Source organism: Dioscorea cayenensis, unplaced genomic scaffold (genome assembly GCF_009730915.1).
Source record: "Dioscorea cayenensis subsp. rotundata cultivar TDr96_F1 unplaced genomic scaffold, TDr96_F1_v2_PseudoChromosome.rev07_lg8_w22 25.fasta BLBR01001245.1, whole genome shotgun sequence".
Taxonomy (NCBI): domain Eukaryota; kingdom Viridiplantae; phylum Streptophyta; class Magnoliopsida; order Dioscoreales; family Dioscoreaceae; genus Dioscorea; species Dioscorea cayenensis.
In genome coordinates, this window is record NW_024087636.1 from 2,040 (window position 1) to 74,128 (window position 72,089).

The 72,089-nt window shown below is 35.9% G+C and overlaps 4 protein-coding genes across 6 annotated transcripts in view; 1 reads left to right on the plus strand and 3 right to left on the minus strand.

The window, feature by feature from the left end:
• Positions 1–13,274: 13,274 nt before the first annotated feature.
• On the minus strand, positions 13,275–14,607 carry LOC120255943 (photosystem II reaction center W protein, chloroplastic-like). Its single transcript, XM_039263708.1, has 2 exons — positions 14,453–14,607; positions 13,275–13,797 (listed from the first exon to the last, which is right to left on the minus strand). Exons 1-2 carry the CDS (start codon positions 14,538–14,540, stop codon positions 13,496–13,498), a joined length of 390 nt encoding a protein of 129 aa, XP_039119642.1. The 5' UTR covers positions 14,541–14,607; the 3' UTR covers positions 13,275–13,495.
• A 438-nt stretch (positions 14,608–15,045) lies between these two features.
• On the minus strand, positions 15,046–23,178 carry LOC120255942 (probable galacturonosyltransferase 6). 2 transcript variants are annotated; one of them, XM_039263707.1, is made up of 10 exons: positions 22,871–23,178; positions 22,731–22,786; positions 22,587–22,628; positions 22,331–22,457; positions 22,172–22,242; positions 19,522–19,754; positions 19,111–19,352; positions 18,995–19,026; positions 16,817–17,332; positions 15,046–15,712 (listed from the first exon to the last, which is right to left on the minus strand). In XM_039263707.1, exons 1-10 carry the CDS (start codon positions 22,983–22,985, stop codon positions 15,437–15,439), a joined length of 1,710 nt encoding a protein of 569 aa, XP_039119641.1. In that variant the 5' UTR covers positions 22,986–23,178; the 3' UTR covers positions 15,046–15,436. The 2 variants fall into 2 exon arrangements, with proteins under 2 accessions (XP_039119641.1, XP_039119640.1); XM_039263706.1 differs by having other exon boundaries at positions 15,047–15,712; positions 18,995–19,352.
• A 4,093-nt stretch (positions 23,179–27,271) lies between these two features.
• Positions 27,272–28,887, minus strand: LOC120255940. The gene is made up of 3 exons (XM_039263703.1): positions 28,451–28,887; positions 28,156–28,343; positions 27,272–28,062 (listed from the first exon to the last, which is right to left on the minus strand). The coding sequence occupies exons 1-3, from the start codon at positions 28,885–28,887 to the stop codon at positions 27,272–27,274; spliced, it is 1,416 nt and encodes a 471-aa protein (XP_039119637.1).
• A 37,792-nt stretch (positions 28,888–66,679) lies between these two features.
• Positions 66,680–72,089, plus strand: part of LOC120255941 (E3 ubiquitin protein ligase DRIP2-like) — a 12,912-nt gene continuing 7,502 nt past the window's right edge. The window contains exons 1-4 of one of the 2 annotated variants that reach the window (XR_005535149.1): positions 66,680–67,023; positions 69,002–69,101; positions 71,336–71,666; positions 71,815–72,089. The exon at positions 71,815–72,089 is cut by the window's right edge and continues 159 nt beyond it. Coding sequence is in view for 1 of the 2 variants with exons in the window: in XM_039263704.1 (XP_039119638.1) it covers positions 66,849–67,023; positions 69,002–69,101; positions 71,336–71,666; positions 71,815–72,089 (881 nt within the window). In the remaining variant the exon portion in view is untranslated. The remainder of the gene's footprint in view (positions 67,024–69,001; positions 69,102–71,335; positions 71,667–71,814) is intronic. The other variant, XM_039263704.1, reaches the window with a different exon arrangement.

Below are 72,089 nucleotides of genomic sequence, written 5' to 3' on the forward strand. Positions count from 1 at the left end.
AAAATGATATTTGATCAAAGTTTAGTCATTTACCAAAAAATATTAACGTGCAAACTTACACCAAATTTGAAAAATAAAAAATAAATGTATTAATTACTCATTATTTTTAACTAAAGCATTATTAGAGAGCATAAATAAATAATAATATTATTATTATTAAATAATAATAATAATAATAATAATAAAAAGTGAAAATTGCCAAAAACCCTTTAAGTTTGTAAAATTGCCAAAAACACCCCGTTAGTTTTTCCAATCCCCAAAACCCCTCCTTTTAAAGTCTATGTTTTTCAAACCCCCAAACCCCAGAACGGATGTGAACTGAGTGAGTTTCAAATTTTTTTGACGAAAATGCCCTTGCATGGGGAGTCGTGGTCGCAGCCCATCTCAGCGATTTGAGAGGAAGTGCGGTTTTCCGTAGAGTAACCCCGAGAGACGAATTTATCGGAGCTGCTTAATTGCTTTTTTCTCAACTCACGCTCTTCGCCTTTTCCATTTCCGGCTCGCCTCCGGGTTGTCTCTACGGCGAAGCCTCCTAGAATCGCATTTCATCGCCTTTTTCCCTTTCCACCCGAGTATCTCGAAGGAGAAGTCCCCCTCAGCAACTAGTCAGCATTTCATCGATTGCAATCTAAGGTATTGAGTATGGTTTTGTCGTTAACCTGCTCACATAAAAGAAAGATTTTTTCGGGTTTTGCTTTTATGGCTCCCTGCTTTTGTCGAAGATATCAAGTCTCGAGGGGATTTCTGACCGGGGTTTTGTTAGTCTCGTAGGAGATTTCTCACTAGGGTTTTGTTTTTGTTTTTGCATTTTCATGATGTATACACTATCGAAATAGTTTTTTCGATTGTTATGATTTGTGTAATATTTATAATGTACATTTCCGCTTCGCTTTGATATGGTCTGCGCTTTTACAAATCGAGGTTGACGCTTTAAGAAATGAGATGTTACAGCTTAACATTTGTTGTCTCTCGCTTAAGCATTCTCGCCTCGCTTAACAAGATGGGTCTCGCTTAACATTTTATATCTCTCGCTTAATAACTCGAGAGTTTACCGCTTAAAAACCTTATATTTCCGCTAAACTTTTGTCAATACTCGCATGTCGAATGTGTTGTTATTGTCGCAGTCGGATCATGCGCGGTCAACCTAGTTAATGGGCGCTGCTATTTGACACCTGGCTAGGAGACCTTAGCTGAATTGAAAGTTAACACGACCCCGACACTCGGGAGATTATTCAAGGACACCGTCTAGCTGCTCATCGAGACGGAAGCCATATACCAAGAGTAGGGCCCTTCTTTGATTCTCTTTCGCAAATGCACGATGGTCGCACCAATAAATTCAGGATCTGGGAAAGCCTCGCCGAGTTTTCGCACCTCAAGATGTGGGCCCTCGCTCTTGGTCTCATACTAGCGATGGCGACGCAGTGGTCTTTCTAAGAAGAAAACCAGTCGGGCGTCAAGGGCTGTGATCTATCAAAGACCCACGAGAGACACAGTAGACTCCATCAAGAGCACTCGTGCAACTTGTTCGACTGAGGGTGAGAAGAAGATAATTTTGTCAAACTCCCGATGGGCTGTACCTCATGGGGACAGCCCTCTTCCCAAATACATCATGCTCGGTTCGAATCGGATCGCTGATTACGCCGATGATCTATCGCCCATGGGCGATACGCATGGGCGCAGGGCGACGCACAAGTGGCTTATGGAGGATATTCCACAAGCGCCGCCCGAGTGCAAGATAGATGCGCCGGAAGAAGACCAACACTGTGGTACATTAAGGGTTGCTTTGGTCGCAGCTTAACGTCCCTGGTTTTACGAAACTGATCGGAACGGGAAGAAAGTCCGCTTCGGCAAAGATCCCAAGGATGCCGTGCTACGGTGAAAGTACTTACCGAAACAAGCGACGGTAGAAACGAGCTTGTCATCGTCGATGGAAAAGAGGTAATAAATCATGGACAATGTTTAATATAAGTCTTTAATGTTTAAACATTTTATTTAGCGCTTAACTTTAGTATTTACCGCTTAACTATTATTCATACCGGTTTAAATATTTTTGTTCTCCGCTTAATTATATTCTATAACGCTTTAAATATATAAACACTCGCTTAAATATAGTTTTTATAGTTTAAAATGAATGATCTCACCGAAATTGTTTGGTTTACATATGTTAGTTTCCCGAAATGGGTTCCGCGAATGTCAAGAAGAAATATTTGTTGGGGCCAACCGACGGATGGATGCCATCGCTTCGAACCACTTGCCGAAGGCGAGATGAGAGGCAGCCTTTCATCGTGCGCTACCGGACGCCTGCTTCTCCTACTTCCAGCCCCACCACGCCGACGCATTCCTCGACGCCGGAGAAGCCCTCCCCTACCCCTGCAGAGCAGCAACAACCCCTACCACGACAACGACAGCCCCCGACCATGGCAGCCCTCTCCGACTGCAGCTACCCACCGCGTGACATTGAGCGAAGATGTCACCGCAACTCTTATGCAGCATGCCGGATATTGATGACCGAAGTTTCTCGCCTTGTCGCCGTGGTGGAGGCGCTCGAAGGACGCTTTCACAAATCGACCGCGCCATCCTCGAAAGAATCAAGCACCCGGACGAACGAGGCATCTGGAATTTTGACGACGACGTACATCATCGGGAAGGTCATTCCAAGGCGGCCACATTCAAGAGACTTGCGAAAAAGAGGAGAACAATATCGCCTCCGTCTCCACCGCCGTCGACGATGAAAACAATAGCAACTACCATCGCATGCCGATGTCATATCGAGTCGTCGCCGCTGATGATATGGACATGACGGGGAGGACATCGTAGATGATGTGGCTTGCCGCTGGCCGAGAAGGTCGCTGACTCTTCTCGATGAAATCGTCGACCCGGTGGAACCGGTTGCCGAGATTGCGGCATCAAAGATGGACACAATCCCTGAAGATCAAGAACAAGTTAAGGGTGCGTCTCCCAACGATGCCGCTGTCACGGCCACGGCTGAGAAGATCGTCGAATCCGCTGCCGCTGCTAGCGGTCGCGTGCCGTGGCACGGGCAGGCCGACACGATCACCGCACCAAGCCGTATACAATCCCACAACAAGAACAACCATGTAAGGATGTGTTCAGAGTTGATGCTGCCGCCATCGCCCCCCGCGATCGAAGGAAGATGTCGACGAAGACCCCGACCGAGCAACGAGAGAGATGATCAAGGCCAACTCAAAAATTTCGACCAGACTGCTCGGAAAGCTTTTTATTCAAGAAGAAGAAATGGGTTGGCCTCGAGTCGTTTTAACAAATACGAGCAGGAGTCGATGAGGATCTTCCTCAACCGCCTATGGATCGGAAAGTGTAACGCTTTTTATGTTATTGTTTAAAGGGTTTCTTATAGTGTTTAACTATTTCCTAATAGTGTTTAATACCTTTATGTTATCATTTAAGTTTTCTACTTATCGCTTTAATTATATATAATATCATGTAACAATTGATAATATCATTTAAATATTTACAATATGGTCTTATTATATCCATATCGCTTTAACCCTCAAAGACTCGGCTGCTGGAAGAACGACGCCGCAAGACCACACGCCGATGACATTATACATCGCCGCTTGAGGGGAAGGAGATGGTCACCGATGATGTGATGGACGCTTGATGCATCATACAAAAGTCGCCGAGCAAAGAGCCATATCCTCTACAAGAGGCGCGCCCATCACCAGACTCGCTATACCGCTTTATGCCAAAGCGAGACGACGTACTACGACACAATTATGGCTATGATCGGGATGCCGTGCGCAACCTCGCATGAAGTTCAAATTGTCATCCTCCCGATAATCATGAATGGCCACTCTCCATGTCGTCGTCTCCCGGACAATGATAAACAAGAATACAGCATTATTCTTCATGTCCGGGTACGATAAGGACGCGCTGGACATGGTAAGTTCTTTAATTACGTCCGATTAATATCCGCTTTGGTATTTAAATCGGTATTCTAATCTCGACTTGCATATCTCGACAATGGAATCTATTCGACCTTTGTGTCGATCATGGAGTTAGCGAGTCTGGCGACTGGGCAAAAGTACCCGCCGCGCACGGCTACGTAAAACCCCACGCTAAAAACAAGGAAGCGCCGATCGCGCCCGCTCTACGTCATGCGGTTTATCGAGCAATTACTGGGGTGAGAAGTTACGGCCACCGCAGACAGATCGCTCCTTACCCTCGGGATCACGGTATGTTACCCGTGATACTTAAGGAGGGGAGGGCACAAATGTCACACGACAAAGGGGGTCGCCACAAGCGGGTTAAATTTTGTTTTTGAATAACATGTCCCAGATATCCGACCGTCAATTTTGTTTTCAAATGTAATATGGACAAATTCAATTCATTGTTTTCGTGTTCAAGAACATGACTTGTATATCTTAATGTAAATTTTGTTTGTTTTTGAATTGTAAAGGATGTTAAATTCCATTCTGTTTTATTTCATTGTTTAATTTACGCTGTAATTGTGTACATTTCACTTTCATTGTTTAAATATACTATATATCGCTTTAAAACATCGCTTTTAAATATTTCAAAATACGGTAGTACCCGCTTAAAAATAACACTCGCTCTGCTTTAAATAAATGCACTCATTGTTTAAACATCGCTGAAATTTTTCAAATTACAGTCATCCGCTTTAAAATAACAACGTCTCCTGTAAATACATTCAATTCGCTGAAAGAGTAAGAGTTTAAATGTGGAAAGGTTCCCATCAATACACACATGTTTCCTCACATCGCCGGTTTATTAACAATGCCTAGTCGGCATGCTTCATCAGTAAGATCGCCGATCGTGACCGGATCCTCGGCAGGGCCGGTAATGTAACTCTCATGGACATCAAACGCTAGCGACTCGATCCTCTTTTCGCCCTAGGCCGCCCAGTCGCCTTTCTAGTCACGAGGCTGGCAAACGAAGCTCACGATTTCGGGCCCTCAAGGCCTCGCTCATCGTCGGGTATGGGGAATATAGCTCCTTGTACGCCAGCTTTGTAATTATCGACGGTGAAGTACCCGCTTAATAAATCGACTGTACGCTGGTGTCCTGCTCGCATTATTGTCGCGACAAGCATGTTTGCAAGGGATACCATAAACTTGCCACCTTCGACATGAACAAGTTCTCGATGGCGAGATCCACGGAGTTGTCGCATCGGTCGATCACTTCGTAAACGATCATCGACACAACGACCAACACGAAGACTTCTCACCGTCCTCAACAATGATCTCTAACTTCGAATGTATGTCCGGGCATAAGTAGCTCTCCCATTTGGTCGCTTGCTCACGCCGGCTACATAACATGCGCATCAACTCGAACCCCGCAAATAAGGTTAAACAAAGACGGTGATGGTTAAATAATTCAGTCAACATGTTTAAACATTATTGTAATTATTTAAACGAAATGATTAATATTTAAAGTCGACAAGTGTAATTAAACAAAGATTGAGAATGTTTAAAGGGTAATACTAAATGTTAAGTGTAAACCAACATCTCGCAGACCTTATGGAGTCCACCATTTTCGCCACCGGTAAATGACGAGCTTCCTTGATCCAAGCATCGAACGACTCCCGACGCCTCGAATACATCTCACCCCAACGATCACCATCGAGAAAATCAAAGCAGCCGGCCCCGCGAAGCCCTCTTGAATCCCACAATACACGCTACCGAAAAGAAAAGAATGCACGCTTAAAAACGATCACCGCCTCTCTCCACGATCGCAACGTCGCCGGATTTGTCTCGACCCACCTTATCCACATACCAAAGCAACAAATCATAGTCGGAGATGTCACCGCCACGAGGACCACCCGGCATGCTCTTTTCCCAACCAAGCCTCGCTTGTATGGTATGTGGACACCATGTTCCCCGCAACATGTCCTTCCGAATGTCGATGGCCTTGCATACAGGGACGGTCCCTTGAGCTTCCGAATCACTCGCAGCGCTAACCCATTTTTCGATGCTTTCGATGTGACGTCGAACCTACGCCACCACCGCAAGTGTGTGACGGGTTGATTGTCTTGATTCCGAAAGTATTTTTGTTATACTCTTTGATGCATGATAGGCGCCTAACGACAACCATCGCAGTCAGCATTCCACAGCTCACCCGATGTTTTTCGCTCTTTATGAATTTGAAGTCAAAATTCCTTTTGATTGCATGATTTCAAGTACATCCCTCGAAATGTTCGACACCGCCAAAACGCTGTCCAATATCCAACGACAACACTTCGTAATGATCCGACGAGGGAAGGAAGACATCCCACACCGCCAGTGGTCACCATGGGGACGAACGGGAGCACTCGCAGAATCCGAATTCCCGCCAACACTTCACCAAATGAAAAGATCAATATGTTAAGCGGAGAGTATAATGTTTAAGCTGATAATGACAATAGTTAAACGTTAAATTAAATACTTAAGCAATTAACTAATAACGTAAAGGACTAGTATAATATGTTAACCAAAATGATCTGACATTATTTAAACAATAATGACCCCTGCATAACCTGAATAATTAAAAGAAAAGGAACTTACAACGCAGTAAACCCTCGCTTTTCATTAGGATTCAGCAACGGCACATTGCTCGCCTCGACGACAAGATCAACTACAAAGACATTTGAAGATGGAACGGACGTGACACATCTCACTGGAAGTCAACATCGCTTTCGATCAGCAAACCGCTTTTATATCCATCCGTGTGATGAACTTAACCCTCGACAAGAGAAACTTCGAGACCCCATCGCCACATATCTCGCCTAACACCAACTCCCAAGAAGTCTCGAGCTGCGAACATTAGCACTCTTCCCTCCCTCAATGAATCTAGCAATACCACAAAAACTCTCCATAATATATCGGTCGAAAACCAAATCATACAAACCAAATGAAATGAAGAACAAAAAGAAGACGAAGAAGAAGAAGTAGAAGATGTAAAGAACAAACAAAGCAAATCGAAAGGCAAACAAAAAGCGCATCAGCTTGTATGACAGAGGTTAGACTAGACGTGATGTGATTGGGCGGTATTTTTTTCCTCCATCCCAAGGGCAAAAAGGGAAATATATGTCATCGTCGCTGAGGAAGACATATTGTCATCGCTCGAATGAAAGTTCTCAACTCAACATGAGTCTCTGTAAACGCTGCTTTTTTATGTTTAAAATGTATACATATAGTGTTTAAAAAACGGTTAATTGTTTAACTAAAGTCTATATCATTTAAATAATATGTTATTGTTTAAATTGAATGCTTTCAACGACATCGCAGCTGAAGATGGGTACCTCCCGGGTCACCGCTTAAACATCTTTACGTATTTTCTTAAACACCGCTGTCATTGTTTAAAGAGTAACTCGAGTAGTGTTTAACTTTTTCTATTGTTTACACCGTTGTCATTGTTTAAAGAGTAACTTTTTCTTAAACACTCGTTGTCATTTGCTTTAAACATATTTACGTATTTTCTATTATTTACAATGACGCTCTTTTTGTTTCCCACATTGTTTGTTTTTTACTAGGTCTATGTTTAAATTTCGTAAGTTCACAAACAAATAAGCTTGTTTCGCTTTTTATTTATAAAAAGATTTACAACATTTACAACATTTACAACGCCCTCCCGCTCGGACTTTGACACTCACGACTGACCCTCGTGATAATCTAAAACAAGTGTCTCAGACATTCGAATGCTCACAGCAGTTGCATAACATGCGCATCAACTCGAACCTCGCACAACGTATCAACATTAAAAAGGTTAAACAACACACATTCATAAAAACGACTATTAATCAATGTGTCATGGTCGGACTTAAACGAAGATCCTGATAGTTAAACACAGAACGTAATAGTTGTACACATCGACGTAATGTTCTTAAATGGTACAGTAAAAGTCTCAAGTGATAAATATCAACCCCGCCTTAAAGGATGTTTCCGATCTCCTCCTCTAGAGATCCTCCGCAATCACGAAATACGTGAAAAATTTCTTTTCTTACCCAAGTCGAAATGCTCGCTTAATTGCTTGCTCGCTCATCCACATCAAGAATCCTCTCGCATTCGTGCAATTATGAGAGCATTTCGACTTAAGGTGAAAAGATAGTTTAACTTGTTGCGTGATCACGGCTAAATGATTCTCAAGATAAGAAAGAAGGTTCACGAAACATCCTTTTCAGACAGAGTGGTCGTCCATGGGAAGAGGGAGGACGGAGGAGGGAGGAGGAGGATGATGAGGACGACTGAGGAGTGGTTGTCCATGGGGAGGGTTCTTTTCCTGGTTATTTATGGTGTGAATTCCACAAGCATGCTGACTCTTCATATCCGAGAAAAAAGTTAAACGCACAGCGCGCCGATATCGATCGATGAGAACGAACGGTGTTCGAGAAATTATGTTACCGTGCATAAATTTTAATGCCGCCATTAATTTCTTACGCACGGATACCATAACCTCGCCACCGCCATGTGCCACCCTACCAAAGAATTCAGATCAAACGATCGCCGCTTTTACGTAGAGACTTTGAGAATTTACACGTTAATATGAACAGTTATACATGTAAAGATAACGTTAAACTGAGATGGGAAGTATTACACTGGATATGACAATTATTAAACATATTAGTAAAATATTTAAACGTTAAACCAAGCAGAAAGTCCCTTCAAAAGGTCGAACATGATGTGATTTCGCGCTTTTCTTTCCCACCATTTTTCGTGGCTAAAAATGGGATTTCACAACATGGACCCATTTTGAAGTGAACGGTAGGGGGTAAAAGGGAAGTTAAACACTAATGGAAGCGGTCACGGTGTGCAAAAAGTAGAGGGGTTTTTGGGAAGTTTTGAAAATTACGAGGGGTGAACAGTAATTTTTCCTAATAAAAATAAAAGTAGTATGATAATAAAATGGAGATAAATTAGATTTGTTAAACCAAAACAAATCATATCCCATTAAACAATTAAAACTCACGCCGTTTAATCTGTGATCTTTGAAGGATTGTAGGCTTTTGAGTTGTTAGTCTCAGCGCAATACATATATTGAGCTTGAACTTATTTCATTATTAAATCAAATCTATAGTACATTGTCGACATGCGTTTTCACCCAGCATAGCCATTGTGGCATATATGGAGGAGATCACTAATCAAGTACACCATTGCGTTTATGTTGTTAAATAGCTTGAGACGAGTAATGTGAGCAATATGGCTTAGGTATCTTTAAAGGCCTTACCAATAGAGATAAATTGTATCTATGAAAATAATGATTTTGAGTATTATTTGGTTTCTCTCATATCTTAGCTATGTTATTGCCTATGATTTTAAGTACTATGGTTCTATTGTTGTGCTCATAATTTCTCTTATAGTTTGGTTCATATTTTATTAATGACAAATCTATGCTCTGATACAATCAAAGAATCACAAGAAGATGATTGCAACTAATGTTTTTGAATAAGAAGCATTAAGGTGTGATTTTGTTAACATCATTATAGCATTAAAATTATACAATTGAAGTAGAACAAAAACAAATCATGATAAAATAAATCAAATGACAAAAATATAATTATTTATTTATTTTTATATCTAAAATATAAAAACTTATTTATCCTAAATCCAAATAAAAATTAAAAAAGAATAATATATTCTTTTTTAGCAAGTAGGATCATTTGTGAAAAGAGTGATATAAAATGTTAATGAGGACATAGAAAAGGTTATACACCATCTAAGATTTCAAAAGACTCGTGCCAAAAAATAAATAATAAAAAATAAATTAAAATTAAAGCTAAACCTTTTTTCATAAGCAATTGAGAGATGATTAGACTTATGTTACACAATTCTATACCTCTTTTTTCTTAGGAATGCTATTGAAACAAAGCCAGTACACTTGTTACTTTTCACTTGTCTCAAATAGTTGTCCAACAATTTAATGTACCTTTAAAGTCCCTCATTTTCTATTGATTTAGTTTGAAGTTTTTTCATTAACTTGCCCTTTAGTTTTTAGTTTTTGAAATTCCATAAATAAGCTCAAGATATGGAAGGACAACTCTCATCCAGTCATATTTTTTTTATTTTTTCTAGTATTAAACAAGGGAAATGAGAGACTATTTCCTCAAAGAACATAGTGACTAAAGGAAATTAGAATTTAAGTTAAGTTAGTTCAGGACTCAAGCTAATTCTCACATTGTGTCATTCATAGCTACATAGCAGGTATCGACCTAAATGACAATATCATACTTGTAGGAAGTATACAACAAGAAGAGTAGCCTCCCTTGTCAGAAGCTTGAAAATAACAAGAACATTGAGAAGGGAATAGATAATGGGTGGAACTTAAGGATAGTATGGCAAATGCAATGTGGCATCAATCTAGTAGTTTTGTATGATCATTCCAAATAAGACATATTACTTGTTGTTAGCTATGAACTTCTGGTTAGAGTTTTTTTTTTTCTTCATTACTTTGTACTTTTAGACTTTCCCCTCAATTTGATATCCACATCTTGCATCTTTTCCTTATTTATTAGAATTTCAAGCACCATGGAAGGTCATGATTAGAAGAGTGATGATGGCTACTCAAAGGTTACCATGATAATTTCTTGATTCCACTGTTTGTTGAACAAGTGAGAAAAAGCCTCAAATGTGATAAATTGTTCAAATAAGCAACATTTTGCCTATGTTATGGTCACCATTAATGATAGATTTAAGACTAATTTCACTATTGAGAATATGGAGAACAACTGCAAAACCCTAAAGGCACAATATGTTAAGATCAAAAAAGAAAAGGAGTTGAGTGATTTAGGTTGGGCTAATTCAAGCAAGAAGATTACTTTCTATCTAGTGGTTGCCTTTATGGTTAAGATGCTATAAGTTTTTAACACTTTACTCACTTGCCAATTTTTACATATGTGCATCTATCCCATCTCACTTGAATGTTGTCCCACTCAACTCCAAAACCTTTTATCAAGTTAATAGAGAACTATGTAAGGCTTAAGATAATCTGCAATGAGAATAATGCAACTGGCTCCAATGTAGCATCTTTATTTTGGGATTTTAGGAATAGATTAAAAAATAAATATAGCAATATTAAAAATGTTTAATCAACCCCAATAAAACATTTACTAATAAAGATGGTGATGCCAACTCTGCCCCACCAGTCTCTAGTAGCATTACTACATCATCTACCTTTAGGTCACAAAGTATTAGCAAGGGACCCCGAAGCCATTCAATGATGCCTGATCTGATTATTGTTGTGAGTGAAATAGATTCCACAATTCAAAACCTAAGCTATTGGACAAAGATCTTATATGCAAAGGTATAGGAAGTAAAGGAATTCAATGAGCAAGTGTTGGTGGAGGAATTCAACTATCTTCAAGCATGGGAAAATGAAACCATGCATTCATGGTGAGAAAGATGGCCCTGAGAAAGCTTAGATTAAGAACTCCTTCATGAAGTGAACCAGCCCCTTGTGTTTTTTATGTCACTGGCATGGTGGGGATGCTAGAACGATTATTGCATTACTTTTGGAATAAACAACTTAAATGGTTCCCTACCTTTTTGTGTGTTTCTATTTTAGTCACCCAACTTTAAAAAATTATAATTTGGTCTTCAACCTTTAGTTTTATTATAATTTGGTCATCCAAACATGCGTCGTTAATGACAATCACATGTGGCATACTACGTGACACATTTCTCTCAAAACTAGCATCTGAGTTAGCATATACCACATGTGATCGCCATTAATGGCATATGTTTGGCTGATCAAATTGTAACAAAAATTAAAAGTAGAGAACTAAATCATAACTTTCTAAAACTGAGTGACCAAAATAGAAATACATGAAAAGATAGGGGACCATTTAAATTGTTTACCCTTATTTTTTTAATATTTTTTCTCTACTCCATGCATTATCTACATTCCATGCATATGTTTCATAGCATCATGTTCACTTTTGTATGGGCCTAACTATTCTTAGCATAGCACTCTATCTAGACTATTATTAATGTGGAATTTTATATGCATATTTATATGGAGGTTCATCTTGCTAAATTATTGAACCTATAAATGAAGAGAAAATTAGTATGAAAATAATTGCATGGTTTCAATTATAATATTAAAATATAACTAATGAATTTAAGAAATAAAAATAAAATTTTAGACATAATAGCTTCATAAAATAAAAATTAATAGCCTTTGTGTTAAGGTCTCGAATATCTTATTTAATTTTATTTTTCTATTTACATGATCATGTCAAACTTAAGATCTAAGTTATTCTATTTTTGAAAGCTAATACTAACGACAATCATTATGATTTAATTAAAATTATTAAAAAAAAATATTATTAGTTATTATAAACAAACTTCTTAGTTTATTTTATAAAATAAATCTTTATAAGAAAATGGAAAAGTATAAAGAATATTTTAGAAAAATATATTTCTCTTTTATTAAAATTTAATATATATATATATATATACTTATTTAATTATGTGTTAATTAAGAAAATTTAATTGGGTTTTTATTATTAATAAAATCTAATAGGCTGGAGGTAACCCCATCTTTTGTGATTATATCATTTAAATACATCCAACCAAAAATATGTTGTTCAAATCTCGATTTACATATATCCCTTCAACAAAATACAAAGTTCTATAATTTAACAAAAACTAATCCAGTAGACTTAGTTCCTGGTAACTACCACGGAACCACGTGGCTCATTCTAAGCCAAAGATTTATAAATTTTGTTTTTTTATTTATTGTATAATATAGAAATAGGTTGGTAATTACATTAAAAGATGGTTACTTTTTAAAAAAAAACACTAAATTGAGGCAACCTAAAATGTGAGAATGAGCCACATCTCAATTCTGTTGTAACTACCATGGAATCGTATCGGTGAGATCATTTTTTACTCTAAATACATCTAATCAAAGACTAGATTCAACTCCTCATGTATATTCAAATACACAAATTTTCAACTACACTGGAACTAAAAATCCATTGCATTTCTAATTACATCTAACCAAACACCTTTTAAGTTAAAGCCAAATATTATAGGATTTTTAATATAAATTTTACCCATAAAATATATAAACACCTACAAATGTGGTATAAAATATATGCACACATGCATAAAAGCAAATATGAGGTTTCTAGCTATTCTAGTGCATATAAAAATTTTCTCATAAAATAATCATAAGTTTTAATTTTTAAAAAACAAATTAATTTTTTTAAATTTTTTTTAATCTAAAAAAAAAATTTTAAATGCAACAAGCATAGTTAACCCGGGTGTGCCCTAAAATAATCAGATATTTTAAATTAATTGAACCAAAAAATCAACATTGTAATCATTATCATCTAATCGACACCATGAAAATAGCTACAATGCCATAAACAGTTTCTATAATGGACATCAACTGTCACAAACTAATCCCAAACACAAAGACATAAAACTCTTCATGTACCTCCTCTCCACACGCACACGCACACGCACACACAGACATACATGATGATGATGATGATGATGATGATGTAGCTCTTAAATTAAAGAGAAAGACCAGATTCCTCATCCTCTTCAAGGGTGGATGTGTAGAGAAAATAGAGTGACCAAATGAGCCCAAACACACCAAGAAGGATCCATCCAAGAAAATTGTTGCTAAGGCCAAGGCTCAGCCCTGTACCCTCTGTGCTTAGCCTCTCATCGACAAGTGCGAGAACCGGGTTCGACACGCTCATCACTCCGGCAGCTGCCAGCAACGCCGCACCCATCCCCATCGTCGGTCCCGTTGTCTTCGTCTCCGATGAGCATCTCACTCTACCACCCCTCATTTTCATCTGCCCAAGTCCTGCATGTAGAAATTATACATACACAGGTTCTTTGAGATTTAGTACATTATCACTAGAAATCATAAAAATGAAGGAGAAAACAAATTTTTTTTTTTTTTTAAAAAAAAGGCGACGAGCACTAGAACTCAGAAACATACACATGTGAGAAGTAAAACTCAACGCCGACCCACGTGCCCTCACCTTGTGTAGGACATGAGGTTCGATCTTTGGTAGAAAACAAAATTATCAATATAATAATAAATTTTCAAATTTTGATCTCGCTCGATAAATATTTCGTATTTAAAACTTATATTTATATAAGAGACATAAAATGAATATTACTAATAATTCATGTAAACAAATCTTATTCTCAAACTAATAATAATTATGTAATAAATGGCATTGTCTCTAATACTTGTGTTTATGAACAATATTTTATACATCTTGTTGATGATAGAAGAAACAAAATTTTTTAAACCTATAATATTAATATCTTGGTCTCGCAATCTAATAATTTGCATTAAAAAAGAATGTCTTATGCCGAAGACTCAAAATAACAAAATATTTTATAGATAATTAATTAGCACACTGATATTATACACTATTTGAAGCAATAATAATTTTAAAATATTTTGATTATCTCTAATAAATAAAGAATAAATGAGTGAATTATACCGAGAACTGGTGCAGCCTTTGGTGTGGCCACAGCCCAGGCAGCTGTCCGGGTTACAATGGAGGTTGGGGTGGTGAGAGTGGTGGCCATGGATGTGTTGAAGATGAAAAGAGGTCTTGGACTAGTTCATTTGATTTTAAATGGAGCATAGAAAGAGGAGGAAGTATGAGAAGGGAGCTTGTGGCCATGGGTCCATGCATGCATTTGATTGGTGGATGTATTGAGCTTGTGGCAAACTCAATCCTCGTGTAAACCAATCAGCGTTTTACGCGTGTGCAATATCTCATCTTTAAAGTTTGATACATGCTTGAAAGCTTGCTAAAAATGTTTAGTATATTTTTTATTACTGTTTTTGGGGATTGTTAGGACTCCATTATACATAGGTTTTAACATATTTGAGATCCAGTTATTTTTATTTTAAAACAATAAAATATCTGAAATTTTAAAACTATTTTTAACTTTTTTTTAATAGAAAAATCTTTTGGCAAAGGTCATTAACGCTCTTAGAACCCTCCTAACTCGAACATTGGGAGTTCAAATGTTGATATTTATGAATAAAATGATTAATAAATAAATAAACACTCTAGGTGGGTTTAATCAACACCCGTCTGAAACATTCATCTTGAAATACACTGGATCTGGACAAGAAATTTCAGGAAAAAAAACATAGAAATTTGACCTCAAGACAGACACAAGAATGTTCCTAATTGTTTTTAGTTTGATCCATTAATGAACATCAAACTAATTGAACAATATTGTCCCACAACAAATTTGGCTAACAATCACCCACAGACAACTCTTATTAGTAGTGGGTTAGTTGAAAAATACTGAACTATATGAAGACTATGAGGCAATGAAAAAATGGGTGAATTTTCAAGGTGAATTTACATGAGAGATCATGAGGAAACCAGCGAAGCTGACGGTATCAAACACTTAAAAATCAATCGATGCAAGAGTACGTTATCGTCAACCGCTGCCAATTATTACTATCCATGAATGTTGCATTGTTGAAAGTATGTGTTGTCGTAATCCAGGAATTTTGTCCAGTAACTTTTGTACTTTCCAATAGCAATGTCAAGCCACGGCTTCAAGTTTCCGTCATAGTGTATGACTGAAGCTCTCTCAATTTCACTTTTTCCGATGATTGAATCAAGGCCAAGACCAAGTACGTGCCACTGCCTGCCGAGAGCCACTGTTTGGTTGTAGAAGATAAGTTGGCCTAATGGTAAACTTCCCGCCTTCCATAACTGCCTTCGTTTCCCCTGCAAACCCATGGATGCAATTAATAATGATGATCCAACTATTTTCCTTCCGCTTGGAAAGACAAAATGTTATTCCAGAGATCGATTGAAATGTTTAAGATCTAAATGCATTGCGCCGACACAAGCTAACATTTATTTGCATTAAACCAGAAGGAAAAGAAGTGTAATTCCCAATAAAGATAGTACATTGAACTGATAATTTAAAATACTAAAATTAAGAATAGAATTGTCTCATTACTCACTAAATAAATACCACTGCAATTATTATCAAATGACAAGCTTTATATGATAATCTGTGATTAACGGTTTTTAAAATCCTTAAAAACTTTTTCACTATACATATATACACACACGCACAGACATTAGGGATATGCAAAGAGATTTGTATCTTAAAGCAAGATGTAAGGCAGTAAAAATATTATGCTCACAAGCCTTTAGGCATGGAACTTGCATCTAGGTGCAAGAAAACACATTGTCTAGCAGCAGCTATAATTCCCTTTCAGTGATGTACATCTCAGCATAAATCATAATTTTAAAAATCAATAATCATTACAGCATCATGGGGTAAATTTTTTAGTAGGTCACTAAACTTTGGTTTATTTTCACTTTGATCACCGAACTTCAATTTGTATCAATTTGATCACTTAACTTTAATTTGATTTCAACCGATAATAAATCAAGAATTTCAACCCCTAATTGATTACATGGCTGTCTAAAAATCTAAATCAGTCTTCCCCATGACACATTATTAAGTCTATTAGAGGTGTCCATGTCATCGAAAAACAGCTACATCATTCATTTGGAGGTCGAAATCCCTTGATTTACAACCCAGTGAAATCAAATTAAAATTGAGTGATCAAATTGATACAAATTGAAGTTCAGTGATCAAAGTGAAAATGAACCAAAGTTTAGTGACCTACTAAAAAATTTACCCCAGCATCATGAGCTGTTATCTACAATATGTTAACTAGTTGTAAAAATTAGTACTTCGCAATCTACGAGCACAGTAATGTGTTTGTATAAGCTACTTTTGTAATATAATTAAATCCAGTTTTGCTAATGGAAAATAATGACCAGCCAAACATACATAAGGTGTTTACTTACCAGCTGAAGCCATTTGTTATATACTCTTGATAACCCATGTCGACGCCATGCCTGTAGATCAAACATATTCATTCCAAATGCCCATATACATTTCTTGGGGTGAAAGTTCTTTGCAATAATTGGATCTGAGAAATTAACTAGTGTTTCCAAACGATGAGATGACTCCCCTCTACAAATGTCGACTGCTCCATTTACTTTTCCTTTCAAATCTAAATTCCACAACCCTCTCAGATCTCTTTGAACTACCACATCATGGTCGAGAAACAAAATCTTATTCAGATAAGGGAAGATCTCTGGCAAGTAGAAACGAAGATGGTTAAGAGGTGAAGAGAATCTTGGGTCTCGCAAGCCTTGTTGCTTTAACATTGAACTGTAATCAGATGGCAAAAATTTTAAATCTTCAAAATTCTGTATATGAATTGTGGCTTGACCAGGGGGGTTCAGCAAGAACCACATCATCATTGCAGGAAAATTTACAGAATCAGTCACCACATGGAAGACATTCTTTTCTGGTTCCTGAAATTGAGATGATAACAGAGAAGATTTCAATACAAAACTTGAAAACCAATAAATGAGAAAGTTCGTATTATGAAAAATAAGGATTGATTGTTATCAAAAAATGCTGATCACAACTAAAGCTAGGTGAAAAAACTATAAACTGGAAATATTCATGGTATCCCGAAAAATGCCTTGATATAAAACCAGACAAACATCAGTCAAACAATAGTCAACAAAGCAGTGAAGATTTGTGCCATAGGGAGAAGATAAGCCCAAGAAATGAGCACTTAAAATGTAATTCTTTGCTTATCAGACAACAATTGGTCAATCAAGAACAAGAAAAAACAAAAAAACATGAGCATACAAACATATGTACAGAGAAAAAGTTGGAAATACATTTTGAAAACATTTCAAAGAATCCAAAAATATTAATACATACAGGTGTATGTAATAATATTATGTATAAATATTGTGGCTGACCCTAATTTAAGGAAAACTTCAAAATATTCCCTATTTCATCATTCCTGCATGTGCCAAAAGGCAGGCAGAGATCCTCCTTTTTTGTCCAACCAGCTCACCGAAGAATGCCCAAGACTGACATTCCAAAAGCAAATCAGCTCAAACCATGTCAAAGCTTAGAAAAAGAGTGACACAATCAGCATTTGAAACACCATTCAATGAGTGCCATATGACCAGAGTAGGGCCATGCTATTTAGTGTCACAAATATGAATGGTAGTAGTCAAACACAAATCGACTCAGACCATGTCAAAACTTAGAAAACAAGGGACAAAATCGGCAGTTGAAACACCATTCAATGAGTACCATATCCCCAGAGTAGGGCAATACTATTTAGTGTCACAAATATGAATGGTAGCTGTCAAACGCAAATCAGCTCAAACCACATCAAAACTTAGAAAACAAGGGACAAAATCAGCATTTGAAACACCATTCAATGAGTACCATACACCAAGTGTAGGGCGATGCTGCTTAGTGTCGCAAATATGAATGACAGTAGTGCCTCATCACCCCACTTTCATTTCAAATTAAAAGTGCAAAATGGAATTTATCACATGTCCACTAGAACCACTTTTGCAAACCAATTGTTTAAGCGATTCTTTTCTGTAAAATGTTTTGCCTATGACCCTTTTAAGTTGGATATCGTATCTGTAACTAAACTTTACACGGCTATTAAAAAAGCTTTAGCAAACTAGAAGTAACATGTATGTTCAGTTTTAGTTTTACTTCATACAACTAGGAAAATATTTGCTCAACATATTTGGTGGGTGACCCATGAAGAATCTTCTAGTTTTTCAAACAATACTAAAATATAATAGCTTAAGTGGTGATAATGCTCAGGCAAATACACACACACCAAATTGAAACCTTTAAATAAACTCAGGAGCCATGTGTAAACACACAAATCTTGATGAAGGCACATATTCGATCCATGGTTGGGAATGCACATGAATTATAGAACAAAGAACCTACATGCCATAAAATAAATTACTACAAAAGAAAGCACCAAGCGGAAATGTTGTAAAGGCAGATTGCATATTAGATGTAATTTTTAATAGTCACAAATTGCAAATATGAAAGGAATCAAACAGAAGACACTTTGCACTGGGAAAAATATTTGTAATCCATATAGCACAGAAGGAAGGATGGTGAGAATTTCTTACCTTAGATGTAGAGACAGTAGAATTCACAACAACTGCACAAGCAAGTATGTTGTCAGAGAAAATTGCATAATGATTAAGATTCAGATTTTGCACATTTTGTCTCCTAGGGAACTCACGCTCCTCAAACTGCAGACTGAAGTACTCGCTAGTGAGTTTCATGGAAAGACAGTGAAGGCCTTTAGGAAAGGTTCTTGCAGCAAGCTGTGTAAGATATGATACTTGACCCTTCTGGGCCCAGAGCTGTTCCTCAGTATTGTACGTCATAGCACGCAATTTTGATGCCATAGCAGAGCAATCAGGGTAAGCCTTGCTGGCTTTAGACAAAGAAACTTCCATGGCGTTCATTTTCTGCAGAGCACTAAAAAAATTTTCTAACCCATTAGGGAGAATAGCACAATTGGCAAATCACATAAATTTCATCCCCCTACATTTGTTTATCAGTTCTCATATTTTATTTCCTATGGGCATAGATGTTCAGATTTTCAAATTAATGTTTGACAAATACAGATACTAAGTAAGAACTTCACCTCCTAGATAAATCGGAATCTTTGTTTGCTTGACTAACCACCCTTTCTATCTCCTTTATCCGTAACTTCAGTTCTCTCACCAATCGGGAATTGCTGCTTGCTGGGGCAAAATGCAGGTACGCTTTGGCCATAATTAGCATATCCTCCATCGTTTTAACCTTCTCATCTATAACTGGGTGAGGTTGACGTTTGTTTTTTTGCTCAACAGTTGACTCATTAGCTAGACCTTCAACCTACATCCATGGCATCATCAAATTAAGCATTAAATAAAAAGTAGACACACTTCACTAAGCATCCTTAAAAATTGCAAATGGAGGTAGTAACATATTATCTGAACATTTCCACCACCCTTCCTGGAATTCATCAATTCATCCCCAACCCAAACGTAGCCAAGAACTTATTCACCAAGAACAAAAAACTATTGGACAAACCAAGTGTTTTTTCTAAAAAAAAATAGTTGAGTTTGAGGCCAACTAGAAACCAAAAGGTTCATTTTTTGTTGGCATTTTGATTTCTACTCTTCTAAGGTTTTTCTTTTTTTGTTCCACCAGTTGACTTAGATTTATTTTGCTCATCAACCTAAAGAACCTGAATATTTTAGATAGAAATCAGGCCAAAGCATCTACATTAACACAATAAGAACCATTATTTTCTTATCTGTCATAAATTAGAAAGGGCAATCAATCTTTTTACATCATGTTTTTATAATTAAGCATGGTATAAACTTTAGGTATTGTATATAACAACTGATATTGTATTGGCCCATGGTCAACCAAAAAAAAGAACTGGTTTGGTTATGACTGAGATCCAACCGATTCTTTAATGGGTCAAGCAAAGGGCCTTAGAAGGGAAATATGACTTAAAAATGTAAATTGAACTGGGTTGGAAACTTCCCTCAGTTTATTCCTTTAGCATATACAAGTCTCATGCAGAGCTGAAACAGACACTATCAGATCTCACTGGAAGAGCTCAGGTCGGAAAAGGTAGCTAAAAGTAGAAGATCGAGGTAAGGTTTTCTGTTTTTCAAACATGACAGTTTCCTAAATTTGAAAATTTTCAGATAGGAAATGAAGTAGGCAAAGGTGTGTACAGAGTCTACATACTAAAATTTAACATCCCAAGCAGCTTAGATTTCACTAACCTCGACAAAGTACCATTATAGTTAAAAATTTAACTAGTGCACAACATATGATAGTTTACTTCATAGGCACTAATGATGACGTTGAGCTTTAAGGTTGATTTGGTATATGAGTTATTGAACCTTTGAGAGACTAACACAATAAGCACAATTTTTCCATAATTAGTGCAAGTTAAGTGGCTTAACTTGCAATTTCCATATCAGAGGGTGGCAGGCCATCTTTAACTGAACTTACACTATAATTAAGACTTCAATAATACAATTAAAACAAGTGCATAAATTATGAAGGATTCCAATAAAATTCGACAAATAACAATCTAATTTGTAAAGAAAGTCACTAGATAGCAAGGTGGACAATACCAACAGTAAAATTATGAGCTAAATATTTCTATTTCCTATATGCAGTTAGGAAAGAAGTTCAACACGGGTGGGAAAAGATGGATGAAGACAAGTGTGATACAACTTCCATTCATAAAGCTTTGATGATGATCGTCAAATCATTCAGGTGGTGTTTGGTTGGAGGATAATAGTTTGGGTTTGGGGATTTTTTTTAAAATTGTTTTCAAGGGAAAAGTTTTATATAGAGTTCACCAAACGGACTTAATCAATCCTAATCAAAATATTTTAAGAAATTTATTTTTCTAGTTAATATAGATGATTATTAATATTAAAAAAATTTATAAATTAATTACTAAATATATCTATTTAAATAATTAAACTTTGTTAAGAAAAAATGTTGGCCAAATAATCTTGAGGTGTTTTGTTGGAGGTTGTAGGAAATCACCCAGTAAACACTCTCTCAGAGAAGCTAACATATAGATCCATCTTTCAATTGGTGAAGGCTTATCATTGCATTTCAGATACAGAATGACAATGGCTACTCCAGAGACAAGTAACACTAGGTTTCCCAAGGTTAAAGGGATTAACAATGGTTGGGTCGATTCATGGATGATAAAATAATTATACCAAAAAATGAAAACAAAAACTGTCCATAAAGGTATTAGATTGGAAAATGAAAATAACCGTATATGCAAAGTAATTGCTTAAGCTGCAAAGTACAGGAAGGAGAAGATCCACCTCCAATACATGACGTAAATGATCTTTATCCATATTTAGAAAAACAGAATTATGAATGCTAATTTTTGCTAGGGTCTAAATCATGGAAAGCTTAATTGGATCTTCACAATAATGACACTAGATTCATAACCAAATGCCAAATAACATACACTCCAGTGTTCATTCAAATATTCCTTGGTCCATTTGACACAGAAAAGACATTAGATTCTTCTATATGTAAAGTAGGGCAGATAAAAAAAAATCTGGTTTCTACCATTTTTAACAACTAAGACTCTTTAATTCATGTTTTCAGTTACTTTCATTGGGTTGAGCATGTCACAATTTTAGCAACTGATAAATAATTCTAATAAATTAATAATAACCAGCACAGACAACTTGAATTATAAGATATGCAATAATGAAACTTTAATTTGAAAACATTCAAAAGCATCATACTCTGTCTCGAACAGATGCTGATCCATTTTGCTTCTGCAGCTCTCTGCCAATGCCATTTCTATTCTGGACACCTTCAATACAGAAAGAATGATTACAAACCAGACCAGTAACCAACAAGAAATTACAAAAAGAAAAAGGGGACAGATGAAGAGCAATCACCTGCATTCAATTTGCCATCCAAAGTGGGTGGATTCACAGTAGAAGCATTCCCGCTACTGCCAATATTATGAAAATCCTTATCCTTGAAAACAAATCCTTCAGGTTCTTTTAATCCATGGCCTAAATCCTTAGTTAAATCAACACAAAGAACCAAATAACCCATCCATTAAAAAAAAAAACAAACAAACAAACAAAACAAAATGAAACAAAACTAAATCTTCAGAGCTTCTTCAATCTATAAATCCGAAATACAAACCTCTTTTATTGAATTAACTTTCAGAGAATCAGCAGATAGCTTCTGCATTGACAAAAACCCCAAAAAAACAAACAAACAAAAAAAAATCAACTCTTTAATCCATAAATCCATAAAATTAAAGAAAAAACAATAAGAAAAACATACTGGCGGAGAGAAACTCCTCACGATCCCAGATGAGTCATCAAAGAACTCCTCTTTCTCTGCGTAAAAAAGACACACACAAAGCATTAAAAAAAAAATGGAAACAATGAATCAGACGGATAATGTAAACGGGTCAAGCGCACCGAGGGAGGGCGTGAAATCCAAGATCTTGGTGGAGATGAAGACGACGGGGGCGAAGACGGAGACGCAGAGAAGGGCAAGGATCAGCGCCCGTGAGCGTTTCTGTCGATGAAACATGGATCGCCGGCCGTTGTTCGTCCTCACACTGCTCCTTCGCCACAGCAGGAACGGGCATTTGCAGGATTAGAGCTAGGATTAGGGTTTCATGGGATGGAGATCAAGAAGGAAGGAGAAGGGAAGGAAGGTGGAGAGTGAATGTTTTCGATGACTTGGTTTCCGGTGAGAGAGGGAAAAAAAGCTCAGCAATGTGAACGGGGGTGTGAACAACCAAACAAGGAAAGAATATTTATATATTTATATATTATTTATTATTATATAAATGGTTTATTTATTTAAATATTTTGATTATCGTTTCTTTTTTGTTGTTGGCTTTTTTTTTTAAATATTAAAAAAAATATATTTACTAAATTTCACATGTTTGGGATTATTTACCAAAATAAGCACGTGGTGGAAAACGGTAAAATTTTCTCCATTTTCAAACTTTTTTTTATTTTAAAATATAAAAAACGGGAGAACTGTTTTTATAAATTTTTAATTAAAAAAATGAAAACGGAGAAACTCTCATGTTTTCCTTTAATTTATTTTTATTAAAAGCTTGAAACAGATACTCTCTTGTCCTTGATTGTTGTGTTTTTTTTTTGAAAGAGAATCAAAAAAATAAAAAGATAAGTTCATCAAGTCTTCACTCCTTGGCTTTTTCACCCATGCTTTTATTAAAAAAAGTAAAAACAAGAACACTGAGTAATAGCCTTTAGTAACGGATATAAATTTATCCGTTGAATTATTTTATTATTATTTTTTTATATAATTCCCACTTCCCACTTCATACTATCTCCTCTATTCTCATTTTCTCCTATTTTAATCTTACTTCGAGTCTAATTGTGCGGGTGTTTTTCTACTTACACGTGTCACGGGATTTCATTGATAATTTTCGATGGCGTTCTTAAGATTACAGAGTGATCACATTTCATCTATTTTGTCGGAAAAGGTAATATTTTTGTATACTTAGATAACTTTGAAATTAATTATTTATTAATAATTATATTAAGACATTAGTTTCACATAATAATTTTTTATGTCATAATTATTAATCGTATTAATAATTATCTTATTAGCACCCCAATCATGTTTAATTAGATAACCCACTATATTTTTAGGGTAATTTTTTTATTATTAATAATCGTATTATGTCATTAGGTTTTATGAATAACTTTATTATGTCATAATTAATTATTGTATTAATAATTGTTATATTAACCGCTAAGAATGTTTATTTAGATAACCTAGTATATTATTTGGTTATTTTTTATTAATAATTGTATTAAGTCATTATTTTATATTAATAATTATATTATATCATAATTCTTAATCGTATTAATAATTATCTTATTAGCACCCCAATCATGTTTAATTAGATAACCCACTATATTTTTAGGGTAATTTTTTTTATAATTAATAATCGTATTATGTCATTAGGTTTTATGAATAATTTTATTATGTCATAATTAATTATTGTATTAATAATTGTTATATTAACCTCGAAGAATGTTTATTTAGATAACTTAGTATATTATTCGGTTATTTTTTATCAATAAATGTATTAAGTCATTATTTTATATTAATAATTATATTATGTCATAATTATTAATCGTATTAATAATTATCTTATTAGCACCCCAATCATGTTTAATTAGATAACCCACTACATGTTTAGGTAATTTTGTTTATTATTAATAATTGTATTATGTCATTAGGTTTTATGAATAATTTTATTATGTCATAATTAATTATTGTATTAATAATTGTTATATTAACCTTGAAGCATATTTATTTAGATAACCTAATATATTATTAGGCTTTTTTTTATTAATAATTGTATTAAGTCATTATTTTAGATAACCTAGTATATTATTAGGTTAATTTTTTATTGTATTAATAATTGTTACATTATGGCTGAAGCATGTTTATTTAGATAACCTAGTATATTATAGGGCACCAATGTTTATGGTTTACTCTTCAATCATATTTAATTTTTCGATAGCATATATTCGGATTTATGATTTTTTCGTGTCTTATATTTTTTCAAGTCAACCTATTTTATTTTTCCATTTAATATGAAATTGATTAATTTATAACTTTCTACAGCCTGATCGGGTTCTTAGGTGCAGACATGTGTTTATTGCAGAGCCTCCTCCACAAATCTTAGGTCTTTTAAGAGAAGCCGGGTTCTATCATGCGGCTCAAATTCTTAATTTCCGAATTGATGCCGCTCTTGTGAGCGCATTAGTGGAGAGATGGCGGACCGAAACACACACATTCCACCTTACATGCGGTGAGACAACAATCACGTTGGAAAATGTGGCACTATTGCTTGGCTTACCGATTAACGGCCACAAAGTCATCGGGCAGACTTCCCGCTTAGGAAGTGCTGTCTGTGCAGAGTTGCTCGGAGTGGTCCCATCGGCGGAGCAAAGGAAAGGTCAGAGTATAACTCTAACGTGGCTTGAGGAAACATTTGGCATGCTGTCATACGATGTAGGTCAACGACAGATAGAATGTTATGCACGTGCCATATCCTAAGGCTTATCGGTTGTGTCCTCATGCCAAATATGTCTCAGAACAGGGTTCATCTAAAGTGGTTACCACTTTTGAGGGATTTTACAGAAGCAGGAAGATACAGTTGGGGTTCAGCATGTCTAGCAACCCTGTACAGGTCTTTATGTCGTGCATCCAACAAGGATATGAAAAATATCAGTGGATCTATGATATTACTTCAATCATGGGCATGGTACAGGATTTCAAGTATATCCCCTCGAACCCTTGCTATCGTATCCTTTCCTCTGGCTTATAGGTGAGAGCAAATTAAATTGATGATTCATTTTACACTTAATTATAATACATTGAAATTATAATTCATTCTCATTTTTCAGGTGGGCGCACATTGAAGTGGATGATGATAGCCATAGCAACAAGCACAATGTGAAGATATATAGGCAGCTACTAGATCGGTTGGAGATGCAACAGGTAATGTTGTTAAAAAAACTGATAATTCATACACATATTTTAGGTATTAATAATCATTGATTATTTGGTAAATAATTTTGAACAGTTTATATGGCGGCCTTATGATTCGAACGAGATAATCGCACAAGTGCCACATGACATTTTCACAGACAGACCTTTATGGACTGCATTTACATCATTGATTTGCTTCGAAGTTGTTGAGTGGCATCAAACAGATCGAGTGACAAGACAATTTGGCTTCGCCCAAGGTGTTCCTCTCGATCTAGTTTGCATTGGACCGACCCATGATCATGATCTTCATGGCAGAATTGACACAAATTGGGCATTGATGCACGGAAGATGGATTGGATACTGGAGAGATAGAGCGTCACGTTGCCTCAGCCTCCATGTTCCTGCCGGGAATAAATCAATGTCGGTGGAATATTATGACTGGTATACGACTAATACCATACTATTTTTATCGACAGATCAGGACCTGTTGGATCCTCGTACGAGAAGGAACACTCTTCCAGCGCCCCTTAGAGCATTTCCAACAGTGGTTGTAGATGTGCCACGACCGAGTCCTCCTGTACGAAGACGTCATCGGCATAGTTCTCGAGCCGAACACGACGAGGCACATATTCCTCGACACCCACATCACGAAGGGTACCAATCATTTCACTCATCAGATGATATCAACGTTACTAGATCATCTCATCTCCATGGATTTCCTCCAGTTGAGCCTAGTAGATACTCGGTTGATTTCGGGATGGACTTTGTGCGGAATTTATTTGAATGTCAACCTCATCATCCACCTATGGAACGCAGACAATCTAGTCATTCAACTTCATTTCGGCAACAAGACTGGGAATCACCCCCAAACCCTTCGTAATTTGCTGCGAACCTGAACACTCCAGCCTCAGCAATACACGATTCGGATGAATCATCTGATGATGACCCGCTAGCCGAGCAAGTACGAAGACCTAGGCCACGGGGACTGCCCGACAGAGATATCCACCCACCTCAATGTTTTACTAAGAGGTAGCAGCATAGACGGTACAGTAGACTCTTGTATTAGTTGTTGTTTTTCTTTATTGTCTGCGCAAAACTGTCTGTAATATTATTTTGCTTGATGTTCTATGTTGTGTATTTTTTTAAATTTACTTTTTCTTTGCATATGTTTTATCTTCATATGCTTTAACAAAAGGCTTTAATGATAACTCATTGCATGTTATAATTATATGGAAGGCTTACATCATTAAAACATTACAACGAAAAAGACATTTAGAGTATATTACGACCGACTACTTGAACCGGCAATGTTGGGACAATTTCGGTGACTATGTCCTTTCGTTTCGACATGAACCACGACGTTTTCGCTGAACATCTTCCCTAATATCCATCTCGTTATGAATCCTTGTAGATTTTGGTCTTCCTTTCGTCGGTCTTCTCATCATAATATTAGGACGTAGACGTGGACCATTATAAGGGTTCCAATATCCCTCATTTGATACTGGCTCAAACTCTTTACGATATACCTTAAAAACTGTTTGAAGCCTATACACATTGTCAACATACTCCTCCCAGTGTAGACGAATATGCGAGCATGCTGCAAGGACATGTCGACATGGAAAATGTAGCGTCTGAAAAGCACCACAATCGCACCAATGTGATCTTAGGTTGATGCGAAAAGTGCTAGATTGTCTCCCATATTGCGGGGGTGACATCTCATCTACCATGAATGACTTCTCTTCACGGTCGAATTGACGTACATAAATGCTGGACGCTACTTGTTGATTTTCTTGGATTGCCTTCATTAGTGATTCTGAGAAGATAAGGCCTGATGCGATCTGAGCTTGTGCCTGTACACCTTTTCTCAGAAACAACTCCGCAAGTCGGAAGTATGTTGATTTAACCATAGCTGTTATAGGAAGGTTTCTTGTTCCCTTAAGCACTAAATTAACACATTCTGCGAAGTTGGTTGTCATGTGATCATACCTTCTCCCTCCTTTATCGAACGCTTGAGCCCACTTCTCCCGCGGTATGTTATCCAACCATCTCGTCGCCTCTTCATCGTTGTCCCGTAGTAAACCATACCAATAGTTAAAATCTTGAATGGTTTGCAAATAACCTGCAACAGTGAACTTAAAAAGTTAAGATAAATTCAATAATTAACAACAACGTAAGAGTTAGATTAAAAAAAAAAGTTAATCTTATAACTTGCCAATATTGACAACTATCCGTTGCATTTCTTTGTTTCTGAAACGACGCATGAAATTGGCCGAGATATGTCTAATGCAGTAAACATGGTACGCATGAGGAGCACTCATCTCACGGCCAAGTGATCTAAAAGCTGATTTGATGGATCCATGGCGATCAGATATAAAGCATATTCCTTGTTGTGGTGTTACACTGGAACGTAAGTTGCGCAAGAAGAAAAACCATGCACCTAACGTTTCTCCTTCGACGATGGCAAAACCAATTGGCAGGATATTTTTATTACCGTCTTGTGCGATTGCCAACAACAAAGTGCCTTTGTATTTGCCATAAATATGGTGCCATCTATCTGGATGACCGGTTTGCAATATTTAAAAGCCTCCACGCAGGCGGAGAAGCTCCAAAAAACTCTATGAAAGATTTGAGCATCACGTACCAGGTAAGGTCCATCGTATGCTGGCTGGGTCTCAAGATCAACTATTGTCCCAGGAACAAACTGTTGCAACGCTGATAACCATCTTGGTAATTCGTTGTAGGACTCCTCCCAATTGCCAAATGCTGCTTCAACTGCTTTTTGCTTAGCTGTCCATACTTTCCTATATGTCGTTGTGTATCCGTATCGATTTTTTATCTCCGCTATTAAAACCGATACATTGATGCTTGGTTGCTGTTGGACTAGTGCTTGTATTTGACGACAAATCATATTTGAATCCAGCTTCGAATGATCCTGCGAGATCATTGCTGATGAACACATGTGAGGCCCAGTGTACTTTGTAATTTCCCAAACTGTATCCGCTTGCTGTAGGATGCGCGAACCCTCCAATTGCACCCATCGCCATATGACTTACATTTACCGGAGTATCGAGTCGGATCAAACTCAATAACTTTGTATTTGAAAGATTTAAGTAAGCAGTAATGCTTAATTGCGGTCACAGCATCATCTTTGCTTTGAAACCTCATGCCTACATAAAGATCTCCATTTGTCGTTGTTCCAGTTAATGTGTCGGCATACAATAAAAGGTACTCCGAAAATTCTTGTGCGGACATTGCTTCCAAATCAAGGGTCGCATATGTGCTGGAGGCTCCATTGGTGCTATCATGAAATTATGGCTGGTCATTGGTGTTAGGATTATGCCCTCGAATGCCAACGATGATACTTGTATTATACATTCTTATTTAGTAAGCATTTATTTTGATGTTTATATAAATCTTGTGATGACATTATAATTAGTTTTGAATATCATAGTCCATGTATATTAAGTTAAAACTTCTACTCTTTGTGGAATAAAGAGGAGAGCACTAGAAGGGTTTGGTACTTATACACTTAAATAGTTCGCAAATCGGAGAACCTTTAATTGGGTATTAAAGGTTCATAAGGATTTGTATGACATATACTTTTGACAAAGAGTGCTAGTTGAACACTATGGAAGAGTGGGAGTATATGCCATAAATGCATCATTGGGAATTGGTGCATTCGAACATGACTCGCAACAATCCAATCACATGGGTTTTACTCTTTGACAGTCAATGATTGGGATTGTTGGTTATGATCATATGAGTGAACCTTAGACCTGAGGTATCATGATCACAATGTACTTGTGACGTCTAGTCTATTACTAGAGTTGTTAGGCTCAGTTCACCTTTTGGTAGGGCCAACCTCGAAGTGCGACTATATCCGCCAGGTAGCAGTTGTGAGTGATCACCAAAAAAGAATTCATTCTCTCGGAAGTAAACGAGTCAGTATCCTATACGACTATAAGTATGTGAGATTAGAAGACCTTGGCCAAGGCAGTCAAACTAATCGTGTGGGACACGAAGGGTAGTTTGGTAATCTCAATCCACTATAGTTATTTGCATGTGATCGAGTTCAGTGAGTTTGACAATTACCATGGCTCTCACTCGGTTGGGATACAAGACCGAAAGGTTTATACACATATGGTAATTATAATCGGAAAGGTTCATAATGATCTATTCATTCGTGTTCAATTGGGCTACGACGTGGGGCCACGGGGCTGGCTAGGTGTCACCCACGTCCTTTGGTATCCTCCCATTGCAAATCGGAACAAACCTAGGGAGTCACGCTTAAAGGGATAAAGAATCAGTCTCGTTTTGAGTACAGGGGTAAAATTATCAATTTATAATTTTACTTCATGGGATGAGTGAAATTGTAAATTACTCTAGGGTTTTTATTTTAAGTTTAAATTTTGATTTAAATTTGATGGAGTCGAATGGATAATCAAAATTATGAGGACTCAAAGATAAAAGTGATTTTAGTTAGATTAGGACTCATATTTCTAATAGAACTTCTATGATAATGTTTATCATATTATGAAGGTTCATATTTAGAATAGAACTTCATAATTGAATGATGTTTATCATATTATGAAGGTTCATATTTTGAATAGAACTCATAATTGAATAATGTTTATCATGTTTTATGAAGTTTCTATAAATATGACTCCTCTCCAACTATAGAAAAAACTCAATTAATTCTCTAGTGAGAAAATCCCCTAGCTCACTCTTCCTCTCTAACCCTAGCCGCTATTTGGAGAAGAAGAGGAGATTGTCTCTTAATTCGGGCGTGTGATCTAGAGGCGTGGAACTTTCGTTCGGCGCTAAGAGATCTACGACAATCCGAAGAGATAAGTTCGGCGCATCAAAAGAAAGAAAATCATTAAGAGGTAATTTTCTAGGCCTTTTAATTAAATCACGGTGCTCATTAAAACAATTAGAATATATATCGCAAATATATTATTGCTTCCGCATGCCCTTTTAATGTCATTTAATTTTTGCGATATTACCTAACAATTGGAACGTCTTCAAGATTACATTCTTCTAACTGAATGTCATCAACACTTGCTTCAGTGTCTTCCCCAAAACTGTCACCATCGTCGTCCTCATCGTCTCCACTGGATCGGCCATATTGACCGAATTCAGTTTCATGAGTATCATGAAAAGAACTTGTTCCGCCTTGTAGATGTTGTGAATTAGTAAAATAATTATTGGGTGGTGGATCATCTTGTGTCCTCCACTCCGTAGAGAGCCGTTCAGGTTCATTAACTTAGCATGGTGATGAAATCCTCTCCCGTCTCAAATTGCGTTGAACTTCGTCATCTGAGGCGGTTTGTTGTTGGGAAGGAGCACCCTCGAAAGTTGCAGCGCTGAACTCCACGTACAATTCAATAATGCCAATATATGGATTTCTTTTGTGGCAGTCGAACATCATCCGAACATCTCGGTCATTACGCAATTTGAATGACCGATAGCAAATCTTACCAGATCCTGAAGAAATTGGGAGCCGGTATTTGATACATGAAACTCTTTGGTATTCAGCAGTCTTAATGCTTTCTTCAATGGATCTCTTTAAATTTTCGTACGAGATGTCGTCTTCGACATAAAAATATGATTGATCCCCCGACGAAAATATAATTGTCTCTTCACTAGCAATGATTGAACCATTGTAGTAAACCAATACAAGTGAAGTCTCTGCCATTGTTGAAAACAAGAAGAAGAAGTAGGGGTGAGTGAGTGAGTAAATAGTGTGCAAGAGTGAAAATGGGCTACTAATGTTGGTTTATATAAAGAGCTCGAATTGTGAAAATTTCATTTATGAACATTGTAGGTTTGACCGTCCTAATTACTGATTGGTGCAGGTTTGACCAACCTATTTTGTGCTAAGTACTAAGCTGAGTGCGAGGTTTGATCGTCATACTTTGTCCTAATCATCGAGCGGTGCGAGGGTTTGATCGGGCGTGCTTCGTCTTGGTCGAGTGCAAGTTTGGTCATCCTACTTTGTCTCAATCACTGAGTAGTGCAGGTTTGATTGTCCTACTTTGTCGCAATCACTGAGTGGTGTAGGTTTGACTGGCGCACTTTGTGCTAACTGGTGCAGGTTTGACTGTCCTACTTTGTGCTAATCACTAAGTGGTGTAGGTTTGACTGGTGTACTTTATGCTAATCACTGACCGGTGCAGCTTTAACCGATCAATTTTATACTAATTACTGACTAGTGGAGGTTTGAGTGACCTACTTTGTACTAATTACTGACCGATCGCGAGTTGGGATGACCTACTTTTGTGCTAGAAATCTTGACCGGTGCAGGTTTGACCGTCTTACTTTGTGTTAATTACTGACCGGTGTAGGTCTGACCGACATACTTTGTACTAATTACTGACAGGTGCAAGTTTGATTGTCCTACTTTGTGCTAATTACTGATCGGTGTAGGTTTGACCAACTTACTTTGAACTAATTACAGACCAATGCAAGTTTGACCGACATACTTTGTGCTAATCACTGACAGGTGCAGGTTTGACAGTCCTACTTTGTCCCAATTAACTACTTTATACAAATTACTGACCGGTGCAGGTTTAACCGATCTACTTTGTGCTAAGTACTGACCGGTGCTTAGTACTGACCGTTGCACTTTTCATTGTCATACTTTGTGGTAATTATTAACCAGTGCAGGTTTGACAGTCCTACTTTGTGCTAATTACTAACGGTGTATGTTTGACCGTCCTACTTTATACTAACTACTTACCATTGTAGATTTAACCATCCTATTTTGTATTAATTAATTACCGGTGCAACTTTGACCATTTTATTTCTAATATTTTTCGAGATTCATAGTTTTTTTTAAAAAATAAAAGGTTAATATATATATATATATATATATATATATATATATATATCAACCATTATTTTTTAATTAAAAAATTAATTATATAAAAAGAATTCTTTTAAGACATAACTGCCAGCAATTACATCATTTTTAAAAAAAAATATTATGAAAACGGGAGAGTTTCTCCCGTTTTCCTTTTTCTTTTATTAAAAAATTTAAAAAATTATGAAAACGGGAGAAACTCTCCCGTTTTCATAATTTTTTAATTAAAAAAAATGAAAACGGGAGGAACTCTCCCGTTTTCCATATTTTAAAATAAAAAAAATAAAAAAAAAAGCTGAAAACGGGGAAAATTTTACCGTTTTCCACCAACGTGCGTATTTTGGTAAATAATCTCAAACATGCGTAATTTAGTAAATATTTTTTTTTGTAATATTTAAAAAAAAGCCTTTTGTTGTTGCACTGTTATAATTAAAAAAATTTATTTTATAAAGAATAAATGATCACTTGCTAGGTCATTTTCATTTGTTTGAAATGGAAAAAATAAAAATTAATTTTTTTTTTGTTAGACTTTATAGATTAATCTTTAATTTTAAAAATATAAATAAATAATGATGGTTTTTAAGAATATATAAGAGAATATGATTGTTTTATTATTAATAAATCTCCATAATAGTTAAGAATATATAATAACTACAACACATATCGAAACTAAGTTATAATGTCAATTTTATTATAGGCATCCCTCATCCGTCATGAACCATGTGGGACACTTTGCGGTTCGTTGAAATACCTTTTGTCTATGACATGTGAAAGCAACAAAGTGATCAACCACAATATTATTAATACTGGGAATAATATCCAAATCAACATTAAGTTGTTTTCCCAACATAATTTTAATTTTAAGAATATTTGTTTGACATTTTCATGGCAATATCTTGTCAACGAAATTAATCAAAGCATATATGATCAATATATATCATTCACATTGCATGCTTAAAGGTGAAAAACAACGTCAATATCTCAATGACAAGAGAAAATTCAACCATAATGATAAACACCCTCGCCATAATCAATGTTGAATTGATGATAATTATAAAATATACTCCACCCTAAGTATTAATTCTAACCTAGAAGGCATCAACAAATATAAAAAAAGTTTGACGCCGAAGATGAGTTTTAAGATACTTCATGATAGAGGAGTGGCTCAACTCTAAGCACTCCTCTTTGGCACATAATATGTAGTAAGATAGGGGGATTCACCTCTAAAAATTAGGTTACAAGCTTTTGACATAAACCAAATCCTCAATGTTATAAATGAATGATACTTAGCAAAGCTTGTATGAGGTGAATATCTAGCAATTAGCTACTCATTAATCGTTATATCATGTTGAAAAATGAAAAACACACTCATTTGCATTGAGATGTCACTCTAGGTATATTGTACAAGATTACAATAACTAAATATATGTTAACACCTGAACCACAAAAATCATAGAGTGCAAAAAGACCCAAATTAATAGTATGCAAATAGTCAGAGGTAAAGACCTTGCCATACATGATCAACCTTCCAAATTAAAAACCTCACACTAACCATACCTTAATCTGAGAAATAGTAACTCAACTTCAATAGGTTAAGTATAATCATTTGTTGGAAAAATAATAGTGATTAGCATGCAATTGTTGTCTTTCATACATATCTTAATTTTTATTCCTAGGCTGTGGGTGTAGTGGGGGAATTGTTGGATATGGGTCAACCCTAGTTTATCTCATACAGTCAAACCTAGTCATGTGATCTCCTTCATTTATTTTCTCCCTTTTACTTTGGCACAAATCTTCGATAATCATGAAATCAATCTCCTAATTTATTTTTCCTTAAATTGATGATTGCTAATTAATTCTTTCCTTGAATTGTTGATCCTAATTTGTTCTTTCCATGGATTGATGATGCTAATTGATTCTGTCCTTGGTTTATTGATTAAGATTTATTCTTTACTTAGATTATTGATCTTGATATCTTTTTTGTCCGTTGGATCTCTCTTATATTATAAAAGGGCTGAGAAATCCTAACCCTAGCTGATGACTTTTCTCTTCTTCCGCTTCTACATCTTCTTCACATTTGTTGGTTGAGAAACCTAAATTTTGGTGATGCTTGAATGTAACCTCCTCACCGAACGTTCTACGCGATAAGCATATCTTCCTAGTGGTTAGCATATCCTAGCATTAGAGTGCGGTTGTTCTATCCTACACGAAGGGGCCCAATTCTATGTTAGATTGTTGGAAAAATAATAGTAATTAGCATGCAATTAATTAACACATAATCTAATTAAAATCAATCAAAAAAGTTTGAATGATCTAGTGCAAAGCACTACCCTAACACAAAATTGTCCCCTTCATGCAAAATAGAATGATCTCACTCTAATGCCAGAGTACACTAACCCATTAGGAAAATCTGCTTATAGTGTAGCACGTTCGGCGAGGAGAGTTCAATCAAGTATCACCAAGGTTCAGGTCTTTCAAGTAACAGACATCTCAACAAATGCGAACAAAATGTTGAAGAAGAAGAAAAGAATAAATCATCTTCTAGCGTTAGGTTTTGTCAACCCTTTTATAATGCGAGAGAGATCCAACGGACAAAAAAAGATATCAAGATCAATAATCTAAGAAAAGAATCAGCCATGATCAATGATCGAAGGAAAGAATCAATTAGCATCATCAATCTATGGACAGAATAAATCAGGATCAACAATCCAAGGAAATAATTAATTAGCATCATCAATCCGAGAAAAAATTAATCCGGAGGATTGATTTCACGATTATCCAAGATTGGTGTCAAAATAAAAGAAAGAAAATAAATCATAGAGATCACATGACTAGGTTTGGGTGTGTGAGATGGGCTTGGGTTGGCCCATATCCAAAATTATCCTCTAGATTAAGTTGTTTATGCGCTCTGTGAAAAGCTTTGAATACAAGTTGGAAAGGCCCCAACACAAGTTTTAAAAGCAAAATCATCAATATAGAGGATTTTACTCTACAACCATCCATAAAAGAACCAAAGCCTTGCAAATAAGGTCCTAATCCATAATAAGCCAAAGACTAAGTTTAGTTATAATAATCTAATCAATCCATATTAACAAAGGAAGTCTTGAAGGCCAAAGTTTACGAATCACACGAACAATTTGTGTTGAAAGGGTTAACCCAATTAATCCATAATTAGGTCTAATAATCTCAGTAGCTTTATAAAAAGAAAGAAATAAATAAGAAGCCTCAAATGATGATTTTTCTGAATCCTAATATTAAAAGGATCATATCTGAGCAAAAAATCAATCCAAATTTCTTCTGCTATAAGAGAGATTTTAAAGAGTAAAAAATGACTGACATTTAAGCCTTCCTCAACTTAATTAATTGCAACAACGGGCACCCCACAAAGTGGATGCCCTACCTATGATCATTTATCAACCATAGGAAATTTCTTGCCAATTTAACTATGGCATCTAAAAAAGGAGTTTAGAATAATGAGTAGAGAAATTAATAAAAGGGAAATGATAGAAGAGAATTTTCTTTTAATCCAAACAGCCTCATGAGCAATGGACATGTTAGAATGGTTCCGAGAAGTAATCTTAACAAAAAAGAGATATTAAAAAAATCACATAAAATCAATCTTACAGACACATATGAATTACATGGTTCGATAATTTGCATACTCTACATAACATGATAATAATTTTATTATTATTTTACAAAAAATAACTTTCCAGATGGAAGTGCTACATGGGATAATTTAGTATGTGTGTGAAGTGCAGGTGATTATGGTGGTTTGTCTACATTGTCAAAAAACAAAAAAACAAAAAAAACAAATAAATAACTATCTCAGACCTTGCACATACTTTCTCTCTCTCTCTCTCTCTCTCTCTCTCTCTCTCTTTCTCTCTCAATTACATATATATATATATATATATTTAAAAAACTAGAAACCTGATAAGTGCTTGTGTGATATGAATGCGAAGCATTCTTTCCTTATGTTGAGCATTACTTTTCTCAGGTTTTTACACTAATATGTGTGTTTTTATGCCGAGTATGAAGGAAAGAAACCAATGTGGATCATAATGCACCGATTTTGGAGGAAATCTTGCTAAGGTTCAAACGCGAAGACATAGGTCGGGTGTGAGATGCTAGAGTGTGTGCCAACCTCCTCGTATTTGAGTTAGCACAACCATTTGGAGGGGTACAAGGGCAGTCACACTCAAGCATTCCGACTTATGCACATAGAACAAGATCTCCACCAACTTGTCCGTCATTAAAGAAGCAAAGCGATCCACGACTTGAACGTGAGCCCGTTTGCGTCACCTCGATGAAAGTATGGACTCGGGAAGTATTTTAGGCCAGGTACTGTAGCAGAGCATTGTAGCAAAAGTACTGAAGCAGCACTGTTCGCAGCCAGCCGAAAATCACAATTCCAGAGAATCCACACGGGCGTGTGGAAATTCCACATGGGCGTGTGAAAAATCCACAGGACCGTGTGGATGCCCGATTCCAGCCCTATTTAAAGCCGATTTCAGCCCCGATTTCAGTATTCTTTTCTCCATCTTTTCCCCAACTTAAGAGAGGGTTTCGGCTAGGGTTTTGGAGGGGTGAAACGTGCAACGGAGTGAAACGTTGAGGTGATCTTAGTATCTAGGGCTTAATTGTGGTTAGGGATCTTCCACCTGAACCAAAGGGTTAGGTCTATAATTAGGAAGAGATTTATCACTTGGAATCCTTAGAGCTCATTGCAACTCTATTCGAGCGCGAGGTTGAGAGGTTATCTAATCTCTCCTCCAGGACATGTATAGAGTTAGGCATAGTTGACCTTAGATTTGGGACTATGTATTTAAGGATTTCCACGACTCACCATTGCATTGATTAGGAAACATAATAGAGGGTTCTTGCACTTGAAACAATTGTCCTAGGCGGAGCATTATCCGAGTACCCCATCTTTATCGATTGCCCTACCTCCTCCTTTACTCGTGCTCTCTTACTTGTTGTTTTTACTTTTGAGAGTTGAATCATTGTCACACTTATCACTACTGATTTTTCACATAGCTAATAAGCGGATTAAGTGTTTTTATTCCCTACTCCCTGTGGATTCGATACCCGCTCATCCGGGATTATTACTTCGACAAACCCGTGCACTTGCGGGATATACGTAAGGGGAACTTGTCAAAACCCAAATTAATCAAAATATATCAATCTATCAAGATATAAAAATATATCAATGGAAGGAGAAAATATAATTTTTTTTTCTTTGGAAAAAGTGGAATCACCCAAATTTTCTAAGTTAAAAAGATTTCCATTACAAATTTTCCTTTTTAGGGTGTATTTGGTACAAGAATTAATCTAGGATCCCTAAGAATATAAAGGAGGGAATTTGTTATTCCCATTTGGTATAAAATTTATGAAGTTACTCGGAGGAACCATTTATTCCTAGATATGCATCATAAGTACAATTGATGGATTTATATATCCCCATAAAGGGTTGGGTATAAAATATTCTCATGTATTATTCCCATGTTTGATATTAGTAACATATTCGCAAAAATAGATATATATTTGTAAACCAAGCAAAGAAATGAAGTATTCCTAAGTTTATTATTCTTAGGAATCTACATTCTTGGGAATGCATATTCCTGTGGAAATTAACATTTCAAACCTTATATTAAACTCCTCCTAATTCATGTTTAAAGTGGTCCGTTTGGTTGGAGGGAATGAGAATATATGGATAGGGATGGGGACGGGGATGGGGAAGGGAATGGGGATATAAATAAGGAAGGGGGATTGGGGAATGTGAACAAAAGTAATGTTTGGTTGGAGAAAATGAGGATAGGTATAGGAGAGAGTATAGGTAAAAATTTTAGTAAAATTACTTTTGTACCCTCTAATATTTTAAATTAAATATTATATCTTAATTAAACAATTATTAAATGGCTCCAATTTCTAAAAAAAAAATATAAATGAGTTATTAATGTATTCATTTTAATAATAAATTTTTAAATTTATACATTTTAATTGATGAATGCAATTTAATTATTATATTTAAAATAAATAAATGTCCAAATTTAATTATTTTTAAATCACTATAATATAAATAAATCTAATATTTTAAAAATAAATACAATGTATATCATGTCATGTTTTAATTTTCATCCACTACAATCTAAATACAATGTATAAATACAATGTAAATCACTAAAATTTAAATAAATTTAATATTATAAGGGGTAAAAAATGTCATTACCTCATCAAGACATGCTCAATCCCCCCCAAAATGAGGGGGATGAGCATGAAAGGTTTGAGGGGCATCCTCCTCAATCCCTTCCCATGCCTTTTTGGTGTATGTCCAAAATATGGGCATGCACATGCCACAAGGATTGATCTCCATTTTATTTTAGAGTAGGTTAACAACTACTATAAATACTACATTACTTACGTGATATTATTATGTTTGATAGCACCAAAAGTCAATAAAAGTGATGGTTTTGTAATAATAATAATAATAATAAGTTACTCCTAACCATTTAGAGTAGGTTAACAACTATTATAAATACTACATTGCACTAGATAAATTAAGCTTAGTTGGTATCTTATATATCAAATATAAAAAAAGAAGTAAAAATGAGGGTTATGTATCTTATATATGAAATATAAAAAAATTAAATAAATAATAATAACATAATGATATTTCTTGGGTTTATGTAAAAATTAATTTAAATTTTTTTGAATTACTTTTCGAGAACTCAACTCATTAAAAAAAAAAAAAATTAAAGACTGTATTTAAAAAAATTAGAATCATATTATTTATCTTAGAATTATTGTTTGGTTTATTTTTTAACTTTTACATTTTAGAGAGTACAAGGTATTTTGTATTAATAAATTTCTTTTATATTTTCAGAGTCATTTTAATAATTTTGAGATGGTTACAATAGAGGCTGCGCTTAGTATGCTTGCAAATTAGATAATTAATGTTTAACATCTAACAAAAATTTATTTAATTTTTTGAGAATAAACTTACAAAAAGATATATATATATATATATTATGTAAAATTATTCAGTTGTTTTATACATTCATATAAATCTAATGGATCAATAAACATATAGCTTAAATCATAATAAACTTATAGAATAAAAGAGTTATATACAAAAAATAAAAATAAAAATGGTAGATATATGAAATTATAAATATTTACAAGGGTATATGCGTAAAAGACCATTAAAACTTCAAGTGAAAAGATATGTTTCCATTATTCAAAATTGGAAAAGCAAGGGGAGATTGACAAGTGGTGTTTTGGAATGTGTGTGTGTGTGTGTGTGTGTGTGTGTGTGTGTTTCTTTTATGAAACATTGATTAATACCTGCAACATCAAGGGATCGTTGCCTAATCCAATGCCAGTGATTTCTGCGTGTCACATGGTCCCTTTTTTTTTTTTCGTAATTATCTCAACTCTCTTGTTTATATAGATTTTTCTAAACCTATGATTAATTGGAATTTTAACAGAAATCTTATTTTATTCGATATAATTTTTTTTAAAAAAATAATTATGAGGAAAAAAATGATAAGATTATAAAAAAAAAGAAGAAGATAATTATATTAAAAAAATATGGAAAATTTAAGAATTTTTTTTTTAAAAAATGTATGAGAAAAGAGAGTAAGGGATAAAGCCTTATAGATCCCTTTTAAATATATATATATATATATATATATATATATATATATATATATATATATATATATATATATATATATATATATAAGGAAAAAAGAAAAAAAAAACATCTTTTCGAAGGAGATGGTTAGGATTTAAAAAAAAGATTAGATTTTAAAAAAATTTAAATTTTTTTAAAATTAGTCCGAGAATTATTTAAAAAAAAAAAAGATACCAATCATATTTTAAAATTTTTTAAATGATAAATCCGAGAATTATTAAAAAACTAAATCCAAGAATTAATTTGAAAAAAAAATCAAAATAATTCTTGGAAGATAATGATGCACCTCCACCTCTCCCTTTTATTTATTTTTTTTATTTTTTATTTTTTTGTTTCTTTTCATCCGCATCTTCACTTTTGGCGCGAGGTCACTTACATCTGTGTTTTTTATATATATATTTTTATTGTGATTTATCCACTTAAAAAAATTATGGAGAAAAAAAAGGAATATCTTGTTAAAATATTATCATGGTGACACCACATGTGATATATATATATATACACCTAATCCTCACCTAATCTTTAGATTAGGTGACCTAATCCCCATTCCTCTCTGCTATAAATAGAGGGAATGATAGACATTTTCATTGCACCAATACAGCTGAAGAAGAGTGAGGGTGAGAGTGAAAGTGGGAGAAAATAGTGGGAAGAAAAATTAGAGGGTTTGTGTTTCTTCTATTAAATGAGAGAATAAGTTGGTTTCTCCTTGTTAATAAAAAACTTGTAACTCCTATTTTCCACTATAGTGAAAATTCTTCTATCTTGCCGTGGTTTTTTACCTTTATTTGTTTTGAGGGTTTTCCACGTACATCCTGTGTCCATCTTTATTGCTATTATTTTTAAGTACTTTTACTGCGATCCTGCTCTACTCAGTTCCATAATTTCACAACAAGTGGTACTAGAGCCAGACTTAGGGTGTCTATATATAGCTACTTATCGTATGCTCTGTGGGTGCCACTAATAATGGATCTTCCACATCAAAAAATAAGTTAGATTATTATTCACCCTTTATAGGAACTGGTTATTGTCTTTGAAGCAGTCTGTGACAGAAGCAATGGCAGCAAAGTATGAGTTTGAAAAATTCAATGAGAGTAATTTCTCACTGTGGAAGCTAAAGATGATGGTTATCCTGAGGAAAGATAATTGTTTAATGGCTATTACTGAAGGCCAGCTGCTGTTAAAGATGATAAGTGGAATGAGATTTACGGTAATGCCGTTGCAAATCTTCATTTGGCGCTTGCTGATAGAGTTCTATCAAGCATAACAGAGAAGAAAACGACGAAGGAGATATGGGATCACCTTACAAAGCTGTATGAGGCCAAGTCACTCCACAACAAGATTTTCTTTAAGAGAAGACTTTATACCTTGCGTATGGTGGAATCTACTTCAGTGACACAGCACATGAGCAAACTAAACACTCTATTTTCCCAACTTACATCATTTGGACATACAATAGAGTCAAGTGAACGTGCAGAAATTCTACTCCAAAGTCTACTAGATTCATATGATCAACTCGTCATCAACTTAACAAATAATGTCTCCATGGACATTCTAGTCTTCAACAACATTGCAGCTGCAGTTCTAGAGTAAGAAAGTCAGCGCAAGAACAAGGAAGACAGGTTGGCAAGTTCGCAACAAGCAGAGGCCTTGATGGTGATGAGAGGAAAATCAATGGAACATGGTGCAAGTGGGGGCCACAATCAAGGTAGATCTAAATCAAGGAGCAAGAAAAACTTCAAATGTTACAATTGTGGTAAGAAGGGTCACATGAAAAGGATTGTTGGAATCTAAATAAAAAGGATTCCAATCTTTAAGGAAATGTTGCAAACACTTCAGAAGATGGAAATGCAATGGTATGTGAAGTAGCAACAAACACAGGGAAAAGGATTGCTGATGTTTGGCTTCTAGACTCAGCGCCAACCTTTCATATGACTTCCACAAAAGAATGGTTCTACCACTTCGAACCTATCTCTAGAGGTTCTGTATACAACTGCAACGATCAAGCTCTAAAGATCATTGGTATTCATACCATCAAACTCAAGATGAATGATGGTACAACTTGGACAATTCAAGAAGTACGACATGTGGAGGGCCTGACAAAGAACTTGTTGTCTATTGGACAACTTGATGATCTTAGTTACAAAATCGAAGTCCGGAACAATGTGATGAAGATAATTCAAGGAGCGCTTGTATGTATGAAGGGAGAGAAGATAGCTGCAAATTTATACATGTTGAAGGGAGAAACTTTGCAAGAAGGAGAAGCTTCAATTCCGCAAGTAGTCCAAGTGAAAGATGCACAATGACATGGGACAGGAAACTTGGACACATGTCAGAGTAAGGAATGAAGATTCTTGCAGAGAGAAATCTACTTCAAGGTCTCACAAAAGTAATACAAATATGAAAATATACAATCCAGAGACGTAAAAAAAATTAAAAATTTTACATCTACTGACGGTTACTTGACCTATTGGTATTAGGTCTCTTACACAAAGTTCTTATTTCAGAGTAATCTAAGATCGAAACCTACCGCTAGATAAGAGCAAGATATTGTTGAGCTTATGAGCAGGGGCGGAGGGACAAGGGAGCGGCCGCCTTAACCGCACGTTGCCCCAAGTTTCCTTCTGCCCCCTTTAACCGCCCGAGATCGAAACCTACGCTAGATGAGAGCAAGATATTGTTGAGCTTATGAGTAGGGGCGGAGGGACAGGGGGGCAGCTGCCCCTCCTCTTTGTGAACATTGCATTATGAGCAAGCAGCATCGATTGAAGTTCAACACATCTAATTCTAGAACTGATTTACTCTAATGTGTGGCAAGCACCAGTTACATCCCTAAGAGGAGCAAATTACTTTGTATCAATCATTGATGACTATTCTAGGAGATGTTGGGTATACCTTATCAAAAGAAAGGCAGATGTATTCCAAGTCTTCAAATTTTATACAGCGCGGGTGGAACTTGAATCTGGTAACAAGATCAAGTGCTTGAGAACAAATAATAGAGGATAATACACTGGTAAAGAATTTGATGAATTTTGCAAGCAAGAAGGCATCGAAAGGCAGTTCACTATAACATACACTCCTCAACAAAATGGAGTGGTAGAGCAAATGAATAGGACTCTGTTGGAAAGAATAAGAGCTACGATGGGAGTTGTAAGTCTAGACAAGAAGTTTTGGGCAGAAGTAGTCATCACCGCCTGTTATGTGGTAAATCGGGCTCCATTAACTGCAATCGAGTTGAAGACACCGATGAAAATTTAGACTGATAAGGCAGTTGACTATTTAAACCTTCATATATTTGGAAGCCTTGTGTATGCAATGTTCAATACCTAAGAAACTACAAAGCTGGATCCAAAATTCAGAAAATGTATGTTCTTAGGATATGCTGATGGAGTCAAGGGGTACCGCCTGTGGGATCCCACTGCCCACAAGGTTGTAATCAGCATGGATGTTATCTTCATAGAAGACAAAGAACAAGAGCTAATGGATGGTGAAAGCACTTCAAAAGAAAGCACAGAGACTATAACACTACAGGTAGAAAAAGAAGCTAAAGCTACACTAGAGCACGAGGTATAAGCGCCAGCTGAATATGAAGTTCCAAAAGTTCGGCAGTCAATTCGTACAAGAAAGACACCAAGTTGGCATTATAATATATAGAGAGTAATATTGCATACTGTCTTCTAGCTGAGGATAGAAAGCCATCAACTCTTCAAGAAGCACTAAACAATTCAGATGCATTTCAGTAGATGGCAGCAATACAAGAAGAAATTGAAGTCCTTCATAAAAATAGAACATGGGAACTGGTGTTACTACCTCAAGGGTGAAAGCCAATTGGCAACAAATGGGTCTACAAAATCAAGCGCAATAATGATGATCAAGTAGATCGTTATCGTGTTAGATTGGTGGTAAAAGGATATGCTCAGAAGGAAGGAATTGATTTCAACAAAATATTTTCACCTGTGGTTCGACTCATAACAGTCCGAGTAGTCCTGGCGATGTGTGCTACATTCGACTTGCAGCTTGAGTAGTTAGATGTCAAAACTGCATTTTTTCATGGAGATCTTGAAGAAGAGATTTACATGCTCTAACCAGAAGGATTTGAAGAAAAAGGTAAAAAGAACTTGGTTTGCAGGTTGAACAAATCTATGTACGGTCTAAAGCAGGCGCCAAGATGTTGGTACAAGAGATTTGACTCTTTCATCATGAGCCTTGGATATAGCAGATTCAATACAGACCCTTGTGCATATGTTAAGAGGTTTGAAAAAGAAGATTTTGTCTTCTTATTGTTGTATGTTGACGACATGTTGGTAGCAGGACCCAACAAAGATCGTATCAAAGAATTGAAGGCACAATTGGCTAGGGAGTTTGAAATGAAGGATTTGGGACCGGCAAACAAGATTCTAGAGATGCAAATTTACCAAGACAGAAATAATAGAAAGATTTAGCTTTCTCAGAAGACTTATCTAAAGAAGATCTTGCGACGCTTCAACATGGAAGACTATAAGCCAATTTCTACCCCATTTCCTATTAATTTCAAGATATCCTCAAGTATGTGTCCTAGCAGTGAAGAAGAGAGGATGGAGATGTCTCGAGTACCGTATGCATTAGCGGTGGGAAGCCTAATGTTCGCCATGATATGTACAAGACCAGACATTACACATACAGTGGGAGTGGTGATCTTGATAAAAGAAAACCCACTACTGGATATGTGTTTACATTAGCAGGAGGAGCTGTGAGCTGGGTTTCAAACTGCAGTCAGTCATGGCTATGTCAATGACAGAAGCAGAGTATTTGGCAGCTACACAAGCCAGTAAAGAAGCAGTGTGGTTGAAGATGGTGTTGGAAGAACTCGAGCACAAACAAGAGAATAATACTCTATATTGTGATAACCAGAGTGCATCTGCATCTTGCAAGAAATTCAACATTTCATTCAAAGACAAAATATATCAGAGTTCAGTACCACTTTGTCCGAGAGAAAGTGGAAGAAGGAACCGTGAATATGCAGAAAATTCATACAAAGAATAATCTAGCAGATTTTTTGACAAAAGCAATCAATACTGACATATTCATATGGTGTCGATACTCTTCTGGCCTGACAAAAACATAAGCAACATCAAGTGGCAAGGTAGAAAAGAATGGTGTGAAGATCTGATTGACTGTCAATCAAATCTTCAAGTGGGAGAAATGTTAAAATATTATCATGAGATGGTAGTTGCACATGTGATATATATATATATACATATACATATATTTCTTCACCTAATCCTCACCTAATCTTTAGATTAGGTGAGCTAATCCCCATTCCTCTCTGCTATAAATAGAGGGAATGAGAGACATTTTCATTGCACCAATACAACAGAAGAAGAGTGATGATGAGAGTGAAAGTGGGAGAAAATAGTGGGAAGAAAAATTAGAGGGTTTGTGTTCCTTCTATTACAGAAGAGAATAAGTTGGTGTTCTCCTTGTTAATAGAAATCTTGTAACTCCTATTTTCCACTATAGTGAAATTCTTCTACCTTGCCAGTGGTTTTTTACCCTAATTTGTTTTGGGGGTTTCCACGTACATCTTGTGTCCATCTTTATTGCTATTATTTTTAAGTACTTTTGCTGCCATCCTGCTCTACCCAGTTCCATAATTTCACAACAGATCTTTGAAGAGAGGAAAGGCTGAAAAAACAAGAGAGAAATTGGTGAGAGGAAGACGACTGGAAGGATCACCGATGATCGCAGTCCGATAGGAAGGTTGTGATTTATCAAGGCGCATCGAAATTTATTTTACTATCAATAACAATTCTGAGCTCATTAATAGCAACCACATGTTAATTGCTTTTAAGCCCATGAAGATTCACTATTAAAAATAATTCACATGCATGCATGATTTTTCACATAAACCCTGTATCATGTGTACATACTTTATACTACCATCTATTCTTTTCTTCATGCTTTTCAGATCATGTGATTAGCTTAATGCTCAATCTTTAAATATAGAAGTTGTTGCTATTGTTAACCATGCCTCTTTATCTTGTGGAGTTTAGTTAATGCTCTTCAATCAACTCAAACAAACCATCATTCATTTTCTCATATTTCTTTTATTCCTATCATAAGATCAGATCTGTAGGTTTTTTTAAATATTACAAAAAAATACCAAAATACGCATATTTGGGGTTATTTACAAAAATAAGCATGTTTGGGAAAACGGGACAACTTTCCCCGTTTTCAATTTTATATTTTTATTTTTTTTAAAAAAAATATAGAAAACGGAAGAGTTTCACCTGTTTTCTTTTTTTTTTAATTAAAAAATTTAGAAAACGGAGAATTTTCACCCGTTTTCTTGATTTGTGTATTTTTTTTAATTTTAAAAATTGGAAAATGGGTGATTATCTCCAGTTTTCCCATATTATTTTTTTAAAAAAAAGTTAGCTGTTGCATGCTGCACTGTTAAGTTTTAATCAAATTATTTTTAATATAATTAATTTTCTAAGTAAAAATAATTGGATATAGATATATTTAATGTTTTATTAAAAAAAATTACGAATCACGAAAAATATTAGAAATAAAACGGTCAAACTTGTACTAGTATAAAATTATTACAAGAAACAAGATAGTCAAACCCGGACCGGCCCGGCCCGTTAGACCGGAAAAACCGAGAACCGGCCATGAGGCCGGTCCGGTCATGCTCCTTGACTCGGACTGCTAGTAACCCGGCTAAGAACCGGATGACTCGGTTAAAAACCGGCTAACTCACCCTATTTAACCCGGACCGGATGACCCGGATATGAAGCGGGGGACAGAGGAAAAGAGAGTAATGGAGAACTGTCGATCGGAGGAGGATGAAAGGGAGAATGTAGGAAGAAAAAGGAGAGAGTCAGCCGGTGGAAGAAGATGAAAACGAATGAAGGAAAGAAGACGAAGCATTGAAGGAGTGAGGGGAAGTCTCGGGACTCACAGACCTGTGAGTCCCGAGACCTTATGATTTTTTTAATATTTTTATATTTTTAAAAAGATTAAAAATTATATAAAATTTTAAATTTTAAATATTAAAATTAATTAATTTTGTTTTTAAATATTAAAAATAGAGATTATATTATATGTTTAATATTTTTATAAAGATTTATTATTATAATATATTTTTAAATATTTTATTAGTGACTCCGCTTCAACCCCGGTTTGACCCGGTCGGACCCATTGACCCCTGACCCCTTAGGTTGGCCGGGTCAATGTCCGGGCCGGGTCTGACAACCTTGACAAGAAGTACTTTTTACGAAGTAGGACTGTAAAACATGCACCGGTCAGTAATTAGAACAGTAAAACTTACACTTATATGCAATTAGTACCAAGTAGGTCAGTCAAACCTGCACCGATCAGTAATTAGCACAAAGTAGATCGGTCAAACCTGCACCGATCAATAATTAGTACAAAGTAGGTTAGTTAAAGTTGCATCGGTAATTAATTAGTACAAAATAGGATGGTCAAACCTGCAATGGTAAGTACTTAGTACAAAGTAGGACGGTTAAACCTGCGCCAGTCAATAATTAGCACAAAGTAGGTCAGTCAAATATGCACTGGTCAGTAATTAGCACAAAGTACGTCAGTCAAACCTGCATCGGTCAGTAATGAGGACAAAGTAGGACAGTCAAACCTGCACCGGTTAGCAATTACAACAAAGTAGGACGGGTGAAACCTGCACCGGTCAGTACTTAGCACAAAGTAGATTGGTCAAACCTGACCCGGTCAGTAATTAGTACAAAGTAGGTCAGTCAAACCTGCACCAGTCAGTAATTGGTATAAAGTAGTTTGGTCAAACTTACATTGGTAATTAATTAGGACAAAGTAGGACGATAAAACCTGCACTGGTCAGTAATTAGCACAAAGTACATCGGTCAAACCTGCACATGTCGGTAATTAGTTTAAAGTAGGCCTGTCAAACCTGCACCGGTCAGTAATTAGCACAAAGTAGGATGGTCAAACCTGCATCTGTTAGTATTTACCACAAAGTAAGGTGGTGAAACCTGCACCGATCAGTACTTAGCATAAAGTAGAACGGTCAAACCTACACCAGTCAGTAATTAGCACAAAGTAGGTCTGTCAAACCTGCACCGGTAAATAATTATTACAAAGTAGGTCGGTAAAACCTGCATTTATCAGTAATTAGTACAAAGTAGTTTGGTCAAACTTCAATCGGTAATTAATTAGGACAAAGTAGGACGGTCAAACCTGCACCGGTCAGTAATTAGCATAAAGTACGTTGGTTAAACCTGCACCAGTCAGAAATTAGTTCAAAGTATGTCGGTCAAACCTACACCGATAAGTAATAAGCACAAATTAGGACAATCAAACTTGCATATGTCAGTAATTAGTACAAATTAGGTCTATCAAACCTGCGCTCTAACAGTCATTAATGGGTTGTTAAATGGGCATTGATATGTCCATTTTTCCCCTTGTGCAAGTTCCAAAATCTAGAGGGGAAATGTCGAGAATGCCCTTGACGGCCGTTGGAAACAGCAAAACGGTTGGGAACCGGCAGCCCTAACTGACTAGGCGACTCTTCGTGTTCTTTTTATAAGCGTGGTCGTAGAGGAAAAGTTTCTTGTTCTTGTTCTTGTTCTTCTTCATGCGCCTAGGACTGAGTTCTCCTTGTTCGTTCGCCGATGAGCTTAATCTTCTCTTCGCACTGTCGCCTTCCCAGAAAATCGTGAGCCTTCTTGGAAACAAAAACACAAGCGAAAAGATAAGGAGAAGTCGGCCGACTTTCGTGTGCTTTTTGTGTGTGTGTTTTTGTGGATTTAATGTCTAGAATCTGACATTCGGCGGTGTGGATATCATGCTTTTGTGTGTATTATTGAGGGGTTTTGGATTTTTTCTGTATAATATACATTATGTCATGTGTAACATATCCTTCTTCTGTGTAAAATGTAATCATTTTGTGTAATTTCAATTGAATACAAAAATGGCTACCACTTGGTGAATGATAGGTGTTCCTAGGCCCCTGTCGTGGAGACGATAGAGGACTTAAAGAAAGTGATAAACAAAACCCACTAGCAGATCCTCCGCCGGACCCTTTTTGCGCACAGATGGACTTGGTAGCCGTGGTCCGAGTTTGAGATTGCCTACCTTAATAAAATGCACAGGTGTTCCTAGGCCCATGTCATGGAGACGATAGAGCATGTTGTACGTGTTAGGATTATGCCCTCGAATGCCAACGAGGATACTTGTATTAGGGCATTTCATTTGTATTATACATTCTTATTTAGTAGGCATTTATTTTGATATTCATATAAATCTTGTGATGGCATTATAATTAGTTTTGAATATTATAGTCCATGTGTATTAAGTTAAAACTTCTACTCTTTCTGGAATAAAGAGGAGAGCACTAGAAGGGTTTGGTACTTATACACTTAAATAGTTCGCAAATCGGAGAACCTTTAATTGGGCATTAAAGGTTCATAAGGATTTGTATGATATATACTTTGACAAAGAGTGCTAGTTGAACACTATGGAATAGTGGGAGTATATGCCATAAATGCATCATTGGGAATTGGTGTATTCGAACATGACTCACAACAATCCAATCACATGGGTTTTACTCTTTGATGATCAATGATTGGGATTGTTGGTTATGATCATATGAGTGGACCTTAGACACGAGGTATCATGATCACAATGTACTTGTGACGTCTAGTCTGTTACTAGAGTTGTTAGGCTCAGTTCACCTTTTGGTAGGGCCGACCTCGAAGTGCGACTATGTCAGGCAGGTAGCAGTTGTGAGTGATCACCAAAAAGGAATTCGCTCTCTCGAAGTAAACGAGTCGAGTATCCCTATGCGACTATAAGTATGTGAGATTAGAAGACCTTGGCCAAGGCGAGTCAAACTAATCGTGTGGGACACGAAGGGTAGTTTGGTAATCTCAATCCCTACTATAGTTATTTGCATGTGATCGAGTTCGATGAGTTTGACAATTACCATGGCTCTCACTCGGTTGGGATACAAGACCGAAAGGTTTATACACATATGGTAATTATAATCGGAAAGGTTCATAATGATCTATTCATTCGTGTTCAATTGGGCTACTGACGTGAGACCACGGGGGCTGCTAGGTGTCACCCACGTCCTTTGGTATCCTCCCATTGCCAATCGGAACGAACCTAGGGAGTCACGCTTAAAGGGATAAAGAATCAATCTCGTTTTGAGTACAGGGGTAAAATTGTCAATTTACAATTTTACTTCATGGGATGAGTGAAATTGTAAATTAGTCTAGGGTTTTTATCTTAAGTTTAAATTTTGATTTAAATTCGATGGAGTCGAATGGATAATCAAAATTATGAGGACTCAAAGATAAAAGTGGTTTTAGTTAGATTAGGACTCATATTTCTAATAGAACTTCTATGGTAATGTTTATCATATTATGAAGGTTCATATTTCGAATAGAACTCATAATTGAATAATGTTTATCATGTTTTATGAAGTTTCTATAAATATGACTCCTCTCCAACTATAGACTCAACTCAATTAATTCTCTAGTGAGAAAATCCCCTAGCTCTCTCTTCCTCTCTAACCCTAGCCGCTATTTGGAGAAGAAGAGGAGATTGTCTCTTAATTCCGGCGTGTGATCTAGAGGCGTGGAACTTTCGTTCGGCGCTAGGAGATCTACGACAATCCGAGAGATAAGTTCAGCGCATCAAAAGAAAGAAAATCATTAAGAGGTAATTTTCTAGGACCTTTTAATTAAATTACGGTGCTCATTAGAACAATTAGAATATATATCGCAAATATATTATTGCTTCCGCATGCTCTTTTAATGTTGTTTGATTTTTGCGATATTACCTAACAATACGCACTGCTCCGTATATATGATGGCCGATCCGAAAGGTTCAAGATTGGTGACAGCATGTTGGCGTTCAGGCCCGAGGACGTCGCCATCGTTATGGGCGTCCCATGCTTGGGAGAGATTGTCTCTTTCAGACACCAAGGGTAAGGGTTCTCATCTGAATTTGAGATTGCCTACCTTAACAAAATGCACAACCAGCATCGCGATGCCATCAAGGATAACTTGTTCAGACTTGTTCGAGGAAAGTCCGAAACGGAGGAGACTTTAGTGAAGCTCCTCGTCATGTTCTTCATAACCACCGTCTTCTTCCCGAACACATCCCATTAATGCGCCCACCTTTGTGGCCAGGTATGCGGACAACCTGGAGACTATCGACAACTACTCCTGGGCGCATGCCATCCACAAATGGCTCATGGAAGATCTTCCCAAAACGGCAACATGGGTGCAACTACGCTATCATGGGAATTACCACAGCGCCAGATACCTGAAAGGGTGTGCAATCGCCCTCAATATTATCTGGTTCTACGAGGTGACCGGAAGCTTGAAGAAGCAACACGTTGGTCGAACACCCCAAATTCTGTGTTATGGGGAGAGTACATTCATAAAGGCATCATCAATCGATCCACTTTTAAAATCATTCGATTGGAAAGATGTGAGGTTTTCTTTTAATATTGTGTAATATTGAAGCTGCCTAATTTGGTGGTCGGACACCCAGTTTACTGTTTGTCTATTTTGTTGTAGTAATTACTGTATAATATCTCATTTACTGTGTAATACATTTAACTTCCTATTCAAGATATGGCCCGTTCTATGTAATATACTCTTTTCCTGTGTAATATACTATATTTATGTGTAATATCATGCCTTTATGTGTAATTTGCTTTATTACTGTGTAATAAACTCTAGTAGTGGCTAACATACTAGCTTAATGTGTAATATATTGTTAGGCTGATATCTTAACTCCTACTTCTTTTGTAGTTCTATACTCTTGTCCTAGCCAATGATGAGGAAATTGCACCTGTTGGCCATGGAGGAGGAACGACCAAGGAAACTTATGTGAGGTCATCCCAATCGGGTGACTCAAAGAAAAGGGCCCGATCGCATTTCCCTCTAAGAAGGTTAACACGTAAAAAAGCAAGCCCAATAACGGGAAAAGGAGAAGAGGATCCAAAGAAGAGGAGCCGATGAGGTGTCTGAAAATGGGGTGGGGACTATTCCCCCAAAGTCAATCTCCCAAAAAAGTCTCGGCCGCAGTCGGCGACCGACACGCCTGACAGAGCTACTGATTCTTCGAGCAGTGATGATGATGTGTGTGGTTTACTTCACAGCTTACTTGCCGAGTTTGATGTGTTTCGCGCCCGTATGGACGAGCGCGACGACAAAGATGCTTGGCGGGACGAGCCCGATAAGCGGACCTCGCTAGTTGAGGATGTTATGAAACGGCATGAAGATGAGTTCCGTCCGCCTCCTTCCTGTAACCGTCCTCGGTCGGGTATATCTTTCAAAAGGGTCGCACGGAAGATCCCGGCGGCAGCAATCAAGGCCGTGTACCTGGATTCTGCAGTGCCAACATAAGGTCCACCAGAATCCCAAGTGCAGGAGCCGGCTACCGCGTTAGAGAAGCAATTGAAGGGGACTCGGCACCGGCCGTTGGAGAAGAAAAATCTACAGCCCAAGTGGCATCTGATGCCATTCCCACTCTGCGTCCCCTGAAAAGTCTCGCTAAAAAGGTCCCAGTTAAGAGGGCCCTGCTGAAAAAGGCACCATTAGCGAGGCCCCCGCCAAGGAAAATACCCCTGAGAAGTGGCCGGTCATCGAGGGCGCCCCCCAATAAGCCTGCCCCGCCTTGGTCACAGTCGTCCGAGGAATTGAACGACATACTCCCAGTAAAGCAAAAAAAAAATGGCCACGAGGAGAGGCCGGTCATCGACGACCTCTCCCCACGCCCCCGCGCATTGAAGCGTGTCCCCTAATGGCTCAATTGTCTGATGAATCGGATAACATATTTCTTGCGGGCATGCACACCATTGACAATCTTCTTGACACACTTTCAGGAGATAAGAGTGTCAGAAAGGCTAACAAAGAACAACTTACAATCATACCGTACGAGCCCAAGTCGGATACGCTGTCGTACATTGAATCACAAATCCCAACTAGAAAATATTTTATGCCAAGAAAGAAGACATACACTGGCTTCGCAAGGCTGAAACAATTTGAAAAGTCTCCGCTTGATCTCTACTTAAACACTCGTGTCGATAGGTAACTTCCTCCTTCTTAAGTACATAATTTAGATATGTTGTTCCATATATAATTCTGTGTAAAAAAATGTTCGTCATGTATAAACTATTTAGGTTTCTGTGTAATATTTGTAGTTTTTGTGTAATTGTTTTTATTTCATGCGTAATATATAGAGATCAATTTTGACGTTACTGTTATTGTTTATGTCACAGTTCTGTCATATGGAGGGATGTGTATGGGTTCACAACTAGTCACAATCTCTTCGTCCTGCTTGAAGGGAAGGAACATGTGTCCGACGATGTTCTTACCATCCTGGTCCTAATGTTGCGTGAGGAGTTACTGTTGAATCCCAACACGTATAAGAAGCGCGCAATTGTCACTTTGCCGTTGGCGCTTGCAATGCAGAAGTCAGGATACGCCACCAATCAGGCATTGTGCATGATGTCGGACGTCATCTTCGGTAACAAAAATGCAGACTTGATTTTTATGCCCATCGTCCTTCATGGCCATTACCATCTGGTTATCCTTGACATTGCAAGTTAGATATATTTGCATTACTCTACCCTTCAATCGACGATATATGATGCCGACGCCGTTGAAATTGTAAGTTAAACCTAAACAGCAATTCCTCGCGCTTGCAATTTTGTTGTTTAATATAAAATATTAGTAAATTAATGCTAAGAACGTCTATTTTTTTTAACTTGTAGCGGGATCTATTCGAGTTCATCATTGAGGTTAATATAGATGCAAACCCGTTCAAGCACCTACCGATGATGCATGTCCAGTCCTGCCCATAACAAGCACCCTATAGTGTAAACTGCCCCGTCTTCCTTATGCATTTCATGAAGCAAATTCAAGACAACAAAACGCTCGACGTTTCGCTAACGGAAGTCCCATTTCTTCGGTTTCAATACATTACATGGATTCTGGCGAACGGCATTCGGAAGAAGGTCATTGCAACGGCAAATACAACGAAGGACGTCACTCTTAAATAGAAACCCCAAGACGATGCCGTAGTGAATGACCAAAGGGGTGACTACCCAACCAGAGACGAAAATAACGTTGATGTTGTCCAGGAGACCAAAACACGGATTAATTCTGTGAAATGTGAAGCCCAAGTGGATGACAAACTTGCAGGGGTGGAAAAGACTGGCGCCACTGAGATGGAAGGGTTGAAGGAAGCCGAGGGAGACACAAAGAAGCTGGGCGATGTAGTCGACGCCGTGTAATTGAAAGACGAGGTTACGACTGATGTTGCCGTACCCCAATGATACGTGTTTCCTGTCCAAGTTTGCATGAATTTGGAATTACTTGTACTGTCAAATTTTGAACTTGTTCGGATTTAGCTGTGTTCTATTAAACTTTTCAGTTATTTATACAATTTTGAAAATGCGAATGTGAAGTCAGCTTCTTTCTTACCTAATGTATTACACAGAAACAAAAAGCAAAATCCAAACATGTATAATACACACATACACACATATAATACACAGAAACGACATATAATACATAGAAAGGACTAACAACACACATAAACCTAATATATTACACACGTACGCATGTATAATAAACACTAAACTATGATTGACGGTTATGGTCAATCCGCTATGACTTCATCACATGATCGATGGTTATGGCCAGTTTCGTGGCACCGACTACAAGGTAACTCGCAGACTTCGAATCTATGTGACTCGATTCTCTTCCTTCTTGAATTGCCGAGTCATTTTTGGTGATCGGTGGCCGGATTCAAAGTTCACGGTGATCATCGCTTAGTTTTTCGGTGTCAAGGATTGGATATATAGGTTCAATATACGCATGGTGGTACCATTCCACTGTGAAGTAATCAGCCACATAACTGTTCACGTTCATATCTATTTGCATGATCGCCGCACATGCATGCTTGCACGGGAGGCCATGGATTTCCCATTTTTTGCAAGAACACTTCCGATTTGCATGATCGCCGAACATGCATTGGTGTCATTGTCAAGTATTTCATAAGTGTCAATTGTTGAACGACCCACCCTTAAGAACCTGCTATTTTTAATAATCAGTTCAACCTTTTTGTGTATCTCCGGACAAAGATTTGTATCCCACTTGTTTGCTTGTGCGCATCTATCAGCCATCATATTCATAAGTTTGAACCTGTAAACATACACTCTCACTTAGTAAAATCCATGTGTGCAAAAATACGTATACTACACAGTTCTTGCATGATGTTACACACAAATCAAGTATATTACACAATAACAAAGAATAATACACCGAAAAAACCAAAATTACACTGTTATTAAAAATTAATACACATAAATGCCATGATTTTATTGACAAAACATACCTTATTGAGTCAATTAGGCTTGTCACCAGTAGATGCCGCGCCTCTTTGATCCAAGTGTTGAATGACTCCGCAATGTTAGCGTGCATCTCACACCAACACATACCCTTAAATAAATAATTAGCCCAGTGATCAACGCCCGACTTGTACAGTAACCAATTATGTGCTCCGGCGATGTCATCGCAAGTTCAGTAATGGCATCATCAAACTCTTTGCCTGTGTAAGTGTATGCAATTCTTACAATTATAGCCCAACATTGCTCACATAATGTTTTACCAAGTTTAGCGTTCGCTTTCATGAAGTTTGCCTCCAAATGTAGGAGGCAATAACCATGCTGGCGATGACAGGAACACTCTCATGACCGAGTTTATAAGGCCCTTCGACCAATCCGAGACGAAGGTAATAATTTTGCAATAGTCGTCTTCACCGTATATTGCCTCACCAAGTGTGACGAGAAACTAGGTCCAATTGTCATCAGTTTTGTTGTCGACAATAGCAAATGCCACATAGAAGATACCCTCGTTCCCGTCTTGCCGGTTGCCCCAATAGAATCCCGCCGTACTTGCAGAGCAAATGAGTTCTGTTAACAAATAGTAATGGTCTGCATGCTTTTTTGAAACCAACCAAAGACGTGCGGAAAGAGAAGAAAGCACGTTTAAATTGCTCTCCGTCCTTCTCAACTGCCACAATGCTTCCGGGATTTATCTCCGCCACCTAGGGCAGAGCATCGGTCGGTTTGGTTACCGAACCTAACCGAATTATCGGTTAACAGAACCAAATTTCGTTAAAAAAATGAGAACCGAACCGAATCGAATAAGAGGAAAAACCGAAATTAACCAAACCAAAATTTTTCGGTTTGGTTCGGTTATTAACCGAAATTTGTTATTTAACCAAAATTTTATAAAAATGTTTTTAAATTAATTTTTTGGTTTGGTCAACTACTTTTGGTTTGAAATATTTTTCAATCTTGCTTCAGTGCTTGCTCCAATTTCTTGTATGAATATTATACTCATTCACACTCTCATATTTCTAATAAACAAATAATCAATAAAATACACCAAAGTCACAACACAATTTTTTCTTTAATGAATTAATCAATCAATTAATTGATTGATGTCTTTTTGTTGCAAATGGAAAGTTCCTATTGGGACATTTTCTCCATCTCAGCAAACGTCTGCATTATAATTTGGTATTAAGACAATAAAACAATACCACTCTTATAATTTTGGATCAAAACTACTCTGAGTAAGCTATCAAACATATATAAAACAATTGATGGCCTGTAGACAAAAACAAAATATCAGATTAAAAAGATAAAAACATCACTCAACCCATCTTTGTCAATTGTCCTCAGTGGCATCCAAAAAAAAATATTAGGCTTCCTAAATCTCTATTGTTTAAGCCCAACATGCTAATATATGATTTCAACTTTCTCATCCACAACATTAATATTTAAATTTGATATTAACATTACTTTCACCAAAACAAAACAAAATTCAAAATCAAGCTCCCCAAGACTCAAGTATCACTACCACCTTCTTTTGCACCTGAAAATTTTAAAAAACAAGTGCAAAATTAGATTATCAATGAAAATATGATAATTACATTACATAGTACACACAAGAAAACAAACAAACAATAAAAAATGATAACAATTCATAAGTCGAATTAATATAACAAATAAACAATAATATAAGACTCAAAGTTTCTTGTTACTACTCAAAGCCAGCTCACACGCACAAATCATTGTTTTCGCGAACTCTGAAAAAGAATAAAAATAGCTTATTATTAATCATTTTAATGATTTCATAATTGCAATTACTAAAAGTACTAGATAGAAAGTAAAGAATATTAGTAATAACTAAAAGTATTAAAAGAGAGTATAAAATAAAAAAAATTACCAGTTTCAAGCTTTTCCATATCATTATAGTCTTCTTCTACAAATAGCAAGTTAGTTGTTGAAGTTTTGAGCCAATCTTGAGTACATATCAAGGCTTCCACAATTTTAGGAGACAGAGAACTCCTATATGGATCAAGTACCCTCCCACCGGTGCTAAAAGCAGACTCCGAAGCAACGGTTGAAATTGGCACAGCCAAGATATCATGTGCCATTTGAGAAAGAATAGGAAATCTTGCTGAATTAGCCTTCCACCACATTAGTATATCAATATCAGCAGTGTCATCTTCTAGTTCTTCATTTAAATAAAGATCAAGCTCGGACTTTCTAACAGGATCAGCACTGCCCGCTTAAGTTCTTTGTTTCTTATACATTCTTTTAAAGAAATGCCTTGGTACTTTCTCCCCGCAATTAGGTCCATCACCACTCACATTAATTGTGTGTTGAGATTCATTGACATTGGAATTTTGAATTGTTGTTTTCAAGTGCATGCTTTTATAGTCTTGGTACAAGTTGAACATAGAAGCTTTCACATTTTGGAATAAGTTTTCCCCTTTCTCTTTGCCATAAATATGTGAAAAGGCAATTTTCATGACTTCAAATTTCTCCCTAGGATCAAAAACAGCAGCAAACCATATCAATTTATTCATCCTCTTTGGGTCCCCCCCAATACTTGTCGAATTTTCCCTTCATTCTATCCCCCATGAGACTCAAATCAACATCATCACTTTGAATCCATTCTATCAAATTACCATACAAGTCACTAATTTCAGTCCATAGGGTATTAGATGTAACATATTTTGAACCAGAAATGCGCAATGTGCTATTGTAAAAGAATTGCAACATCTTTGACAATTTTCTAACAACATCCCAATCAACACATGATGGGACCCCATGTTCCCCATTTGCTTCAGCTTTTAAATCATGCTTAAAACAAGGATCAAGATACTCATATCTATCAAAGGCCCTCTCATATTGTTCTGCAGTAGATAGCATAAGATAAGTGGAGTTCCACCTTGTAGAAACATCCAAACATAATGATTTTTGGCATTCTATGTTTTCCATTATGGCACACTCCTTGAATCTTTTCATTCTAGTAGGCGAAGCCCTTATGTATCTAACCGCATCTCTTACTTTTTTCACTGAGACACTCACTTCTTTTAACCCTTCAACAACAACAAGATTAGAAATATGAGCAATACACCTCATATGCAAATAGTTACCATTGGCGATGGATGTTCCCCAATTTATCAACTTCCTTTTCAAATAAGCAACAACCACATCATTTGAGCTAGCATTATCTACTGTAATGCTAAACACCTTATTGATACCCCAACCAAGTAAACATTCTTCAATTCCCTCCCAATTGACTCACCCTTATGGCATGAGATTGGACAAAAATTTAGAATCTTCTTATGCAATTTCCAATGACTATCAATGAAATGAGCTGTAATGCACATGTAATTCAATCTTTGCAATGACGTCCATGTATCGGTGGTGATGCTGATTCTTTGACTACTCTTTTTAAAGTAATTTTTCAGCTTCATCATTTCATCCAAATACAGTTGATAACAATCTCTACTAAGTGTCCAACGAGATGGAAGTTTATACCTAGGACATGCAATAGCCATAAAGTTTCCTAAACCCTTCCCCTTCAACAAATCTGAAAGGTAATTCATCAATAGCAAGCATTTTAGAAAGAGACTATCTAATCAATTCAGGATCAAATTTCCAACATGTCAAGTTCCCAATATTATCATTATCAGCTGCCTCGGAAATCATTGTTGAATGCAAAGATAATTATTTCTGACGAGCTTCTATACTAGGATTTTTCATGCAAGATCTCATGTGATTACGCAATGAAGTTGTTCCATTAACCTTTGTGTCACATGCAAGGGACTTGTCACAATAATTACATTTACCTCTTACAGTACCTTTTTCATCTTTAACCTCAGTGAAATGTTTCCACACATCAGACCTTTTATTCATTTGCTTCCTCTTTGCCTTAGAAGTAGCATCTGTTTGGGTAGATTATTGCTGTTCATTTCCAGCAGCATTTGGACACAGCAATTGATCTTGAATTTCAGCATCTTTATTATCAGCAACTCCATTTGAGGCCATTCTAATCATAAAAATCAAATTAGTGACTCATTTTTTTATTATCTGTTAATTAATGCTACCCTAGGACCAAGAGTCTTGATTAGTTGAATATAAAAATGTGAAATCTGTATAATATGATATTTTATATTAATATTAAGCAAGGAAAATGTTGAACATGCTAATATATATGATTAGTCTCATCTTATTATAAACTAATTAAACTAGTTGGATAAAAATCGAACTCATAAACAAAAAGTGTGGAAGCATAGGATATAATGAAGGTAATACTTAGAGAAAATTAAAATTCCTCTCCAAATGCAAATCAATAAACTCAAAGGAAAGAAAAACCTAAATAAAGAGCAAATTAAATGGAAAAAAAGAAATAAGGAGAAAACAAAGATGTTATGTTACCTTGAAAATTTCGTAATCAAACTATTAGAGATGGTTAGATGGAGCAATACACCGGCCGAAGAGCGAGGAATAAAGGAACGATCTATTTTGAGTGTGAGACTAGGTTACTGAGAAAAGAAGAGAGGATTTGAGTGTGAGAGCATTGAGGGATTTGAGTGTGAGAGCATTGAGAGACATTGCAAACCCTAACCCTAAAGAATAAGAGAGGGGCGGCGTGAGTTTCTACTTTCTACTATCTAATGATGGAAGGGTTTGAAATGATTATGGTCTTGGACTCTTGGTGACTGGTGAGTTGGTGATAGTTAATGGGCTTATAAATTAATATGATTATTATATAATAATAGTGTAATACTGGACTTGGCCCATTTGGGTTTGGGACCTTGGTGATAATGGCAATGGGTTTATAAATTAATAATATTAATATATAACTTATGCTATATATATATATATTAATGTATATAATTTATTCGGTTCGGTTTTGGTTACACCGAATTATTTTACAACAAAACCGAACCGAACCGAATACCATATTATTAATAAAACTATTACCAAACCAAACCAAAAAAAAAATTCGGTAACCGAACTGAATTTCTTATTCGGTTTGGTTCGGGTTTGGTATTTGGTTTTTCCGAATAATGCTCACCCCTACCGCCACCTTATCAGCATACCACAACAACAAATCGTAGCTGCTCACCTCACTACCGTGAATAACGGACCGAGCGACCTCCCTACCCATCCATGCACGCTTGTATGGTAATCGTACGTCGTGTTCTCGAAGAATGTCTTTCTATATATCGATGGCTCGATACAATGGTCACTCATTCAGTCTCTGTATAATATGGTCGCCGATCCATTTCTTATTGGCTTTCGGGTGGGCTATTGTACCTATGCCCCCACCACAAGTGTGCGTCACTTGTATTATCTTCACGCGGAACGTCTCATAGTTCATCTCTTTAGATGCATGGACACGCTACTGGCAATCCAGAGAAGTACATCTCACAGTCGAGAGAAGTCTGTCATTTTTTATGAATGTAAAATCGAAATTGTGCCGTATGGCGTGACTGCGCAAGGCATCTTTGAACTTATCCACACTCTCGAACCGTTGTCCTACTTGCAATGTCGGTCCATCAGATGTTTGTGAACATGAAGCAATACTGAGCACATCTGCATGAGGATGTTCGGACAGAAATGGCCCCATGTCCGCATTCAGGCTTTCTGAGATTGACTCTCTGCAGATGCCAACGCATAAGGTAGGAAACAAGTCACGAACAATACACAGGAAATGCAAATAAATACACATGAAATTAATATATTACACAGAACACGTGTATAATACACATGACATGCATATAATACACATGAAATGTGTATAATACATATGAAAGATACTATAATACACAAAAACATATACAACTACACGGAAAAGTAGAGATAATACAGAAGGACATAATAAGTGTGGTGTATGTCGTTGAATTACAATGTTGGTAAGAAGTTGTTAATGGTTGCTTTCGGTGCCCCACTAACTTCTTCAACGATGATGTCCACCACACTTTTCTTGTAAGTGTGGTGTATGTGCCACATGCGTTGGAAATCAGCATCTAACTCAATTGGGCAAACCATACTGTATGAGTCAGGTGTCACAAATTTCACAATGACTCGAGAAGCCTGAAGTGACCAACGCTCATATATCTCGGCCACGACAACCTCCCATGCAGTGAGGACCATGAATTGGAGTAGCCGTCCTTCGCCTTTGAAACGAGCCACAGCACAAAATGACTCCATGATGACTAACACCTGCGTAAACATCTGACAAACCCATAGCTTAAAAAAAAGGCCCGAAGGATGAAGTAAGCGAAACTCAATGAAAGACGTTGCTTACGTGAACGACAGAAACAAGGCCACAAAGAAGAAGAACAAGAACAAAGAGAAGAAGAACACCGACCGTTCAGAAACAAGGCCGTAAACAAGAAGAACAAGAACAAGGAGAAGAAGAACACCGACCGGCTGAAATAAAGCCGCAAAGAAGAAGAACAAGAACAAGGAGAAGAACATCGGCAAGGAGAAGAAGTACAAGACACAAAGAATGGAGATGAAGAAGAAGACGAAGTACACCTGCCATTACCTACCCAAAAAGGTGATGTGATTGGGCGGGACGAGGGCATTTTTGGTATTTCAAAAATTAATGACTAACGGCTGTAACACCAGGGACTTATAAAGAATATGTTTAAAAAAGAAGGACTACATGGGAAAGTGAAAATATCAGAGGGACTATAGAGAAAAAAATGAAACTTCACAAGGACTTTTAAATAATTTTTCCTAAAAAAAATTATAAATAGTAGAGAAAAAAAATTAAAAAATTAAAAAACCAAAAATAAAAAATAAAGAATAAAGAATCATTCTCACTCGGCATTCCCCATCAATTATATGTATATATATTGACACATGTTTTTTTGTGTTACAGTTATATAGTGCCATTCTTCCTTGAATCTCCAGCCACCATTCAATGGGAACACCGACAGGCCAGAGCACAAAACAACCAATTGTAAGTGAGGGCCCATCATATGGATAGCGTTTTATTTATTTTATTTCAATTTTTATATATAAATAAATAAATATATTTTTTTAATGTTTAATTTAGAAGTTTTCAAGAAGTCACTTATTCTAAATCAAATTGAAGTAAAATAATGAGAGCTAGGTAAAGATGCGGATCTCTTTTGCTATATATAAATATATTGAATATAAAAATTTGAACTCAAAACACTTAGTTAAGGCACTCAAATTTCACAAATTATATATTTGGTAGATTATAACACAAAGTTAAATAATAAATATTTTTTTTATCTTTCACCACAAACTATTTGTTTATTCATTATAATTTATTGTTTTAATTCTCATGTTTATCAAGAGTTATCCAACAGTGTTATGTTTCTGTTCTCCCACCTAAGCCACCATATTTTTCATCACTAGACAAGACCCTTTGTCAATATTCTTGGCAAGTGGCCTGACTTGGGAGAATCTTCTCACCTAATTTATAAGATTTAATCATTTTTTTTAATAATTATAATTTTATTAAAAAACTAATTAAAATTAAAATTATTTTAGTTAACGATTAATTACTTAGTATAAAAGTTTTCTTATCGCTGCTCCATAGTATCCAATTTATGGAATATTTATTATTATTAATTTTTTTATTATGAACTTCCATTTTATGTATTTCGTGTAGTTTAATACTTGATTTATTAATATTTAGTAAAACCTCCATATTATCTGGTAAATACCTCTTTTCGTCAATCTCCTTTAAACATCTAATGTTTATTGTAAGAATATATTTTTTAAATTAATTTATAAATTATAATTATGTTTAATATTCATACTACATTATATAATTAAAAAAAACTATATCCGCAACATCCTTCTAATAATAATAATAATAATAATAATAATAATAAACTAAAAGAATTTCAAATTTTTGAAATAATAAATAAACAAAAATTTCTTAAATACTAAATCTATAGTTAAAAGCAATAAACAAAACATATAAGACAAGGTATCTATAAAAAAAATATCTTATTATTGATTATGAACTATTGAGTTATTTGTTAAATGCAAACGACTTGTTGGTATTGAATTTTGTGTGTAAAGTGTTCATGTTTCTGTCTGTACATATCACATTGACATAGCTTATCCACATTTATATAAAAAGAACATATATATTTATTAACAATTATAATGATATAGAAATGTTAACAAGAAGGGGATGGATTTGAACAACTTAATCATCAACCATGGAGACACATGATAATCAAAATAAGATGCTCAACTAATTAACTATTTTGGTTTCAATGACATTGTCATCCCCCACAAATGATAAGAACACATTTTTCTAATTATAAAATAAATGTCCAAAAACTTAAGACTCTTTGACTTTTGGTTTATGAGAGAAGTGTTCATTTGTGAGACATGCATGAAGAAGACCCACGTTCATGCACCTAGCGTTCATGTTACACAATCTTATGTAAATTAATAATCATGTATCATGCGTGCCTTGGGATCATCAACAAACTGTCTTGAGATGACTAACTTAATCAGATATTTGACTTGCACAATTGGAAAATTGTAGGGATAATGAAAAAATTGAAAAAGAAAAGCAAATTGACAAAAATTTACGGTTTATTTGTTAAATATGTTTTTAAAGTGAAAATTTTTTATAAAATATGTTGGCCCATTTATTTTATATAAAAATTCTACATATATTTTTTTTATTGACCAGAGTTTATAAAAGCTATAGATTTTAAACTAGATGAGATACTGAGTGAGTCATATACAGGAGTAAACCAGAAACTTCTGACTTTAGTAATCCTGTTGTTTTTTTTTTATGTTTAGAAAACACCAAAAAATTAATTTCAAGACTTTAGGACAATTCACTTACATTATTCTAATCAAGGCATGATAAATGTTTTATAAAGATATAAATATAACAATGAGTTTTTAATTTTTAAATAATTTTTCTATGCACCATTAAGATTTATTTTAGATAAAGAAAAGATAAATAAGTCTTACATTATTCTAATCAAGATATAATAATAATTGTTTCAAGGGAATTAATTACTTGTATTAATTAATATTATAAAGTTATCAATGACTAATTTATAATAATAGTAATAATTTGCTTTTAAAAGGAAAAATAAATTTCATAGATGTCCCTCTTCATTTTTATTCTATTTCTTTCTTTCTTTCTTTCTTTCTTTCTTTTTTTATATTTTTCTATTATTAAAAAATTAATAAAATTACAATATTTATTCAAACAATCTTTATTATTTAAATAATATGTGGAATAAACGATAAGTTGGTTCATAGATCGGTAATTTGTTAATCCCTTTTCTATCAAAATTAACACCATTCTAAATTTCAAATATATAATTATCCAAAATACTAGACTATAGTCAGCATAGATTTTTAATGATAAAATTAAGTTGACCTTAATTTTCTTGGAAACTAAATTCATGTGATAATTTCCCAAACAATTTTTGGGCGATTTCGAGAAAGTTAAGGCCATAAAAAAATAAACACATCAGATCATATGTCAGAAAGTATCACCTGGGAATATTATGTCACAACTAAACACAGAAATGGGCACTATATAAATGAAATATATAAATAATTTCTTATATTAATCACTTTGTAAATACACAAATAAAAATAATATTAAGTGAACCCCAAGTGTTTTTTTTTCTTTCTAAAAAACAAATATGAACAAGTTAGGTGTATGCATCGGTTTTTTAAATATAAAACATGTTCTCACCCTGTTACAAGGGTGAAGATTTGATCCTTGGTCTTCATCTGTATGTAGAGTATCAAGTGCTAGTATCAGAGGTTTGTGTGGGTTTTTTTTTAAATATGCCACCCATCTTCGTTCTTCATTTTGTTGAAAATTTGATCTTGGTCTTCTGCTTGTGTGTGAAGGATTTTGTGCCAATAGCCAATGAATGCAGTTTGGCAAAATCAAGTGATTAAAAGATTTGACCCCTTGGTCTTCGCCCGTACTCAGAGTATCATGTGCTAACGTCAAAGACTTATACATGTTTTCTAAATATACCACGTATCTTTATCCTATCCAAAAATTCAACTCTGGTCTTCACTCACGTGTGCAAAGAATTTTATGCCAATAGGCGATGGATACCATTCAATTTTGGTTGTCACTCACTTGCAGGGGAGAGGCAGGGCCTCGCTGCAGAGAGCCGGCGACCCCCCTCCCCCTTTTCATGCTATATATATATATAGGTTTTTTCTCCCTTCTCCTTTTGGGTTTTTATTTTTAATTTTAAAAATATCTTTATTATATTTTTAATAGAATTTTTGTAATGAGATATGATTTTTCTAAACTAAACTATAAATTAACGTATGAACAAAATTTTAAAAAATAATATATATATATATATAGGTTTTTTCTCCCTTCTCCTTTGGGTTTTTATTTTTAATTTTAAAAATATCTCTATTATATTTTTAATAGAATTTTTGTAATGAGATCTGATTTTTCTAAACTAAACTATAAATTAACGTATGAACAAAATTTAAAAAAATAAATTATTGGTTGAATTTTTTTTTTATAATTTGCTCTCTGCCATCTAATTTCTTGCTCCGCTACTGCCTCACTTGTGCTAAGGATTCTATGCCAATAGGTGATGAATGCCGTTCCATAAATCCAAGTGATTTTATCGATTACTGTAAAATAAATATTTAAAAATAAAAAAAACTTTTTATTAAAAGTTAAATTAAAAAAAAAAAGAAGAGGAATCCTTGAAGACACGTTGTTGTCGCACATAAGCACGCCAAAAACACACCCTTTCTTTCCTTCCATTTCCAACTCTCTCTCTCTCTCTCTCTCTCTCTATATATATTATATACTTCGCATCCTCGTCCCCAATCCACTCGCTCTCCAAGGCCTCGCCGCCCCGCATCTATCCTCTCCTCCCCTCCAAGCTCCCATCTTTGCCCTAGATCCCACCGGTCAATGCGTTCTGAGTCGTCTCCGGGACATCAGGCATGCAGCGCGGGCGGAGAGGCGGGCCAGTCACGCGTGAAGCTGCGGCAGCGGCAAGGGAACCGCCACCGCCAGTCGTCAGGGTGAGGAGAGACCTTGTGGCTGCTTGCATGATGTGCCCGCTCTGTCACAAACTCCTTCGTGATGCCACCACCATCTCCGAGTGCCTCCACACCTGTGAGCTCCTTGGAGACACTCTTCTCTTCGATCTGGGTAGTTTGATTGGTTTGGGACGTTGGATTCGGTGTTTTAGGGTTCCTTGATGTGGGTTTTTGGTTTTCTTCGTGGGTTGCTATTTTGATTTGGTTTGCTCCGGTGTGGATGCGTTTCTCTGTCTTGTGGGAAAAAGGAAGTTGCTTTTTTTAGGTTATTGTGTTGCATGTGGCTTTGTTTTCCATTTTGGACGTGGGAATGAGTGTTATAACGTGGAAATTTGAAACCTTTAGATGTATTAGTTGTTAGTTTTATTCCTTGGTTGCATGCCCTCATTCTCTGTTTTATTGGATTTGAGAGGTGCGATGTTTTCTAATGATGGTTTGTACTTTGCATCGTCTAGTGATCAGTTTGGGACATGTGGATGGGATTTTAACGTACAATTTTGGTATTTTTAATGATTGATTGTGATTTTTTTGTTTTTTTAATGAACATGATTCAATTTTGTGATCTGGGCGCTTCTTTTGATGAGATTTGGTGACACTGCTAGAAGATGGTAATATAGCTGAAATTTATTTTGGTAGTGTGTTGCATATTCAACTTCGCGATGCTTTCACATGAGTAGCTGATTTTTACATTTTTGCTGGATGCTTGTGTTTAGTTTCTCATGCGGCAGTTTGTCTGGAAGAAGGTTTGAGTGGGAGCTGGCTGTATTGGTTTTCAGACATAGTTTATTTAGGAAAAATCTCAAGCTTTGTACATGTTGAATTGATTAGGGTGGCTTTAGGAGTGTAACTTGCATTGTTAAGAGAAGTTTAATTTCATTGATTCAGTCTCATCTGCTTGTAGTTAACCTCTGAGCTCTTGATTCTCATTGTGTCACATGTTGCTTATTAATTTAGGTGCTGGTATAAACCAGTAGTGGATTGGACCAACCACCTGTGATGTTAGTTGCTTAGTTAGTTCATATTGCTGGTTTGTGATGCAGGAGGGGTATTATAATTTCCTTTTGGTTGCTTTCAATGACCCTTTAGCAGTCAAATTTGATTGAATCAGCAATATAAAGGGTATAAAATGCTTTTAGTGTTCTTACATTAGGGAACAACCTAACTTCATTCAACACAATTTTTCTAGTGCTCAGGTGGTTTGAATGATATGTCTGGAACATTGCAATTACTAAATTAGTGAATTGCTTAGTTTAATGTGTTTCTTGCTCTGAGCTCTCCTTTTTTGCTTGTTTGTAAAACTTGCATTGTCTGAATATTTTACAAGAGAAATATCATTTACATATCTGAGCACAGCATTCCCCATTCACTGAAATCAAGCTTTCCTATTTAATTACTAGGGAGACACTCAACTTATTTTATGTGTTTGACTTCAGTGTGCTATTTTATTTTTTTAGTTCATTAATATGTTTAAGCTTTGGCTTGTGTAGGTACTTTGCAATCCATGATTCTTAGAATTGATTGATGATGCAAGGTTATATTTACTTTTGTATTTACTAACCTAATAGAACCCTGCATAAATGTGGTTGTTTTCGTATTATTTTTATTCCCAAACAGAGAGTGGAGTGTGCATCAGAATAGATAGGTGGCACACCATCCAGGTAGATGAACCAGGCAGTCTAATCCCCAACTTATTTCTCTTATATTTTGTTTATGCGTCTCCAGTTTGCCTATGGGATTCCCAAGAAACTCTAAATTTAAAAGGAATAAAATAGACTGAAGATGGAATAAATCTCAGTGTGCTTTATGTATTCAACATGTCACCATATCATCTTGCAAATACATCAACAAGCTTCTCATATTCATATACCTATATAAGTTCAGGAAAAATCGCACTGACTGATCATTCAGTGTTTTCAGCCCTTTTGCATGGGTAACTGGACGTGTTTAAATATACCATATGTTTTAAGTTTTTAGAGATTATATGCACACTTGATTTGTTCTAACCTCTTTCACATTATGAGCGACTTTTATTTGACTCTTTCTTATTGGAACAGTTTGCAGAAAGTGTATTCTTAAAAAACTCAACGAAGAGGAGGCAGATTACTGTCCGATCTGCAATATTGATTTGGGTTGCATCCCTGTTGAGAAGCTTAGGTACACTTTGTTTGTTTATTTTGTTAATCTAATTCTGTTTGAGTTTTAGCATCCAATAGCTTCTTTTCTCATAATGATAGCATTGGGCATTCTGGTTACACTATGGCCCAACTTGTCTTCTGGTTTGAGCAATCAATTGCTTATTCCTTTCGACTGAAATAGCTTTTGAAAAGGGGGTGGAAAAGGGGAATCAGGCATGGTAAGGGAATTCAGGCTTTTAGAAGCAAGTCAGTGAATGTTTCAACAGTTATCTTGTGCATGTCACTTGCTTTTTTGGTGTAAATTCCTCTCGAGCTCATAAAGATTAAAATCAAATATGTTATTCCTTTATTATAAACAAATCATGGGTTTCGTAAGTGAAATGACTTGCTACATGTTTAACTTTTTGCAACAGTTTTAATTTTGTCTGGATTCCTTGAAAGATGCAGTCATGTTTCATACAGCTTCCATATACAAGAGAGCTTTATCTGCATTCTTATTATTAGTTGAGGATATAAAACACAATAGATCCTATGTGGAAAAGTATGTAATACCATACATTTTTTTTCTCCCGCTAATTGCAAAGGGGCTTTCATTATGATATTTGCCAACTAAGAAGGGAAGAGGTATTGATGATGCTGATGTATTTGTCTCTACTTGTTTGTTTGTCTCTTGTAAATGCAGTATCTGATTTATACAATTTTGATTATTCTTTGATGATCACTTAAGATAGGTGGGATTAGTATGTAATACCCCCATGAAAATGGGTTGAAGCTAAGAGGGTTTATCAGGAATGTATTGCATAACTCAACTTTCTTCTCTTTCACCAGCCAAATAAACTAATAACTGGTCTAAGATATTGGTGATGAATGATTTTTGCAAAGATGGAAATTTGACTTTGATGTACAGTTGATTACTTAATCATCCAATCATCATTAATGTATTCAAAACTTTAGTAAAGTGGAGGAAGTATTTGAGAATGTGTTGAAAAGCAAATTGTGCATGATTGATGTTGTTAAATTAGCCTAAAAGATGAGTTGTGCATAATTTAAGGTCAAGGATTGAAGGGTAAATCAGTGGGGCATGAATTGGTGTTGTCATATGAAACCTGCAAGAAGCATGCATTTATCTTATTATGTCATTTTTATTGTTGTTTCTGTTGGAGCATGCTTAGGATTTTGGATATATTGGTTGACCCATACTGTCTCTTAATTGCTACTCGAAAAGGTGCACATCTTGGATGAAGCTCCTGTTTGAGCTCCCTGCATGTGGTGATGAAAATTTTGGAGTCTTGAAAATGAGGGCTGAAAGTGTCAAAAACAAACTTAGATTTCAATATATATATATATATAGATGTATAGGATTTTTCTGAATAATAACATCACTGAAGACATATTATTTCCAAAATAACAATATATTGAACATAAACTCGCTGATTATGTCTAGACTGTTCCACATATTCTGTCTGTTCATAGAGGATTGTTAATTTGAGATAAAAAATTACTGATAGTCCTGTTGAAGCAATTGATACATTTAGAGAGCACATGCTATGTTTCATAAATTGACAAGCTCGACTAAGTCCATTAGAAACTGGCAGTACATTTGTTTTTGAATCTTGATTTCGTAGAGTAGTTATTTCTGGAGTTTAGCATCTGGTCAATACTTTAATAATGGAAAGAAGGCGACTCACTTAAAAGTAGCTTGGGAGGAAAGGAAGGAAAAGAGGGGTGTGGGGGTTGTGGGGGTGTTTTGGTGTTCTGTGGCAGGACACACTTGATGCCCATATGAAGTGAGCTTTTATTTGTTCCTGTGTTTAAGATTAGTGGTGCAGTATCTATGTTGAGAAGGTCATTGCTATATAAGTTATACAATTATGCTCATATTATTACCACTTGATCTATATGCAAAGAATTTTTTACGGAGTAAAAGATCCGGTGGTATTTAATTCCCTTCTTGTTTGATTTTGGCTCACTTCCTGATTTATCTTGTTTGCCATATTGCACTTGGTACCATCTAGTGTTTCACTCTCTTAATCTGCTTTTTCTGAAAGAATGTTCAATACTAGACTGTTAATCAATGATAAGCTGTTTTTAATGGTTTAGTTAACCTTTATAACAAATTCAATAGTTCTTCATTTTTTTTTTTACTTCAGACCAACTTTTATGAAGATAAAATTCATTAATATTTTTTTTATTGGTTGTTCATTTTGACCTTATCTTACAGCCTATAACATAATCCCAAATACTTATATGCAGGCCTGACCATAACCTACAAGACATAAGGGCTAAGATTTTCCCATTTAAAAGGCGAAAAGTTAATGCACCTGAAGTTACACCTTCTTTCTCTTTTCCGGTCATACGGAAGGAGCGATCTCTATCTTCATTGGTGGTCAATACACCAAGAATAGCAACCCAGAACAGTTTGACAGGAAGGAGATCTAAGGCTGTTGGTAGAAGAGCTGCTGCTATGCGTGGCCCTAGTCCAACAGTTACCGAAGTCAATAAAAAGGAGAATGACAGTGATGGACGGGCAGAGAACTCTAGTTCATCTGAGACCCTGAGCAAGATGACTCAAAATAGAAGGCAGGTAAACAGAGTTTTGTAAAGTTGCCATCAAAGTGAGATCATGGTTTGGGATATGTTTTATATGAAGCATATATGGAAGTCTTTGCTTTGATTGTGGCATTAAAAATGCCTTTCTTTTTTTATTTTCTGGACACTTTTTTTTTCCACAGAACTTTGCAAAGGCAGAGTCATCTGGCCAGACAAATCATCAAGATTCAGAAAGTGGCAGGGATCCTTTTATTGATAGGGCTGAGCTCTGGAAACCCTTGAATTGTCTGGTTGAAGCCGCTAACAGAACAAAGGCACTTAAATCAAGCAGCCCACAATGCACTGTTGTGAAGGCAGAGCAAATTAATTTTCCAGATAGTGAAGCATATTTCAATAAATTGAAAGTTAGGGAGCATATGAACAAATCCAATGTTCAAGATGACAAGAATGCCAGTGT

Excerpts from the sequence above, each read along its gene's own strand:
- LOC120255943 (XM_039263708.1), bottom strand. The coding sequence starts at position 14,540 with ATGGCCACCACTCTCACCACCCCAACCTCCATTGTAACCCGGACAGCT. Across the intron at positions 13,798-14,452 it reads AAAGGCTGCACCAGTTCTCG|GACTTGGGCAGATGAAAATG; the intron begins GTATAATTCACT and ends TTCTACATGCAG.
- LOC120255942 (XM_039263706.1), bottom strand. The coding sequence starts at position 22,985 with ATGTTTCATCGACAGAAACGCTCACGGGCGCTGATCCTTGCCCTTCTC. Across the intron at positions 22,787-22,870 it reads GGATTTCACGCCCTCCCTCG|AGAAAGAGGAGTTCTTTGAT; the intron begins GTGCGCTTGACC and ends TTTTTTACGCAG. Across the intron at positions 15,713-16,816 it reads ATAACAAATGGCTTCAGCTG|GGGAAACGAAGGCAGTTATG; the intron begins GTAAGTAAACAC and ends ATGGGTTTGCAG.
- LOC120255940 (XM_039263703.1), bottom strand. The coding sequence starts at position 28,887 with ATGATCTCGCAGGATCATTCGAAGCTGGATTCAAATATGATTTGTCGT. Across the intron at positions 28,344-28,450 it reads ACAAAGGCACTTTGTTGTTG|TGTAACACCACAACAAGGAA; the intron begins GCAATCGCACAA and ends CTTACGTTCCAG. Across the intron at positions 28,063-28,155 it reads ACGGATAGTTGTCAATATTG|GTTATTTGCAAACCATTCAA; the intron begins GCAAGTTATAAG and ends TCACTGTTGCAG.